The 71,054-nt window shown below is 45.8% G+C and overlaps 2 protein-coding genes, 1 long non-coding RNA gene and 1 other non-coding gene across 15 annotated transcripts in view; 1 reads left to right on the forward strand and 3 right to left on the reverse strand.

The window, feature by feature from the left end:
* Positions 1–14,961: 14,961 nt before the first annotated feature.
* LOC121497638 (zinc finger protein 596-like) lies at positions 14,962–39,327 on the forward strand. 3 transcript variants are annotated; one of them, XM_041767403.1, is made up of 7 exons: positions 14,962–15,081; positions 27,003–27,091; positions 28,030–28,195; positions 28,825–28,951; positions 29,831–29,926; positions 30,462–30,556; positions 36,297–39,327. In XM_041767403.1, exons 3-7 carry the CDS (start codon positions 28,082–28,084, stop codon positions 37,632–37,634), a joined length of 1,770 nt encoding a protein of 589 aa, XP_041623337.1. In that variant the 5' UTR covers positions 14,962–15,081; positions 27,003–27,091; positions 28,030–28,081; the 3' UTR covers positions 37,635–39,327. The 3 variants fall into 3 exon arrangements, with proteins under 3 accessions (XP_041623337.1, XP_041623338.1, XP_041623336.1); XM_041767404.1 differs by lacking the exon at positions 14,962–15,081 and adding an exon at positions 16,460–16,639 and having other exon boundaries at positions 36,300–39,327; XM_041767402.1 differs by lacking the exon at positions 14,962–15,081 and adding an exon at positions 16,461–16,639.
* A 10,509-nt stretch (positions 39,328–49,836) lies between these two features.
* LOC121496681 lies at positions 49,837–56,861 on the reverse strand. Its single transcript, XR_005989309.1, has 3 exons — positions 56,231–56,861; positions 52,736–52,790; positions 49,837–49,982 (listed from the first exon to the last, which is right to left on the reverse strand). It is a non-coding gene; the product is annotated as an uncharacterized LOC121496681 (long non-coding RNA).
* A 3,682-nt stretch (positions 56,862–60,543) lies between these two features.
* LOC121498266 lies at positions 60,544–60,650 on the reverse strand. Its single transcript, XR_005989663.1, has one exon. It is a non-coding gene; the product is annotated as a U6 spliceosomal RNA (small nuclear RNA).
* A 6,345-nt stretch (positions 60,651–66,995) lies between these two features.
* Positions 66,996–71,054, reverse strand: part of ZNF596 (zinc finger protein 596) — a 15,807-nt gene continuing 11,748 nt past the window's right edge. For 9 of the 10 annotated variants that reach the window (XM_041768066.1, XM_041768069.1, XM_041768073.1 and 6 more), the window contains 3 exons: positions 70,874–70,969; positions 70,340–70,422; positions 66,996–69,886 (listed from right to left, as the gene is read on the reverse strand). In XM_041768066.1, coding sequence (XP_041624000.1) covers positions 68,639–69,886; positions 70,340–70,422; positions 70,874–70,969 — 1,427 coding nt within the window. In that variant the 3' untranslated portion in view covers positions 66,996–68,638. The remainder of the gene's footprint in view (positions 69,887–70,339; positions 70,423–70,873; positions 70,970–71,054) is intronic. The other variant, XM_041768071.1, reaches the window with a different exon arrangement.

Genomic DNA, 71,054 nt, shown 5'->3' on the forward strand with positions numbered 1-71,054 from the left:
CGAATCCCACGTCGGGCTCCCTGCATGGAGCCTGCTTCTCCCTCTGCCTGTGTCTCTGCCTCTCTCTATCTCTCTCTCTGTGACTATCATAAATAAATTAAAAAAAATTTTTTAAAAAGGGACTGGGAGGAGGGTCTGGCGGGAAGGGTTAGGGGTGGGGGGGGTCCCTGCGGTCTGCGGCTGGAGGGTTAGGGGTTCGGGCCGGGGGTGGGGGGTCCGGGGACCGGGGGTGCGAGGAGGGGGGTTCCCTGCAGGGACCGAGAGGAGGGTCTGGCGGGAAGGGTTAGGGGTGGGGGGGTCCCTGCAGTCTGTGGTAGGAGGGTTAGGGGTGCGGGGGACGGGGCCCGGGGGTGCGAGGAGGGGGGCTCCCTACAGGAACTGGGAGGAGGGTCTGGCGGGAAGGGGGGCGGGGACCAAGGGGAGGGTCTGTGGCTGCAGGGTTAGGTGTCTGTGCAGGGGGTGGGGGGACCGGGGGTGCAGGGAGGGGGGATCCCTGCAGGGACCGAGAGGAGGGTCTGGCGGGAAGGGTTAGGGGCTGGGGGCGGGGGATGCCTGCGGTGACCGGGAGGAGAGCCCGTCCCAGGAGGGCGGAGGGTTACGGGGCGGGGGGCGGGGGAGGGGCAGGCGGAGCGGGGGGAGGGAGCGGGGCGGGGGTGGGCGAGGAGGGAGGCGGCCGGCGGAGCGGGACCCCGCCGCGGCGGGAGGCCAGGCCGCCCTGCACCCGCGCCCGCGCCCGCGCCCGAGGAGAGGACGGCGCCGTCCGAGTCCGCCGGCGCTCAGGAATGTAACCTTTACCCGGGAAGGTGGAATTTCCGGGCGGGTCCTAGGAGGTTCGACGGACCCCAGCCTCCCCTGGGGCAGCGGTGCCTAACAATGCATTCCTTGCTAATGAATTCCTTGTCTCTTTAATCCCTGGGCTCTGCCTTCTAAAACCTTTCTCTGGTTCAGCTCGGGAGAGCTCCCCTCTTGCTGGGCTGGACGCTGCGCCAATCCACAAACCCGTTAATAAAGCCAATTCATCCTCGAATTTGCTGGATCGGAGGCTTTTTCAACATATGAAAGAGAAATGGGGCGTCTGTGTGTTTGCTTCTCCTGGTTCTTACGGATTCATGGTCTTGCAGCTCCTAAAGTAGCTGAAAAAACATGTACTAACATTTGAAATTCCAAAATTTAATTTGTACCCAAAACAGAAGTACTTCCAGTATCTTTTCTTTGTTGTTTCAGATTCAGAAAGAATATTCTTTTTTTTTTTTTTTTCAGAAAGAATATTCTTAAGTTTTGCAACAGTTTCAGGTACCTCTAGCCTGTTTTCAGAAGTCACTTTCTCTCCTTTGTTGTAAGGAGAGGGACAGGCCTAAACAGCACAGAACTTCATATATTACCAGAATTTCTCCCTGGAGAGTTGTAGTAACTATTTCCTCTTTGTTCAAAATAACATACCACACTGGTAATTTGCGTTTTTAAAAACGCCAAAATGGTTTTGATTTCGGCAGTGTGCACTTCCTTTTTTGAGATTCGCTACATTAGTACGTTTAATTTCTGTGAAAACTCTTGTGGTGATGCGTAGCACAAAGCAGAAGGAAGGTGGATCAAAGTCCTTACAACCTGCAGCCCGCGGCCAAGTCTGAGAGGTGGGCTGAGAAGATCCTTCTCCAGGAAGCTCCCAGCTGTCTTAACCTTAATGCAGTGCTGGCGGGACCAACAGCCTCAGACAGACAATAACCAGGCCCCCAGGACCCTGGGAGTCGTCTTTTGCATACAAAAGCCCTTTTGGAAACTTCCCCTGTGTTTGCCTCCCCCCCCACTCCATGGTACATAATCAGTTTTTAATAAAACTGATGTGGTTTGGGGGTGTTGGGGTCTGGAGCTGACAGCCAAGGAAGTTCTTCAAAGGTCTTTGGTGCAAAAAGGTGGTTTTATGAAAGCCTGGGGGGTGGGGGAGCAGGACCCATGGGCAGGAAGAGCTGCTGGCCCGAGGTTGTGAGGGTGGCTGAGGATCTCCGTGGGAGCTGGAGGGGGGGGGGGGCGGTGAGGACAGAGGGAGGTTTCCAGAAGGCTTTCATATGTTAAGGAGGACCTAGGAGACATCGGAGGCCTGCTTATTGTCTGGCTGAGGCTGTTTGTCCCTCCAGCGAAGCATCTAAGTGAGGACAGTTGGGAGCTTCCTGGAGGAAGGTTCTTTGTCAAGGAAGGAGCTGCAGGTTTTAAGGACTTTTAATTTTATTTGCATTTCCTTCTGCTTCTGTCTCCCACGTCTTCTGTGGTGTTAGGGCTCCAGGACATTGAATCTATGGGTCTCTGGAAGTCAGGCTATTGATAAGAACACTTACTCCTTGTAAATCACTAAGACTGGTACAGTAGAGGAGATTCCTGTCCTGCAGGACAGTGATCTCTAATCACTCAGCCATTTGTTTTTCCTTCCCTTAATTTTAGGGCAGCCAGGAATGCCTGAGGAATGTCGCACGCATCCCCCCTGGAGGGAGGGAGGGTTGAGGGTGTCAGCTTATCCTCTGTCCTCAGCCTGCCTTCTCCTTCATGAAAACCACCTTTTTGGCACTGAAATCATCTCCATTCTTTCTTGACCCCTCGCTCCTGGATCCCACATCAAATCACATCAATTGTAGAGCAGGACATGAAACTCCACAGTACTTTGAAACTGTCTAATGGTTTACAAGAAAAACACAATCCTAATCATAACCAGACCTCCAAGAACCTATAGACTCAATTTCCTGCAGCCCTAACATCACCTTCATCTCCACAGGACAAAAGACCCTATATAATCAGTCACTCCTCACAGGTTCAAATGAAGCTCTTTGCCCTCAGGTCCTGTCCCTGTGCTTTCATAAAACCACCTCTTTGCACCAAAGACGTCTCAAGAAGTCTTTCTTGACCATAGCGCTCCACGATCCCACATCAAACCTCTTTATTAATATGTGCTAATTACATTTAGAAAGAATAATGGAGTTTGGGCAACGAAATGGAATTGCAGATCATAATTGTGATTTACTTTTTAAAATTTCATTTATTTATTTATTCATGAGAGACACAGAGAGGCAGAGAGAGAGGCGTCCCAAGATTCCTAATGTTTTTACAACAATGTTCTTCCTCAGTCAACGCAAAATGTATGTATATTTAATTCACTTATACAGTCCTGAGATTGAGAAAATAATCAACCCTAATGAATTGCATTAACATTCAATTTTTCATTTATTGGGACCCCTGGGTGGCTCAGTGGTTGGGCATCTGCCTTTGTCTCAGGGCATGATCCCAAGTTGCTGGGATCAAGTTCCCCTTTGGGCTGTCCGCATGGAGCCTGCTTCTCCCTCTGCCTCTGTCTCTGCCTCTCTCTCCTCTCTCTGTCTCTCTCTCTCTCTCTGTGTGTGTCTGTCATGAATGAATAAATAAGATCTTTAAAAAAACAAAAACAAATTCTCATTTATTAAAACACAACAGATATTATTTCCAATTTATTGATAGTTTTAATCTACTCAAAATAACTCGGATGTTTATATGCAACCCTTTCAGTTCCCACTCTTCTCCAGCAGCTGAAAGAGGGATGCAACTTTGCAAATAATGTTCACATTCAAATATGTGAGTCCTTAAATATGAGGTCTTGAACTAGCTCCTGTATCTGTCTTATTCATTTAACCAACCAAAAAAGAAACATTCAATGAAAATATCCTTTGTACTAGTAGCTGCGTGTGCTCCTGGAGATGTGGAACAAGACATTTATAAAACAAAAACAAAAATACAAAAAAACACATCTATCCTCCTTCAAAGACTTCAAAGATTAGTGGGGACACACAAAAAATTATAGTACCAGTGATAATTTCTACAATAAAAATATATTTGCAATTCTATGGGAAAATACAAGAGGCAATGGGCCACTTTATAACAAAAACTGATAAAGGGGAGCCTAGGCGGCTCAGCTGGCATCTGTCTTGGATTTGGATTTGATTCCAGGGTCCTGGGATGAATCTCAAGTTAGGATCCTGCTCAGGGGGGTAGTCTGCTTCAACCTGTCCCCTCTGCTCGTGCTCTCTCTTGCTATCTCTCTGTCTCAAATAAATTTTAAAAATCTTAAAAAAAAATTAAAAAAAAAACAAAAAAAATAAAAATCTTTAAAGAAAAATAAATAAAAATAAAAATTCCTTTTGGATTTTATTGCACAAATAAAACACAGGTCCCCTTTTATCATTAGCTACAATCTTAGCAATATCGACATTATAATGACATAGAAGTTCAACTAAATTTGGAAACACTCTAGGGTTTGCGCTTCCTTTCCTAGGTTTTGACTAATTGTGTTGCACAACTGATTCATTATCTAAATCTGAGTCTGAAGGCAAGAATACAGAAGTAAAGAAATCAGATGAGTAGAAACTGGAGGATTGGCAAGATCAATGTCAGGGCGGCTGGAAGCCTGTGGGTAACTTCACCAATGCTCCACTTAGACCGGTTGTATCTTCTTCTAAGTGTCACCTCCCTGGGGCCCGACCTGGATTTATTGTTAAGTCTGGGTGTGTCCTCTCCCAGATGGGCACCAGGGATAGCATCTCAATGCCACTGAGCACTCCAAGTAGATACTCTGTGAATTCTGTCCCAATCAAGCAGTTATTCAACAACTGGGGGACACAACACAAATGCTAGGTGACTTTTTTTTTTTTTAAAGACAGAAAATAACAAGCGTTGGTGAGGATGTGGAGAAACTGGAATCTGTACAGTCTAGTGGGAACGCAAAATGGTGCAGCTGATCGGGAAATAAGTTTGACAGTTCCTTAAAAACTTAACCATGGAGCTACCGTGGGGCCCAGCAATTCCACCCCCAGGTGCACACCCAGAACGAATGAAAACATATGTCCACACAAACACGTACAAACAAATGTTTACAGCTGCATTCTTCCTGATGGTAGAAAAGTGGAAATAGCTCAAGGGTCCTTCGACTGATGAGCACAAAGGCTAAATGTGGTCAACCCATAAACTGGAATGTTGTTTGGCAATAAAATGGCTTGATGTACAGATACAAGCTACCACATGGGTAAGCCTTGAATACATTATGCGATGTGAAAGAAGCCCGTCACAAAAGGCCAATATTGTATGGTTCTATTCCTATGAACTGTCCAGAATGGACAAATGTACGGAGGAAGAAAATGTTATGGGTCAATTGAGAGTGACCACTAATGGGTAAGGGGACTCCTTTTGAAGGTAATGAGAACATTCTGGAATTGGGTGGTGGTAACAATTGCATGACCTTGTGAGTAAACTAAAACAACTGAAATGTACACTTTTTTTTTTTAAGATTTTATTTATCTATTCATGAGACACACACACACACAGAGGCAGAGACATAGGCAGAGGGAGGAGCAGGCCCCATGCAGGGAGCCTGATGTGGGACCTGATCCCAGGACTCCAGTATCATGCCCTGGACTGAAGGCAGGTGCTAAATACACTGAGCCACGCTGGAATCCCCAAAATGTATACTTTAAAGGGGCATTTGGGGGACACCTGGGTGGCTCAGTGGTTGAGCACCTGCCTTCCGCCAAGGTGTGATCCCAGTTCAGGGATCAAGTCCCGCATCGGACTCCCTGCGAGGAGTCTGCTTCTCCCTCTGCCTATATCTCTGCCTCTCTTTCTGTGCCTCTCATGAATAAATAAATAAAATATTAAAAGATAAATAAATAAAAATAAAAGAGTATTTGGTATGTGCATTATATCTCAATGTAACAAAATACGAGAAAGGTCAAGTTTGTTTTTTTTTTTTTTTTTTAAGGCCAAGTATTTTATCAATGCTGTCACAGCAGAAGTTTCCTCAAATGACCTGTATACACCCATATACAACTGCTCAGGCCTGTCTGGTAGGATGGCTCCGCAAATATTGGGAGGTGCCATCAGGAGGCATGCCACCCCCGGTGCTGGCAGGGAAGACTCAAGAAGGATGCCTTTGGCTTGCCTGTGACACTAGAAAAATTCGCCTGTTCCCTTGAGGGCCCTGCACCCTCTTCTGCTGACCTGGAATACCCAGAGACTACCCTTAGCCAGAAAGTCACCAAATATCTATCTAAGTCAACTAGGGGGCTCAGAAAACATCATGACTTCATGGAAAGGCTGGAGGAAACTGTAGTGCCTGCATGAGTGTCCTTAAAATTTTCTGGGTGTGCTCAAAGCCCAGCAACTATCACTGTAAAAAATTGAGGCACAAGGGCAGCCCCTGCGGCTAAACCCGCAGCGGTTTAGCGCCGCCTGGAGCCCAGGGTTTGATCCTGGGGACCCTGGATCGAGTCCCATGTCAGGCTCCCTGCATGGCGCCTGCTTCTCCCTCTGCCTGTGCCTCTGCCCCTCTGTGTGTGTGTGTGTGTGTGTGTGTGTGTGTGTGTCTATGAATAAATAAATAAAATCTTTAAAAAAAAAATTGAGGCACAAAACGGGATCATCAGCCCATCTGAGCTTCTGGAAACATTGAGTCCTCTTGACCAAAGAAAGGCTGCAGCTGTGCTGGAAGGTGAGGGCAGCTAGCCCGCCCCTAGTTTTCTAAGTCCTTCTAGGCGCCTTGAGAGGGGTCTGCAGGCCATTGTCATCCTCCACTGCGTCAGGTCCCCTGGAGCTCAGGGGAGTTCTCATTCCGTCACTCCTGGGCCTTGGGCCTTGATATGTAAATAGAGACCTCTGGGCTCCAGGAGTCTGAGTCGAATAGATGGCAGAAGGGCAAGCAGAATGGAAGGAAACATTAGACGGAAACAGAGAGGGTGACAAACCATGAGAGATGCTGAACTTTATTTTTTTTTAAAGATTTTATTTATTTATTCATGAGAGACACAGGCAGAGGGAGAAGCTGACTCCATGCAGGGAGCCCGACATGGAACTCGATCCTGGGACTCCAGGATCATGCCCTGGGCTGGAGGCAGGTGCTAAACCGCTGAGCCACCCAGGAATCCCAACGCTGAACTTTAGAAACAAACTGAGGGTCGCTGCCGGGTGTGGGGGGGATAACTGGGGGATGGCCATGAAGGAGGGCACATAATGGGATGAGCACTGGGTGTTATAGGCAACTGATGAATCACAGACCTCTACCCCTAGCACTAATAATACAGTATATGTTAACCAAATGGAATTTAAATTTAAAAAAAAGAAGAAGAAGGGCAGCAGGATGCTAAGAGGGGAGTGTGCTCCTTTCTTAACGTACGTCCCAGGCACGGCTTCTGCATGCCGTGCAGATCTGACTCCTGCCTTTCTCGAAGGGCACCCAGCCCCTCCATCAGCCAAAGCTCTGCAATCTGCTGGTCGTCACATGATGGGCAGTCTGGGACCAGGTTTGGAGCATCTGCCTCCACCCGTCAGGCCTGTCCTCCAGGGCTCTGTGCACTTGCCAAGCTCATTCATGCCCTCCTCTTGTTTGGGTTTCTATTCCATCCAGTCTGTCATTTTTGCCTAGGGGACAATTTTCTTTGTGTAACCCTAGGAGCCTAAATCTAAAATACACCCTGAGCCCAGACATTAGTAACTACACTTCAAGAAGTCTGTTCGTCGAATCTCACATCTCCTTAGATTTACAGTTATCATCAGTAATAGTATTGGTAGTGTGCAAACTAAGTAAAGACAAAGTCTTTGCCCTAAGATACATTCCTTTCAATAACCAGGAAGGATCTTTGAATGCTTATCCAGAGTTGGCTATCTGCTGAATCAACACTTTTGATAAGCCAGGTCAAAAAAAAAAAAAAAAAAAAAAGCCAGGTCATATGATTTCCCCAGTGAATCAAAGACAAAAATCAGGACGTCTGGGTGGCTCAGTGGTTGAGCGTCTGCGTTAGGGTCAGGTCATGATCTCGGTCTGGGGATCAAGTCCCGCATTGGGCTCCCTCGCAGGGAGCCTGCTTCTCCCTCTGTGTGTGTCTCTGTGTCTCTCATGAATACATACATACATACATCTTTCAGGGGGAAAAAAGACAAAAATCATCAAGACAGAAAGGCAGCTGGGTGGCTCAGTCAGGTATGCCTCTGACTCGATTGCAGCTCAGGTCACAATCTCAGGGTCCTGAGTTCAAGCTCTGTGGCAGGCTCTGTGCTGAGCACTAAGTGAGGAGCCTGGTTAAGATTCTCTCCTTCCAAAAAAAAAAAAAAAAAAAAAAGATTCTCTCCTTCCCTCTCTGCCCCTCCCTCCTTCCCTCTCTGCCCCTCCCTATTGCACCCTGTCTGCAAGCACACTTGCTCACTCTCTCTCAATCTCTCTCTCTCTCAAAAAAAAAAAAAAAAAATTCATGCACCTTGTACAACAAACGTGGGTGGATGTGGCACAGTCACTCAAGTGCTGTTCCACTGATGTAAATCAGAGAAGTCTTAGTTGTGAGGGGACATAGCTAAGAGGTGCACAGGAATTCTTAACCCAACGAAAATCAAATACAGAATACTGCTAGGCAAAAGTTTCTAAAACTGCTGAGGTCTTCCTTCTGAAGTCAGCTCTCTTCTGAGCATAAGACACATGATGTTAAAATGAATACATCAATAAAAGACTTGAAAAACGTGTTGAGTGAGTGGAGGTAGAAGCTGGGTGGAGGCTACCTACAATAATGCTCTTAGTAATGAAAGAGTTGGCTCTGGAAATAATGATGCAAGTCAGCATCCTAGTGTGCCAAACCTTGCCTTCTGGATGTCTTATGTTCTTCAATTTTGAAAAATGCCAGAAGAAGTCTATTTTGGATGTATAAAAATTATATATAAAAATCTGACATCCGTTTCTGATATCCCTGTGTGCCGGAATGTAGCCACATTTGTTTGTGTAAGCTCCAAGAAGGCGGGAGGGACTTGGTCTGTTTTTCACACTATAATCTGTACCAAGATGCCATGTTGGTGTGGAATTAGTGGATGACCTCCATGTGGGTTTTGGGATGGCCATTTGTTGGATGGAAGCTTCAAGCTATGGTATCACACTGTAATATTCTGTATGGGTTTCAGGGACAGATAATACAGATTTCCCCACAGCAAACTGATGCAAGGTGAGTAGGGACGTACAGGGTGGTGGGTAGGTGCTGGTGAAGGAAGATGTGAAGAGCAGAGGTTGCTCCTGGACAAAGATTGGCCCGTGTTCCTCCTCTGGCTTTGGATCACTGAGGTCAGTGCCCTCTCCAGTGTCGCTGGGTGGGCATTTGCAAGCAGGGATCAGGACCTCCTGGGCCTGAGATGAGCAGATTGGGTAGCATGGTATTGAGGGATGACATACTGCTGGGGGTTTAAAGTTCATGGCAGACTAGCTGCTGCACTGCAGGGATGTGGGCGTGGGTCAGGAGTCCTGAGCCCAGCAGGGTGGCTGCTGCCCTATTGCCAGCTGGACAGCAGCTGGGTTCCCAGCATGCTCTCAGCCAGCGTCCTCCCAGGAACCCTCAGCTGCACACTTCCTATACTCCTGATTTGCTTTCCCTTTCTGCTCCTTTTCCTTCACTTTGGAGGTACCAGTGACATAGGAAAGACACTAGGGTTCAAAGTTGAAAGCCAAGAAAGATGCCTTTGGTTCAAAAAGGTGGTTTTATTATTATTATTATTATTTTAAATAACTTCTTTATTCACAAGAGACACACACACAGAGGCAGAGACATAGAAAGAGGGAGGAGAAGCAGGCTCCATGCAGAGAGCCCGATACAGGACTCTATCCTGGGAATCTGGGATCACGCCCTGAGCCAAAGGCAGGTGCTCAACCTCTGAGCCAGCCAGGCATCCCAAAAAGGTGCTTTTGTTTTTGTTTTTTAACGATTTTATTTATTTATTCATGAGAGACACACAGAGAGAGGCAGAGACACAGGCAAAGGGAGAAGCAGGCTCCCTGCCAGGACCCGAAGCGGAACTCGATCCTGGATCCTTGGCGGAAGGCAGATGCTCAACCACTGAGCCATCCAGGTGTCCCAAAAAGGTGGTTTTATTAAAGCACAGGGACAGAAACTGTGGGTAGAAAGACCTGCCCTGGGGTTGTGAGGGCTGGTGATTATGTGTCTTTAAGCTGGGTGGGGGGTCAGGGAGAGCATGAGTCTCTAAGGAATTTTGGAAGCAATGTTTCCAGGACCTTGAGGGGGCTAGCTATTGTTGGGGAAGGTCATTTGTTACCATCTAATAAAACCTGAGTCATGAGACTCTTTGGATGTACATCAGTGGGCTATATCCTTGGGCGATGATTGCCAACTCGTATCTTGGAGGGTAGAGATAAAGGAAGTTTCCAAAGGGATTTTTATACGTTAAAATAGACTCACAAGAGCCTGGGGTCTGGCTAGGATTGCCTGTTGCCCTCAGCAGAGTATCCCCACGTAGGCAGCTGAGCTCCCAGAGAAGTCACTGCTTGTCTCATGGCTTTGTCGGTGGGCTGTAGGAAGTGAGGACATTTAATAACTTCTCTTCTGCCTTATTTCCCACATCACCAGGGATTCCTCAGAGATACTGCAGTTGGGCCCCAGACCACTGCAACAAAGCAAATACCGCAGTAAAGTGACTCTAATATAGTTTTTTTTTTGTTTTGTTTTCTGACATGTATGAGTTATATTCATACCATACTGTAGCCTATTAAGTGTACAATAGCATTATGTCTAAAAAAACCAATGTGACTGCCTTTCATTAAAAAATACTTCAGGGGATCCCTGGGTGGCTCAGCGGTTTAGCGCTGCCTTCGGCCCGGGGTGTGATCCTGGAATCCCAAGATCAAGTCCTGCTTCAGGCTCCCTGCATGGAGCCTGGTTCTCCCTCTGCCTGTGTCTCTGCTTCTCTCTCTCTCTCTCACGAATAAATAAATAAGATCTTTAAAAAAATACTTCATTACTAAAAAATGCTCACCCTCATGTGAGCCTTTGGTTAGCCCCTTTGCTGGTGGAGGGTCTTGCCTCCACGCTGACGGCCACCAACCAAGCAGAGTGGTGGTTGCTAAAGGTGCGGTGATTGAGGCAGTTTCTTAAGACAATAGGGGGGTCTGCGTGGCTCAGTCAGTGAAGCATCTGACTAGGTTTCGGGGCTCCCCTCAGGTTGTGATCTCAGGGTCTTTTTTTTTAAATTTTTATTTATTTATGATAGTCACACAGAGAGAGAGAGAGAGTGAGGCAGAGACACAGGCAGAGGGAGAAGCAGGTTCCATGCACCAGGAGCCCGACGTGGGATTCGATCCCGGGTCTCCAGGATCGCGCCCTGGGCCAAAGGCAGGCGCCAAACCACTGCGCCACCCAGGGATCCCTTTATTTTATTTTATTTTATTTTTTATTTATTTTTAATTTTTTTTTTAGTGATCTCAGGGTCTTGAGATGGAGCCCCGCGATGGACTCTGCACTCAACTCCTGATCCCTCCCCTGCCAGCTCACTCTCTCTCTTTCTCTTCAAAATAAATCAATAAATCTTTAAAATAAGACAACGGTAAAGTTTGCCACATCCATGGACTCTTCAAGATTTTCTCTGATGCTGTTTGAGAACACTTCACCCACAGTAGAACTTCTTTCAGAATCTGAGCCAATCCTCTCAAACCCCAGGGCTGCTGAATTTTTATATGAAGGTCTAAATCCTTTGTAGTCATCTCACAACCTTCATGGTGTCCTCTCCAGGAGCATATTCCACCTCAAGACATCCTGATGTGGGCACTTTGTCATTCGCTCTGGGAGGCCTGTATTTTACTCTCCCATCTTCTGAGGACCCTTCTGATGGTTTTTATTATTATCATCATCATAAAGAGTGTCCTCAATATTACTGATGTTCTTCACCATTTTATTTTTTAAGATTTTATTTATTTATTCATGAGAGACACACAGAGAGAGGCAGAGCCATGGGCAAAGGGAGAAGCAGCTTCAGGGAAGAAGCCTGATGCGGGAGGGACTCCAGGATCATGCCCTGGGCAGAAGGCAGATGCTCAACCAGTGAGCCACCCAGGCGTCCCTCATCAGCATTATTGTAATTATTGCTGCGATTATCAAACACTGCTGTTGTCATAAAACATTAAATCATGTTTCTCCAGCCAATCAGGATCTGATTTACTGGATAGGGTGACCAAGTACTCCCAACACAAACACACAGGTGCTCCCTTACTGGATGTCATTTCTCCTGGGAAGTGCCTGGAAATTTTCAATGCCCTGTCCAGATGCCCAGACTTAAAAGGGGGAATCTTGTCCTGTCTGAGCTCCTGGAAAATACTCTAAGGTACTTGGGGTCCAGTGGGGGCTCATGGCTGCCTAAAGGTACTGGGAGGGCATCCTCAGACCTCCGGTCACTTCAGATTTCCTAAGACCCTTGGGGCACAAAATCCACGGGGGCAGGTTGGGGTCTTGAGAGAAGTATCCACCTACTGGCACCTGTGCAGAATTTCCCAAGTACATCTCAGAACCTGGGAGCTGTTCACGCCACCCCAAGTCACCCGCCTCGTGGCTGTGGACACTGAGGAGGACGCCTAGGCACTGGTCTCATGGTCCGTCAACAGCCCCAAACATGAGGGTGGCTAGCAGGAAGTGCAAGGCAAGTCGGCACCGAGACAGGACTGCGGCCTCCTGTTTGCTGTAGGCAGGGCTCTGGACAGAGGCAAAGATGGATCCCAAGTCCAGCTTCCCTGGGAAACACACACACACACACACACACACACACACACACACACACACCACACCCCTATAGGAACCAAAGGAAGAACTGGCTGACAGGTTGTTTTCCAGGTGAGTGCCCTCTCATATTATGCTAATTTCTATTATCAGCATTTTGGAACAATAGATACATATAAATAATAACAAAATATTGCTCCTAGGACAGGAGTTGGATTATACAAGAAATACATATGAACATGTACTCTAGGACGTCCTTCTTTGTTTTTTAATTATTTTTTTTTTAGGATGTCCTTCTTTTTTTTTTTTAATTTTTATTTATTTATGATAGTCACACAGAGAGAGAGAGAGAGAGAGAGAGAGGCAGAGACACAGGCAGAGGGAGAAGCAGGCTCCATGCACCGGGAGCCCGATGTGGGATTCGATCCCGGGTCTCCAGGATCGCGCCCTGGGCCAAAGGCAGTCGCCAAACCGCTGCGCCACCCAGGGATCCCTAGGATGTCCTTCTTGATGTAAACAAGATGTGTACTAAACTTATAATGTGTCACCTGGAAACCATATCTCAGGTAAACAAAAATCCATGCAAGTAGTTTTTTATGTTAAATTTGATTCTTTCCATGCCTCACTTGACCTCCTCAACAAAAATCATGAGCCCTATCAAAGTGAGTTCCTGCTCCCCTGAATATGTTTCTGATGCATGATGCTACATAAGATATGAATGTTTCCATGACTCATTACACATTATGAACATGAAAACTTTGTCCTGTTGGGACGCTCAGCAGTTGAGTGTCTACCTTCGGCTCAGGGCGTGATCTCTGGGTGCTGGGATCAAGTTCCACATCCAGCTCCCTGTGAGGAGCCTGCTTCTCCCTCTGCCTGTGTCTCTGCCTCTCATGAATAAATAAAATCTTTAAAAACAAAAACAACAACAACAAAAAACCTTTGTCCCGTTGGTCTTTCATGTATCATATACCATATATCATGACGATATAATGAATCACTTCACAGGTTATTTCTTGAAAAGAAGCCTTATCTATTTCATCTTTTTATTTCCATTCTAAAAATACTGAAAGAAGCTCACTGAAGTTGCACTCTGTGAAGGAATATTTGGAGAGGAAACATGGATATTGTGCTGTAGGTACTATAGTAAAGCCTGAATACCAAAATACGACACTTGCTCACTGCCCTTCACTCTCATTTGGTCTTTCCAGGCCCATTAGAGCACCTGCATCCTCTATTTTAGCTCCTCTTCCTAGTGGGAAATGGGAAACGTGTGAAAACAAGAGCCGGGCATTTCGGCCCATCGGAGCCAGGAAAAAAAAAAAGTTTAAATCGAGCAGGAAGCACTTTGGTTACCACGGACCACCAGTGAACTCCATCCGAGCTCGGACACTCACACTCGGAGGGCCCCAGGGCCACGAGCGTGCTCCCGGGAGGCTGGAGGGGTCTGTGCGACTCCGTCCCTGTGCAGCATCTCCTAGGTTCGCCCAGGAACCTGGGGGACGCCCCTGCCCCAACGGGAATCTTCTGGAAAGGCTTCTGGGCCGGCCTGGGATGCCCATCTGGGTGAGGTACACACCGACAAACCACTCCTTCCCCAAGTCCTCGGGAGGGACACCAGGCAGGAAACCCGACGGCTGAGCAGAGCGGCCCACTCAACGCTCGCAGGTCACAGGGGCCAAGCAGGGGAGCTGACAGGGCCTCGGGGTGCCCGTTCCACCAGCTGCGGAGTAGTACAGGGCTTCCAGCACGGCGGGCCTCGCTTCAGCACAGCGGGGACAGTGGCTGGGGAGCTGCCCCCCCCCCCCCCCCCGTCCCCGCCGCCTGGGGAGCTGCCCCCTCCGCCCCCCAGCCCCCGCCGCCCGGGGAGCTGCCCCCCTCCGCCCCCCAGCCCCCGCCGCCCGGGGAGCTGCCCCCTCCGCCCCCCAGCCCCCTCCGCCCCCCCCCTCCTGGGGAGCCGCCCCCCCAGCCCCCGCCGCCTGGGGAGCTGCCCCCCTCCGCCCCCCCAGCCCCCGCCGCCCGGGGAGCTGCCCCCTCCGCCCCCCAGCCCCCGCCGCCCGGGGAGCTGCCCCCTCCGCCCCCCAGCCCCCGCCGCCCGGGGAGCTGCCCCCTCCGCCCCCCAGCCCCCGCCGCCCGGGGAGCTGCCCCCTCCGCCCCCCAGCCCCCGCCGCCCGGGGAGCTGCCCCCCTCCGCCCCCCCAGCCCCCGCCGCCCGGGGAGCTGCCCCCTCCGCCCCCCAGCCCCCGCCGCCCGGGGAGCCGCCCCCCCACCCCCGCCGCCCGGGGAGCTGCCCCCCTCCGCCCCCCACCGCCTGGGGAGCCGCCCCCCCATCCCCGCCGCCTCCCGCGGTCGGCCCAGCCCGGGCGCTCCGCTGACCCCGCCGCCGCCGAGCCCACTCCGTAGGACCTCCCACTTCGCATCCTCCGAGCTGCTCCTCTCACTCCCTCCCGGGCTCCGCTCCCCTCTCCCCGCCCACTCCGCTCGCAGACGAGCGCAGATGCCGGCTGCCTGCAGAGCTGCCCAGAGACCGCGGAGCCTCCCCGCCATCGCAGGTACGGCCGCGGGCGCCGGGGCGCGGACAGGGGAGCACGACGTGTCCGGGACCCGCGGGGGCGGCGGCGGGGAGGCCCGGGAGCCGCTGCGGGGGCGCGGGAGGCCGGGACGGGGCAGCCGGGGAGCCGGCGACGGCCCGGGCCGGCAGAGCCCCGGGGGGGCGGGGGGGCGCCGGGGAGGGGGCGCCGGGGGGGCTGTGCGTGCGGGGCCAGGACCCCCGTCCCGAATGAGGACACGGGGAAGGCGGAACGCAGGCGCCGAGCGTGCAGGCCCGGAGCCGCTCCGAGCGGACGGACGCTGGTTCGGGCCCAGCGCGCGGCCTCGGGCGTGTAAGGGCGACGCGGAGCCCCACGCGGGCGGGACGGGCGGGGACCGGGCTGCGGAGGGCGGCCTGGAACCACAGACACCAACGCCCACCCGCCACCGCAGGGGGACCTTCGCGCCAACAGAAGTTCTGGCGCCAGGAAATTACGCGTGGGGGCGGAGCCGCCGGGGGCGGGGCCTGCAGCAGCCGGGGCCGCGGAGGGGGGCCGCGCCGGAGCCGCCGCGGTGGGCGTGGGGCGGGGCCAGAGCGCGGCGCGGTCGGCGTGGGGCGGGGCCAGGGCGCGGCGTGGGGCGGGGCCAGAGCGCGGCGCGGTCGGCGTGGGGCGGGGCCAGTGTGCGGCGCGGTCGGCGTGGGGCGGGGCCAGTGTGCGGCGCGGTCGGCGTGGGGCGGGGCCAGAGCGCGGCGCGGTCGGCGTGGGGCGGGGCCAGTGCGCCGGCTCTTTCAGCGTTGGGCGGAGGGCGGGGCCGGAGGGGCGGTGCGGCCGCCTTGGGGCGGAGCCAGAGCGCGGCGCAGCCGGGGCGGGGCGGGGCCAGAGCGGGAGCGCGCTCGGCGTGGGGTGGAGTTGGGCCAGTGCGCGGGCGCGGTCAGGCCGGGGCGGGGCCAGTGCAGCCAGCGTGGGGCGCGGTCGGGGGCGGGGGGAGAGTGAGCAGAAGCCGGGGATAGGCCGTCAGCAGAGGGGCGGGGCGTGAGGAGGGGAACTCGGAGTCCTGACGGGATGTCGGCGGAGGGGCGGGGCCCGGGGAGGCGACCTCGGAGCGGGGACTGGGATGTCAGCAGGGGGGAGGGGGGGCGGGTCTGGGGCGCGGTCGGCGGGGGGCGGGGCCTGGGGAGGGCGAGCCTGAGCCGGGCCGGGACGTCGGCGGAGGGGCGGGGCCGGGCCGAGTGCGCGCGCAGCCGCGCCGGGACGTCGGCGGAGGGGCAGGGCGGGGCCGGGGCGCGGCCGGCGCGGGGCGGGGCGGGGCCGGGCCGGGCCGGGCCGAGTGCGTGCGCCGCCGCCGGGCCGGGACGTCGGCCGAGGGGCGGGGCCGGGGCCGGGGCGCGGCCGGCGCGGGGCGGGGCGTGGGCAGAGTGCGGACGGAGGCAGGAAGAGGCGGCCGCAGACTTTCCGGGTCGGCCCCTCGGTGCGTCCCGCGTCGGCAGGCTGGCGGCTCGCGTCGGTCCGCCGGGACTGGGCGTCCAGGGGAGCCGGCAGCTGCCGCCTGCCAGCGGGGGGCTGCGCCGGGCAGTTGCAGGTGAGACGTGGAGCCCCGCGGCCTCCCGCGCGCGCGCCGCGGTCCACCCGCCGGGGATCCGGCCGCGTCGGGCCGGCGGGGTCGGCCGGGGTCGGCCGGGGTCGGCCGGGGCTTGGGCACCGCACCGGGCGGGTCGGGTCGCGAAGTCTCGGGTGGTTGCAAGTTGGCGCGTGGCGCGGCCGCGGCCGGGGCCGTCCGGGAAGTGTGCGGTGTTCCAGCCAGTGGTTTTGTTTTGTTTCTCGGTGTTTCTTGTCGAGTTAGGGCGAGGAGGCTTGCAGAGCGGATCCTGTTTGGGGAATGTGTGGGTTTCGGTTTTAGTTAATGAAAAATTAATTTTTCAGTCTCCGGGGACATGCGATACGGGTGTTTATTGTTTCCCATTGTTGACCTTAAAAGTAAGAGCAGTGCAGCGGGTGAGGTGCCCGGGCTGCGTGGACGGAGACCAGTGTGGCCCGGGACGGACGGGCGAGGAGGGGAACAAAGGACAGGCGTGTTTTTTAAGGAGAAAAGGGCTAAGTTGGGAAGGGTTCTGTGAACTTCCAGTCCATTGGAGGAAACGGGCGTTTGAAGTGTGCCGGCGCCTCATTGGCGGAGCTGCGGTCCCGGAGCGGGGTGGGGGTGGTTGGGAGAGGGACCTGCGGGGCCCGGGGGCGCGGGGCGGGGAAGGGGCAGGGGCAGGGGCAGGGGCAGGGGAGCGGGAGCCTGCTCGGGCTGCGGGGCCGGGGTCCCGCCCGCGTGGGGGCCTGGCTGGGACCTTGTCCGCACCCTGAGCGTGAGAAACAATAACCAGATTGGGTGTTCAAATTTTAGGAGCTTCGTCTATGCCCTTAATAAAGTTTTTCTGCATGAAGACGAAAGTTCATATTTTCTTTTCTGTTTCCTTTGGAAAGTGTGACGTTTATGCCGGTTGGAATCTGTCAATACCAGAACTGCAACTGTTGATGCCAAGGATATACCCTTCTGGCTTTCTCAGAATTTTTAAGTCATTTTTATTTAAGATTTTATTTATTTATTCACGAGAGACACAGGCAGAGGGAGAAGCAGGCTCCATGCACCGGGAGCCCGACGCGGGACTCGATCGCGGGTCTCTAGGATCACGCCCCGCCCAAAGGCAGGCGCCAAACCGCTGAGCCACCCGGGCTGCCCTCAAAATTTCTAAGTTAATTTAACGTTGATGTTTGGACTGAGATCAATGGAGAGTTTGGAAGATACTTGTTAGGCAGTGGAACGGCCACCACTCGAGTGCCTGTGCAGAAGGGAGCGGGTGCGCCTCCCAGTCTCCGGATCTTCCTTGCTCTCAGACCTGCAGGGACCGGGACTCCCCGGGAGGAGCCGTTGGGGGTCAGGTGGTCCTGACGTTTGCAGTCTCCGTTTTACTTTTTCTTCATCCTGTCTCTGCTTACACAGCAGTGACGTGATAGAAGTCTGTGTAACCCATCCAGCCACTTACTCCACTTTGAGTTTTTTTTTTTTAATAAGGCTTTGATTTTCTTTTTTAAATTTTTATTTATGGTAGTCACACACACACACACACACACAGAGAGAGAGAGAGAGAGAGGCAGAGACATAGGCAGAGGGAGAAGCAGGCTCCATGCAGGGAGCCCGTCGTGGGACTCGGATTCCCCAGGATCACCGCCTGGGCCAAAGGTGGTCCTAAACTTCTGAGCCACCCAGGCTGCCCCTCCACTTTGAGTTTTATATAGAATATGGACAGGGGCGGGATCCCTGAGTGGCTCAGCGGGTTTAGCACCTGCCTTCGGCCTGGGGCATGATCCTGGAGTCCCGGGATCGAGTCCCACATCGGGCTCCTTGCATGGAGCCTGCTTCTCCCTCTGCCTGTGTCTCTGCCTCTCTTGCTCTCTCTCTGTGTCTCTCGTGAATAAATAAATACAATCTTTAAAAAAAACTTAAAAAAAAAAAAGAATATGTACAGGGGAGTCTCCATCACATGGAGTGAGACCTCTTGGGTGGTCTGTATTGGGTGCCTATCTCCCTGTGACAAACTGAGCCCATGAGGTGGGTGTCTGAGTAAACCACACTCTGTGTACCATGTCTCTGAGTCTGTTTCCTCGGATCCTTTTTTCAAGAGAAAATCCATCCCTACATAAGCAGTGTTTGTTATGTAGAAATTACTCTTTGAGGTTATAAATTACTTCATATAATCATGGGAATTTTGCCTTATGCATGGGCTTTCTCCTGGGTGTCAACAGGGGACAGTGTAGGGACTTGTTACTCTCTTACTGTTTTCTGAAATGAACGCTGCTCATGTTCTATCAGATAAACACCTAGTTTCCCTGGACTGCTAACTTTAAGGACAGAAGGAACCAGCAGTAGGAAGCCAACTGTCTCACACTCAATTTAAATATCTTTAATTTTTTTCCTTTAATAACTGAGAGGGGTAAATATAAGGAGCCCAGTCTCAGCAGTTTTATCTTTTTTTTTTTTTTTAATTTTTATTTATTTATGATAGTCACAGAGAGATAGAGAGAGAGGCAGAGACACAGGCAGAAGGAGAAGCAGGCTCCATGCACCGGGAGCCTGACGTGGGATTCGATCCCGGGTCTCCAGGATCGCGCCCTGGGCCAAAGGCAGGCGCCAAACCGCTGCGCCACCCAGGGATCCCTCAGCAGTTTTATCTTAACACTTCCATCCATTTTCCTTTCACAAAGAAACTTCCCTATGGTCTTTTGTTTGCCAAAAAAATACACAAACGGATTTTAATACTTGTTTGCCAGAGCTGAACAATGAACAAAAATGAGATTTAATAAATATTAAAACCTGGTGGTTAATTGTCACTAGAGGGATGTTAACTGGGACTCTCACTGCTGCAGTACACAGACCACCTGCTAATTCCTGACAGGCTTGCCTCACCCCAGGGCATTTGCACTGGTCTCCCAAGGCCTCTTCATGAATAACTGCCAGCAGCACTTTTCAATCTACAAAAATGTCGCTTTATCAGCCCTGCATTCTCTGAACACTTTTTAAAGAAATTTTTATTATTTATTTTTTATTTAAAGATTTTTATTTATCCATTCATAAGAGACAAACAGATAGAGACATAGGCAGACAGAGAAGCAGGCTCCCTGTAGGGAGCCCCAGGTGGGATGTGGTTAATTTTTAGGGTCTAGGATCCTAGGACTCTAGGATCACGCTCTGAGCCAAAGGCGGACTCTCAACCGCTGAGCCACCCAGCCATCCCTCGGAACACGTTTTTAAAACACTTTTTCTTCCCTAAAAACAAATATTCAGCTCTTTGTATTTACAATTGTGCCTACAATTTATTTTTTAAATCTATATTTTTAAAGATTTTACTTATTTATTCATGAGAGACAGATTGAGAGAGAGGCAGAGACACAGGCAGAGGGAGAAGCAGGCTCCATGAAGGGAGCCGGATGTGGGACTCGATCCCGGGTCTCCAGGATCCTGCGCTGCGCTGAAAGCAGCGCTAAACCGCTGAGCCACCCAGGCTGCCCTGTGCCTACAATTTAAGGGGGGGGGGGCGCTTCTGTCTTTGGATTTTTTTTTTTCCTATAGAGATCCTTGTAAGCATTTATTCCTGTAATAATTACCCAAGTTCTGGGTCTTTTTTTTTTTTTTTTTTTAAAGATTCTATTTATTTATTCATGAGAGACACAAAGAGGGAGGCAGAGACACAAACAGAGGGAGAAGCAGGCTCCATGCAGGGAGCCCGATGCTGGACTCGATCCCAGAACTCCAGGATCACACCCTGAGCCAGAGGCAGATGCTCAACTGCTGAGCCACCCAGGCCTCCCAAGTTCTGAGTCTTGAATCCGTATGTCTGTGGCCTATTGCCCCTGCCATTCTACAGAGTGGATGCCATATTAGCAGGCATGAAAACAACATTCATCTCATTGTCCCATCTCCATCAGAGCTCTTGGGTGACCAGGCACATTGTCAAGGAGTAGTAATATTTTGAAATGAATCTTCTTTTGAACAAAAGGTCTCAACACTGAGCTTAAAATATTCAGTAAACCATGTCGTAGGCAGATGTACTGTCACACAGGCTGTATTGTTCCATTTATATATATAGGGCGCAGGCAGAGTAGATTTAGCATTCTTCTGAAGGGCCCTAGGATTTTCAGAATGGTAGGTGGGCATTGGCTTCCACTTAAGAGTCACCAGCTGCATTAGCTCCTAACAGGAGAGTCAGCCTGTCCTTTGAAGCTTTGAAGGTAGGCATTGATGTATCTGAAAGTCCTAGATGGCATCTTCTTTGTTTGGTCTACACTAATGATCTGTTAGTTGAGTGTAGCTACCTTCCTGAATTTTCTGAGCTAGATCTACTGGAGGACCTGCTGCAGCTTCTCCATCAGCATCTGCTGCTTCACCTTGTGCTTTCATTTTTTTTTTTTTTAAGATTTTATTTATTTATTCATGAAAGACAGAGAGTGAGGCAGAGACATAGGCAGAGGGAGAAGCAGGCTCCAGGCAGGGAGCCTGACATGGGACTCGATCCTGAGTCTTCAGGTTCAGGCCCTGGGCTGAAGGCAGTGCTAAACCACTGTGACACCAGGGCTGCCCTACCTTGTGCTTTCATGTGATGGAGGTGGCTTCTTTCCTCAGTCCTCACCAGTCACCCTCTGCTGGCTTCAGACTTTTCTTCTATAGCCTCCTCACCTCTGTCAGCCTTCACAGAACTGAATTCAGATGGGGCTTTGCTCTGGGTGAGGTTTTGACTTGGGGAATGTTGTGTTCCATCCAGACTCTTCAGACTTTCTCCATATCAACGATAAATCTGTTTCCCTTTCTTAGCATCCATCTGTTCACTGGACTAGCGCTTCTAATTTCCTTTAAAAACTCTTCCTTTGAATTCATAGCCTGGCCAGCTGTTTGGCACAAGAGGCCTAGCTTTTAGCCTGCCTTTTGATAGATCTTCTCCACTATTTTTCTAAAAAGATTTTATTTATTTATTCAGAGAGAGAGAGAGGCAGAGACGCAGACAGAGGGAGAAGCAGGCTCCATGCAGGGAGCCCAATGTGGGACTGGATCCCTGGTCTGCAGGATCACACCCTGGGCTGCAGGCGGCGCTAAACTACTGCGCCACTGGGGCTGCCCTTCTCCACTAAATTTAATCATTTCTAGCTTTTGCTTTAAAGTGAGACACATAGGACTCTTCACTTGAACACTTAAGAGGCCAGTGTAGGGTTATTAATTAGACTGATGTCAATATTGTTGTGTCTCCTGGAATAGAGGCCCAAGGAGAGGGTGAGAGATGGGAGAGCAGCAGGTACTGGAGTGGTCAGAACACATTTATTGGTCAAGTTAGCCATCTTATATGGGCACAGCTCATGGCACCCCAAAACAATGGCAGTAGTAACATCAAGGATCATGATAACAAATGTAATAATAATAAAAACATTTGAAATCTTGTGAGAATTACCAGCATGTGACACATAGATGACAAAGTGAGTTAATGGTATTGGAAAATGGCAGCTGTCAACATGGCACTGCCACACACCTACGTAAAAATACTGTGTGCAAAGTGCACTAAGTTGAGGTGTGCCTGTAGTTAGGACCTGGAGGGGAAGGAGTTCTCTGTCCTTCCAGGCCCAGGACATTGCCCTCAGTATGCCCTCCTGCTCATCTCCAGGCAGATGAAACTTCTATGCAGACTCTTCTCTTCTTCCATTAGCCCTGGGCAAAGAGAAAGCCCATCCAGCACAGATGTTTTCAGGTCAGATTGATTGAAATCCTAATGACTAATACTTGACATGCATCAAAATACTACACGTTCCAAGTGTAAATTATACTGTTAGTGTTATTTTTCCCATAAATAGAATGTTTCAACTATCTTTTAATAATACAAAAATGTTTATAAGTCTCAGGACCTATCTCAATAAATACAAGAACAAATTACTTCTGAAGAAAATGATCAGGCAATGTTTTCATTATAGGCAGAAGCAGTTGATTCCAGAAAGAAGTTTGTCTTTTTTTTTTTTTTCAGTGTATTTATATCGAATATAAAAGCAAGCCTATAATAATTCAACTGTGAGTATTGCTTTTGTAACAAGCATTTAAGGTAATGGAGGACTACTCAGTTTCCATGGTTCTCTCATATCCTCCTGTCTTGGCCAGCCTGCTCACTCTGCAGTGTTCTTGAGGCAACAGTGACCTCTCTTCGTCAGAGAGGCGTGTGTGTTGTGGGAGACTCTGAACAAGGCTTGTGCCAGACACAGACATAGTTATGCTAGAGGAAAAAAAGGGTAAATTGTCAAGCTCTGTGTTGTTTAAAGGCTAATTTAGCAGATACAATTTAAAGAAATTAAAAAGAAAAACCTGTGTATATAATCCTAAAGGATATCCATTCTATTCTTTAGGAGAACTCTTGTGTAAAATACAGATATTTTAGTTAATTTTTTGAAAATATATTTGAGCAAAGTCTTAATATATACTCATGGAGGGATGCTTGGGTGGCTCAGCGGTTGAGTACCTCCCTTAAGCCCAGGGTGTGATCCTGGAGCCCTGGGATGGAGTCCCACATCAGGCTCCCTGTATGGAGCCTGCTTCTCCCTCTCTCTCTGTGTGTCTCTCATGAATATATAAATAAAATCCCCCGCCCCCCAAAAAAGAATACATACCCATGAAGGTATGAATAAGTTTGGAGATTTTTTTTCCCCCCCTGGTAACAACTTGTGTAAATTGCTGAGGCAAGCAAAACCTTCTGTGGCCCAGGAGCTAGGAGCAGAGCACAGTCAGGTAAGCCACATGGACAAGCTAGGGCAGCATCTAGAGGATTTCAGGGCCTGAAGATTGTGTCAGGTCTCAAGGTCCTACTTCAAGGTCACTGAGAAAGCATGGAAGAAATTAGAGCTGGAGAGTGTTGGAATCAATTTGTGTTTGTAAGTGAAATCAGTCCCACCCAGCCCCACTGGGGATGGGAGAGGTTGCTGCAGGTAGAGCTCTGTAAACTCTTCAACAACCAGTTTTAGAGGGTCATGCACCCCACCTCCAAAGGGACCCTACTGGACCTTACCCCACGTATCTCTTCATCTGACTGTTCATTTTTGTCCTTTTTTTTTTTTTTTTTAAGATTTTATTTATTATTCATGAGAGACACAGAGAGAGAGAAAGAGGCAGAGACGTAGGCAGAGGGAGAAGCAGGCTCAACGCAGGAAGCCCGATGCCGGGCTCTGTCCTATGTCCCCAGGATCACACTCTGACGCAAAGGCAGATGCTTAACTACTGAGCCACCCAGGCGTCCGTCCCCATTTTTGTCCTTTATACTGAACTAGTAAACCTAAGGAAAGCTTTTCCTAAATTCTGTGAGCCATTCTAGAAAATTACCAAACCTAATGTGAGGGGTTATGGGAAGCCCTGGACTTGGAGTGTGCTCAGCAGAAGTGTGAGTAGCTGGGGCATTAAACCTTTGTGGCTGGCCTCTGAAATAGAGGAAAGCTTGTGGGATCTGATGCTGACTCCAGGAAGACACTATCAGAGTTGGATGCAACCCTAGGACACCCAGTTGCTGTCAGAGAATTAGTTACTGGTGTGAAAGAAAAAGGACTACTTAGTCGAATTTTGGATTTTGAGAACTGACTGCTGTCTGTTACAGGGTATTGATCATTAAATGGGTGGAAGAAATGGATGTATTAGGGAGATAAGGCAAAACTAACAAAATAGGATCTTTGTTACCTGATTTTTTTTTTTAAGATTTTATTTATTTATTTATTTGAGAGAGAAAGACAACATGAGTGCAGAGGTGGGGCAGAGAGAGAAGCAGGCTCCCTGCTGAGCAAGGAGTCTGATGTGGGGCTTGATTCCAGGACCCCAGGGTCATGACCTGAAACAGAGGCAGACACTTCACCGATGTAGCCACCCAGGCACCCCTGACCTCAGATATCTTTGAGTATAAGCCATATAACCAGGCATTAGGACAGTTGGGACACAACTGCATTTTCTTGTCCTAGATACATGGGAAAAGGAGTAAATGGGGATTGGAATGGACAGTAACAGTGATGGCATTGGGGGTGGAAGACTGCAAGTGGACTCAGCCGTGGGAGGAGTGACTCTGAACTCAGGCTGAGAGGAGGGAAGGCAGGTACTGCTAGATGGTCTGTGTGTCTTGATGTGACAGGGGCACTCCTGTTCTACCTAGGAGTAGTTTATACCCCTGAAGAGGACCATGTTTACAGATCGGAGCTTGGGAAGCAGACCAAAAATCAAGCACTAGCTGTATCATTCTTTAGCCATGTAATTTCATCATATTACTGAAGCTTTCTGAAACTGCATTTAATGCCATTTGTTAAATAAGTAAATGTTTTAGTTATCCTAAGCTTCTGTAACAAAATACCACAGACTTACTTGGTGGCTTAGACAACACATTAAATTTTCACAGTTCTGAATCCTGGAAAGTCCCCAGACCTAGGTGTGAGCAGATGGAAGACTTGGGGATGGGCCATTTCTGGGCTTGCAGAAGCCTGGCCCTCAGTGCCAGTGTGGCAGAGAGAGAGCTGTGCTCTGTTGCCCTGATAGTGACACTAGTTTCTTCATAGGAGCCCTGCTCCATGACCTCATCTAAACCAAATTAGCTCCCAAAGGCCTCATCTCCACCTACCATCAGCCCGAGAATTAGGGCTTTGACAGATGGATTTGCTTGGGGCTGGAGGGGACAAGGGGGTTTAGTCCATAACAGTAAATATACCAAAATGAGCAGGGTCTAAGTATTAAGTAAGTGAATGTGCTTAAATTTCCAAGCAGAGAGTCCTATTTCTTTTTTTTTTTTTTTTTTTAATTTTTTATTTATTTATGATAGTCACAGAGAGAGAGAGAGGCAGAGACACAGGCGGAGGGAGAAGCAGGCTCCATGCACCGGGAGCCTGACGTGGGATTCGATCCCGGTTCTCCAGGATCGCGCCCTGGGCCAAAGGCAGGCGCCAAACCGCTGCGCCACCCAGGGATCCCGAGAGTCCTATTTCTTAAACTTTAATTTTGTCTTACTAATTTCCTGGACTCTAGGTATAAAGAGGGGAGTTAAATCTACTTTTGTTTGTGATATAATGTCATTTTTCCATTTTTATACAATTAAGTACTAGCAAATTTGGTAAGAATTTAAGTTTGCCAAACTTTATTTTATTTTTTTTTAGATTTTACCCACTTATTCATAGACACACAGAGAGAGAGAGGCAGAGACACAGGCAGAGGGAGAAGCAGGCTCCATGCAAGGAGCCCAATGTGGAACTCGATCCGGGGTCTGCAGGATCACACCCCAGGCTGCAGGCGGCGCCAAACCGCTGCGCCACCAGGGCTGCCCTTTTTTTATTTTTTAAAAAGTTTTACTTATTTATTCATGAGAGACAGAGAGAGGCAGAGACATAGGTAGAGGGAGAAGCAGGCTCCCCGTGGGGAGCCCCATGCAGGACTCGATCCTAGGACCCCCGCTGGATCACAGCCTGAGCCAAAGGCAGATGCTTAACCACTGACCCACCAGGTGCCCCCCAAGAAACTGTTTTAAAGAGACTAAATCACTTGTCCAGGGTCCCCCTGTAGTAAATGACAGTGACCGTCTGTGAAGAACCCAAACGTGTCTGCCTCCTGAGGGTGCCGATGGGCCAGGGCTTCATTAGCAAACAGATGGCCTTCCAAGTGGGTGACCTGCAGTGAAATTAATAAAGGGACTATTTTATCCCAGGACCCCAGGATCATGCCCTGAGCCAAAGGCAGACGCTTAACCGCTGAGCCACACAGGCATCCTTATTTATTTATTTTAAAGATTATATTTTTTTGAAAGAGAGCGCAGATGGAGGTGGGTGAGGAAGAGGAAAAGAGAGAAGCAGACTCTGCTGAACCCCACGCAGGGCTGGATGCAGGAAATCATGACCTGAGGCAAAATCAGAAACTTCACGGACTGAGCCACCCAGGCACCCCAGTAAAGTTTACCAGAACTTTAAAATACAGATTTATGAAATGCTGGGGTGTTGTTTGTGCTGATGATTAATGTAGGATGGTATTCCAGTTATAAGTTTACTAAATGTTAGATTGAACAAATATATTTCCCTGTAAGTCCCCTGCATTCTACATTTTCTAAGCAGGACTTTTAGGTTTGCAGTTCAGGGAAGGAATTAAATAACCCTACAAAAAATTTTCTGGGTAACTTATAAATTGAATGATTTTCATTTCCTTGTGTGAAAATAGAAAGGAATGTTCGTATTTTATTTACTAGCATTGGTAGTCACAGCCTTCTCACTTGAGATCCACGCTGATGTGAGAGTTCTCCCACTTGTCTGAGGACCATGGCGTGTTCCTGAAAGGGGGTTGGGGGGTTGCATGCAGGTGCATCGGGGTTTTGTGGTCGTCAGGGTCTCTGGTAAGACTGGAGTCTCTTGGCTTCTCTCTCCTTGCCCAGCTTTTCTTCCTTACTTCTTGGACTGTCCGTGAGTGGGGAGATCCAGAGGAGGTGAGGTGGTGGCTGAATTCCTGAGAATGCAACTGCAGGTGAGTAGAGATGTGGTCTTTCTGTGGATATAATACCTCTGTTGCCAGTGGGCGGGAAGGTTTTTCTTGGCCTGAGACTTCTCCGTGTATCCAGGCAGTGTTAGGATCTGGGCTCTACTTAGTTCTCAGGACTCAGGGATACTTCTGTGTAGTCTGGGATTGATCAGGAAATCATCTCCCTTCCAACAGTGACACTAATATATCTCATTCTCTATTAAGAGTGTCCTTGCAGAAAAGAAATTTGCATAGGTTTTTCTCTCCATTGTATAGACTTAGTTGAGAAATGGTTTACTCATTCATCCTCGTCACACATAGGCATGTGGTGGTGGGGTGACAGATGAGCAGGGGCAGGGGTTTACGGTCCGCCCACGAGGGGACAGCTGTACCTGCAGGGGAGCTGTGCCGTGTCCCAGAGAACTTGAGAAACATCTGCGAAAGAGAAGATAGAAGAAATCATTATTTCCTCTCAATACTTACTAAAGTTTTAATAATACATACTTGAATTAGATTGGAAACTAACGGAGATGACTATAATCCTCTCTACTACCTTATCCCTCTTACCTATGTTCCCTCTTTGTGATTAAACTTTTTTAAAATTAGAAACCCAAGAACAGTGCCCAGGGAGTAATTTTTTAAAAAAATTTTATTTATTTATTCATGAGAGACACTGAGAGAGGCAGACAGAGACATAAGCAGAGGGGGAAGCAGGCTCCATGTCAGGGAGCCCGATGTGGGACTCGATCCCGGGACTGTGGGACCATGCCCTGAGCTGAAGGCTCAACCGCTGAGCCACCCAGGCGTTCATAATTTTTAAAAATTAACTGCGCGTTTGGCAGAATGTGTGTAGAAATTGTGGTAAAATTTAGAATCCTGAAACGATTTTTGAAGGACCAAGAGAGGTCAGAACTAATCAAGATGATTTTATTGCCTTTGAATAGAAAAACAGGATTAACATCCAGAGAACTGCTACCGCGAGAATTGGTGTTAAGAATGGAGAACTCGCTGCCAGAGGGATCACTCTGGGGCTGTCCTTCAGAAGAGCCATCTCAGGAGTCCCACGCTCTCCTGCAGGACCTGTCTGCCTTCATAGACTCTAAAGAACAAGTGAGTTCTGTAAAATGACAGATCCTCACCCTGCTGGCCGCAGGTTCTGTGTCATTGTTGTCATCCTGGAGAGTGCTGGGCAATGCTTCATGATTCTCTACCTGTTATATGAACGGACCTATCACGAGTAGGTGTTCAGTGTTTGCTGTAAAAGAAGTGTCTGCACATTAGTTCGTTGGAAATCTCAAAATCACTATTGATAAATTTTTTTAAGTTGTTTTTTTCCCCATTAACTTTTACAAATGTGGGGCTCAAACTCCTGACCCTGAGATCAGGAGTCACATGTTCTTCCAACTGAGCTAGCTAGGTGCCCATTGCTACTGTTTAATCTAGGTTATAATCACTAACCACTAACCAGGAATTCAAAATTCCCAGTTTATTGGGAAATTGCCAGGTTCTTTCGCATTGAGATTCCTGTATAATGAAGTAATTGTGTGCTTACTGTGTATTTCTTTTTGAATGTGTCTGAAAGACACAGGGCAGACCAGCATTGAACTTTGAACGACAAATGGAGTTTGAACTTTCTATACATAGCTCCCCCCTTGCCATAATGACTATCATGGTGACAGTTCTCCCCCAGGGATTACTAAATATGGCCCTGTTGAAACACAATATCTGTGATATTTTAGGACTCTGTGACCTTCAAAGATGTAGCTGTAGACTTAACCCAGGAAGAGTGGACCCTGATGGATAGGTCCCAGAGAAAGCTGTACATTGATGTAATGCTGGAGAATATCACTCATCTGGTCTCCGTAGGTGAGTCTGTCACCGTGTCTGTTTCTTAGTTTATCAACCCTGTGTCCAGGACAGCTTCCCTACATTCTAACGGCTCTCTACTCTAACTTGTTCTTCTGTAGTACTTCTGACTAGATGGAATATGTCATTTTCTTCATTTTCATCCAGTATGGTTTTTTTTTTTAATTCATCAAGTATGTTAATAATATGAATTTAGGCTTATTGGCTATAATTGTGTATCTTTCTTTTCTTTTTTTTTTTTTTTAATTTTTATTTATTTATGATAGTCACAGAGAGAGAGAGAGAGAGAGGCAGAGACACAGGCGGAGGGAGAAGCAGGCTCCATGCACCGGGAGCCTGATGTGGGATTCGATCCCGGGTCTCCAGGATCGCGCCCTGGGCCAAAGGCAGGCGCCAAACCACTGCGCCACCCAGGGATCCCAATTGTGTATCTTTCTACTGTACTTTATCCAAGACCCAGAACAATCTTGGGAATACAATGAATATTTTTTGAATGAATAAATAAATATCTGAAATATTTTCCGCTCTGGGAATTGTGAAGCTTGAGCACAGGAGAAAATCTAACATCTTGTATCACCTTCCATGTAAAACTACAGAATATTCTCGTGGAGCTTATGTTTATTGTATTCCTTTGAAAGTACTGTTAACCCCCTTATGAGAACGTTTCCTTCTGGAGGCACACTCCGAGCCTTCTGCTGCCTTCTGGCTTGGGTGGGAGTATGAGCCGCCAGAGGTCTTTGCTGATGTGACCTGACTGATGCTTCCGCAGCACTTGTACGTGCTCCTGGTGTTTGTCCACAGTAGCTTGTACCGTTGAATGCTATGCACTGTTCTCCGCGCAGAAGTACAAACTCACGTACTGTTCTCCCACTGATTCAGGCTGTCAGTTCTTCCAGTCAGATATGATTGCCCAGTGGGAGCAAGGAGGGGAGCTGTGGAAGGAAGAGAGAGGACTGGCCCAAGGCTGGGGTCCAGGTGAGCTTTGGACACTCGGTGCTCAGTGCAAGATGGCTCGTGAATGTGTGAGTGGGATCTCATGGATGTCAGTGCACGGGTCCCTGAGTGAGTGGTAGCTTCAGAAAACCGAGTGGCCAGTGGGACTGCATTCCTCAGATTGTGTCATTATGTGTCCCATGTCAGTTTCTTTTCATGTATCTGCACTTACATTTGACTTCAGGGAAGCAATGATCCTATCCTTAATGGAAGTAAAATTTCACATTGTGGTCTTTGTCATGATTTCTGGTCTCTCTTTTTCTAATGCTTTATATTCATATTCTCTACAATAGCCCATCATTATTTTTTTTTCTTTAAATTAAACATTGATTTTTTTTCTCTAATTGATATTATTCTAAGACGTATGTCTATTCACCAGTATATTCCTCATTTGACATTATTTGGTCATGTAGTGGTCAGTGTTTGGAACACATTTATATGGGTCTTGTGTGCTTTTCAACACTTTAATTCCCCTAATCTACTTAAGATATTTCTTAGTTTTATTTATTATCTTCAGTTATTTCAGGCTTGGAAAACAGCTATCAAAAGCAAGAAATAATATCTATGGAAGACATCTGCAGGGAGGATGCATCTAACTACAAGACAATAATAGTAAGTTTCACAAGGACACTCCTCTCCTATCTATATGTTAAAGGCTTGGGGGTGAGATAAGTTAACAATTCAGAATAGTTACATATTGTCATAGAATGTGGTTTCAAATTTAAATCTGGGGACAAAATTAGCTTGGATTTGAACTTCAAGTGGCTCTGCTAAAAGAATAACTGTATAACTTTGGTTTATTTGCATTCACGATATCTTTAAAATACTTAGCTCTCTGATAAAGATGCTGCCAAGGTGTTCTAAACAAAAGATTCATGGCAGCCTGTTTCAAAGGGAAAAAACACTTCCTTGATACTATAAAAATCTGATAGAAACAGAAAGAAGAGAGGGGAAATCTGTGCATAGACAAGGGCAGTAGTGAGCAGTAAAGGAGAATAGGATAGAGTTCGGTCAGATGGGGTGCTTACAGCATCCAATCCCATGAGCTGGGGCAGCCCCCTGCACACACCTGGGCTGGAGTCTCCATGGAGAGGCCTGGGTGGAGCATCCTCCTCCTCAGGTGAGACTTTACCCCTGAACATCCCCACTGTGGCCATATTTATGGGCCAGTGATGGGGTCTGAGGTTAAACATGTGTTCCTACAGTGCTTAGTGAGCTGCATTTCTGTTGTCATGTCTTCACATCTTCAAGAAGCCCATTGCCTCCCCTCCTGGATTCCATTCTGGGCGTCCAGACCAGAAGGACCAGTTCTGACCAGGTGGCCAGCTGATGGCCACTAAGCGGGTCCCCGAGGTCACTTATGTAGCATGAGTCTCACACATAACATGCTTTAGCCTGCCTGTGTCTGTGGAGGTCGGGATGGTGGGTTATGCAGGACACATCACAGAAACCTCCGTTGATATGATCCATTTGTTCTTTGAGTTGTAATGCAAATGTACCCACAAGGCACTTTTTACACATCTGCAAATCCAACAACGTATTATAAGTACGATGAAGTTCGTTATAAGTAAAGCATCCTTTAGATTCCTCCCTAATGGGGTAACTAGTCAAATAAACTATGGGAAGTATTGATCTGATTAATTCACAGTTGGTAGTGAAAATTGGCATTGACACAAGCAGAGATTCCTTTTTTTTTTTAAGCATTTTTTTTTTAAAGATTTTATTTATTTACTCATGAGAGACACCGAGAGAGAGGCAGAGACACAGGCAGAGGGAGAAACGGGCTCCATGCAGGGAGCCTGACGTGGGACTCGATCCTGGGTCTCCGGGATCACGCCCTGGGCTGAAGGCGGCGCTAAACTGCTGAGCCACCTGGGCTGCCCGCAAGCAGAAATTCTTGTTTAAAACTGACATCAATGGGAGTTTGTTTTCTCAGTTTTACACACGTATGTTCACTGTCATCATTCAAGGTGATGGCCATTAATCCTATAGTGAAATTACAGTTACCTCGACGAATTTGGTCATTGTGGTTATGAAAATGTCTGATATGTTTTGGAAGTATAAATCTCATGTTCATCATGATATCAGCATATTGGTACTACATGTAAAGAACAATTGGTCCAACAGGACAGGATCAGTGGTTATCCTGCTTCAGTAGAGAAGCCTCGGGTTGAATCTTCAGGGTCCAAGGGATAGCGTGTCCAGGCAATGGGAAAGCATGGGATCCAAATTTATATACAGGAGTCACAGAGGGAAACCTATTAAAGGAATACAATACTGTTATTGTAGCATCTCCTCCTTGAACAGTTAAGGAGTTAACAGTTAATCTCCTCTTAGTGGGAGAGGGGATGTAGTTATCTGGCTTTGTAAGGTCGTCAAGCACCTGAATGAATATTCTAGCATATTAATGGTGCTGGAAGGGTTTTGCATATTGCTTGCTTGGAAATTAAGGGTCTTCATCTATCCTAATGGAGTTTCATTTTTTTTTTTTAAAGATTTTATTTATTTATTCATGAGAGAGACAGAGAGAAAGAGAGAGGCAGAGACACAGGCAGAGGGAGAAGCAGGCTCCATGCAGGGAGCCTGACATGGGACTTGATCCTGGGTCTCCAGGATCATGCCCTGAAGGTGGCGCTAAACCGCTGAGCCACCCAGGCTGCCCTGGAGTTTCATTTTGACCAATATGTCTCTTGTGTAACATTTTAGCCTCAGCTAAATAACTTCCATTTTGATGAAGAGACATCTTCTAATTTTTTAAATTGTTATATAAGCAGTCCATTTATCTGTTTCATCAATTCAGCCACCTGGGGTCAATAGGGAATATGATAAGTCCATTCAGTATTAGAGGAGGCAGCAAAAGCTTTTAAACTACCTATCAAGTGGGAGCTAATATCATTCTGGATCTGAATATGGACATCATAATATAATAGTCTCTAAGATTTTGATAGTATTTTGTTGGGGGATGTGGGGCAAATGGGCAAGCTATTAAATACCCGAGAAAGTGTTCACTGCCATACAAATGTATTGACAACCTCGGAAGGGGGTACTGGCCCCATATGATCTATTTGCCAAATTTGGACAGGGAGTCTTCCTTTCTGTATCTGTCCTTTTTACTGTTGTGGAAAAAATTTTTTTTCTTCTTAAAGATTTTATTTCATGAGACACAGAGAGAGGCAGACATAGGCAGAGGGAGAAGCAGGCTCCATGCAGGAAGCCCGATGTGGGACTCGATCCCAGGACCCTGGGGTCACGCCCTGAGCCAAAGGCAGATGCTCAACTGCTGAGCCACCCAGGCATCCATCCCACCGTTGCGAAATTTCTTGCTTGGCCAAATCTGACAAGTTGGATGTTTTACTATGGTTTCTTTTATGGCATCCCGAGTGATGAGTATGCCAGAGTCCTGGACCCACCTGTAAATAGCCTGCTTTACCCAAGTGTCTGCTTTTCTCCTGCGTCCATTGTGCCAGGCTGGTGTGTGTCACAGGTTCAGTTCTATTTGCTGTGATTTGGGCTACTGGGTCAGCTACTTTGTTGGAGATATGCTCTGTGGAGGTGAGCACACTGAGGATCTACATGGAAAACAGTAATTTTATTTATTTATTTATTTTGAAAACAGTAATTTTAGTATTTGGGGTCCATTGCCAGATAACTTCCCATAGGAGTCTTCAGTAAAAACTAGTAACTAAATTGTGGACTCTCATACCAGAATTCTTGGGATGGCAAATTTATGAGTCAATTAAGCACAAAGCATATTTTAAAAAAGAGTCAAATATTCTTAGTTTCTCTGCAACAAGAAGTTAAAAGTGCAACCTTTATGTTCAGTAATCAATACTTTAGCACTTTATCCTGTTTGGAAAAGACCTAGATTTCCAACGAATTCAATCCCAGTTTATCATCCAAGCAAAACCTGGAAGTTTCAGGTTATCAGAGACTTTGAAAGCTATCTTAACAATTATCCATGAAAACTTTGGAACAGAAAATTAACCATTATTTTAAGTCCTCTTTTTGCCAACAAATTGCAACAGAGATAACATGGGCTTATTCGTCCTTTGCTAAAACTTTATTACAAAAGATCTTTAGAATAGTTAGAGCATTTACCCAGACAGCATGACCTGAGGCTTATTTTTTGTTTGACCATGTTTTCCAAGTAACTTAACATACCAAATAAAAGGCCTCCTTGGTTAAAAAGACTTCATTTACAATTGAAATCTTGGAAAGTTTCTTAAAACCCTACAAAGTTTTAAAAGCACATGTCTAAGTTGGATTACAGATATTTAAAGACCTGATAAAGCCAAAACATAGAAACTGGTTTTTCTGAGCAGACAGAGAAGACATCTGTTTATAAAGTGCAGACCAATAATTCAAGAAACTTTGTTTTTTGAACAGAGGGAAACACAGAATTTTAATTTTATACTTTTAAAATCCATTCATTTCAATCTTAATCTGTCCTACCACACATAAATTCATTTCCAAGGATTTCCCTTCACAAACCATCTACAAATTTACTTAGCATTCAGAGTTTGTTCCAAGCCATTTCTCCCCAAGCAACTAGTCTCATCCAGGACAAAATTACCATCTTTTACCTTCAACAAAAATACATTCCCATTCCTTATGTCTATTTTATATATCCCCTACTTTTCTTTTTTCTTTTCTTTTTTTAAATTTATTATGATAGTCACACAGAGAGAGAGAGGCAGAGACATAGGCAGAGGGAAAAACAGGCTCCATGCACCAGGAGCCCGACATGGGATTCGATCCCAGGTCTCCAGGATCACGCCCTGGGCCAAAGGCAGGTGCTAAACCGCTGCGCCACCCAGGTATCCCCTATCCCCTACTTTTCTACATACAGAATCATTTTTGTTATTTCTACCAATCTTAAGGTCTATAATGTTTTGTGAGCTTTGGGTAAAATCTCTTTTGAAATTGCCAAAGAGGGACACCTGGGTGGCTCAGCAGTTGAGAATCTGCCTTTGGCTCAAGCGTGATCCTGGGATCTGGGATCGAGTCCTGAATCAGGCTCCCTGATGGAGCCTGCTTCTCCCCTCTGCCTGTGTCTCTGCTTCTCTCTCTCTGTGTCTCTCATGAGTAAATAAATAAAATCTTAAGAAAAAAAAAAACTGCCACAGAGTATAGCAATGTATTTAGATGTATTCCAATGTATTCCACCTTTTTCTTAAACTTCATTTAGCACTATATCTTATATTTGTGACATTTCTTCATGAGGAATTCTTTTCTCAAAGTTCTCAGAAAAACTCATATTCTGCCTGGTGATGCTGTAGGTGGCATCATCAGAGAGGCTGAGGCTCTCTGGGGCAAGTTTCTTTGCCATCATTGCTCCAGTCTATACTGGTCTCATCATCATCCTAGATGTTGCCATCCACGTGTCAGTGTCCCACTTTAGGCCCAGCAGAAGCAGTAGCTACGTGCACTTGTGTAGTGTTCCATCTTCCCTCTCCTCTTTTACTTAGACTTGGCCACCTCTGTGGCTGCTTTTTGTGCCATGTACTGGTGGGTGTGAACTTGGTCAGGATGAACATAAGTCTGACATTGAAGGATGGCCATCTGAGATTATAAATCAGATATTTTCTTTTCTAACTGTAGTTTTTCCTCCTGCACTGAGCACAGGGTTTTAGTATTATTCTCCTGTAGACTGTTAAACAGCATCCCCAGTGTGCTAGGAATGACATATCATGTTTCCCAGTTACCGTCCACAGAGCATCTATGAGCTGGAGAGGCCTGGGTGGAATGTCCTCCTTTCGGGTGAAACTTTACCCTTGACCATCCCCACCAGGGCCGTATTTATGGCCAGTGATTGGGTCTGAGGTTAAACATGTGTTCCTGCAGTATGGAATGAGCTGCATTTCCATGTTGTCATGTCTTCACATCTTCAAGGAACCTGGATCATGTGTGCTTGCCTCCCTTCCCAGATTCCATTCTGGGGGGCCAGCCCAGCGTGGAGCAGGAGGGAATGCAAGACATATTTATAGTCCTGGGTGTCCAGACCAGCAGGGCCAGTTTTAACCGGGAAGTCAGCTGATGTCCACTAAGCAGGCTCCCGAGGTCAGTCATGTAGCACAAGTCTCACAACCCGCTTTAGCCTGCCTGTATCCATGCAGGTGGGGCTGGTGGGTTATGCAGAACACATCACAGAAACCTCCATCCATAAAATACACAAAGGCAAAAATGTTTGTAAATGCAGGAGGTGAATATTCCATGTGCATATATGTAACCTGGTGAAGGTTTTAATTAGAGATGATGACTGAATGATCAGCTTGAAATTCATATGTAGAGTGTTGAATGGATGAATGTTTGCGAGAAGTCCTGTAACAGTCTGTCATCTCTTTCCCAACAGCAGAAATGTCACTCAGGAGAAGACCCCTTTGCACATATTGGGTATGATGGAGTTTTCACTCACCCCTACACATTGACTCAGCATGTTTTAACTCACACTGGACAAAGACCCTATAAATGGAGTGAATGTGGAAAACCTTTCAGTCATAGAAATGACCTATATAGACACCAGAAACCTTATATGGAAGGCAAACTTTATAAATGTAACGAATGTGAGAAATATTTCCATAATAGAAGAAAGCTTTGCATACACCAGAGAATTCACACGGGAGAGAAACCCTATAAATGTGATGAATGTGGAAAACACTTCAGTCGAAACTCCCACCTTCGTTCCCATAAAATAACTCACACGGGGGAGAATCCATTTGTCTGTAATCAGTGTGGGAGTCATTTCAGGTATTTTTCATCTTTAACTAGACATAAGCATATTCATTCTGGAGAGAAGCCTTATGAATGTCATCTGTGTGGAAAAGCCTTTGTTCAAAGCTCTTATCTTAAACAACACGAGAGAACTCACACTGGAGAGAAACCATATAAATGTCTCCTATGTGGAAAAGCCTTTGTTACAAGCTCCAATCTTAGAGAACATGAGAGAACCCATACGGGAGAGAAACCATATAAATGTCATCTATGTGGGAAAGCCTTTGTTCAAAGCTCTTGTTTTAGACAACATGAGAGAACCCACACTGGAGAGAAACCATATAAATGTCATCTGTGTGGGAAAGCCTTTATTACAAGCTCTTGTCTTAAAAAACACGAGAGAACCCACACTGGAGAGAAACCATATAAATGCCTCCTATGTGGAAAAGCCTTTGTTACAAGCTCCAATCTTAGAGAACATGAGAGAACCCACACTGGAGAGAAACCATATAAATGTCCTCTATGTGAAAAAGCTTTTGTTACAAGTTCTAATCTTCGAGAACATGAGAGAACTCACACTGGAGAGAAACCATATAAATGTCATCTATGTGGAAAAGCCTTTGTTACAAGCTCTTGTCTTCGAGAACATGAGAGAACTCACACTGGAGAGAAACCATATAAATGTCCTTTATGTGGAAAAGGCTTTGTTACAAGCTCTTGTCTTAGAAAACATGAGAGAACCCACACTGGAGAGAAACCATATAAATGTCCTCTATGTGGGAAAGCCTTTGTTACAAGCTCTAACCTTAGAGAACATGAGAGAACTCATACTGGAGAGAACCCATATAAATGTCCTCTATGTGGAAAAGCCTTTGTTGAGAGCCCTAATCTTAGAGAACTTGAGAGAACTCATGCTGGAGAGAACCCATATAAATGTCCTCTATGTGGAAAAGCCTTTGTTACAAGCTCTTGCCTTTGAAGACATGAAAGAACTCAACTCTAAATGCAGTAAATGAACACAGAAGAGCCTTCAGCCACAGCTCAAACCAATCCCAGAACTCCTAAATGGGGGAAATTCTATGGCCATATTCATTATGGAAGTGCTTTCATTTCTAATTTATCATTACAGAACATGAGTGAACTCCATTTGGAGGAACCTTATATTTATAATAAAGGAGGAAGAGACATTAGATGATCTCCGGATGTAGGATGCAGAAGAAAATTCACTATGAATAATCTAACCTCCCTAAAATGGGAAATTACACAATTACAGATGGAGGTCAGTCTAGTAGAATAGCAAAAATTAATGCTGGAGAGCTTATTCATTGTAATATGCATGGAAAAAAATCTTTATTAGTAGAAAAACTTGTAGGCATGTGAAGTTTCACACTGTAGAATAGAGAATGAATGGAAGTCTTCAGTGATTTTTAATTCTTTAGTCAACATGCAATTTTCTCACTGTATATATGCCATTGCTAAAATCAGATGAAAGGTTAGAGTTTGCATCAGAAATTCCCAACTAGGAAAAACACATCAAGGATAAACAACATAAACAACAGTTTAGACATTATAGTTTTGCCTAATGGCTTATTATAAAACTGTAAGAAATGTGGGATTATGACATCTGGGAATTCTAAATGCAGGATTTTGTGACAATAATTTTTTTTTTTTAACTAGTACTTAGAAATGCATATGAAGCAAAGTTGTTGCTAGAAAATCCATTACATTGGTCAGGTCCTATTTTCCATACAGCAATAATTATGATTGGGTTCAACTAGAAATAACTTTGAATATTAACTGTAAACACAGGATGATGTGTCATTACAACATATTGTTAACCCTGTATGTAGAGCTTGATGAATTAAATATTGATACATGGATAGTTTGTGACTGATTTTCGCTTAAATTTTCATTTTAAAATGCTATTATTGGGATGAAGGGTATAACAGGACAATAAGGAGGGCCAGTTCAACAGCAGGACATAACATCTGTAAATATTTGCATCCAACATAGGAACACCAATATATAGTAGCACCTGGGTGACCTAGTGAGTTAAGCGTCTGGCTTTGGCTTTGGTCATGGTCTTGGGGTCCTGGGATCGAGCCCTGTATTAGGCTTCCTGCTCAGTGGGGAGCCTCCTCCCTCTCTCTCTGACCCTCCCACACTCTTGCTCTCACTTTTTCTCAAAATCTTAAATATATAAAAAAGGAACACCTATAAATATGAAATATATAAACAGCTAAAGAGAGAAACAGCAATACAGTGACAGAAGGGGGACTTTATTAATTTTTTTAGAGGGGAGACTTTAATACACCTTTTCATCAATGGATAAATGATTTAGGCAGAAAATCTGTAAGAAAACAGACTTCAGTGACACATTAGATCAGATGGACTTCACAGATGGATCCTCAAGACTCCAACAGCAGCGGAATGCATCCTTTTTGTCAGGTGCACATGAGACATTCTCCAGGATTGAGCGTATGTTAGGACCTGTCAGGACCATTGGACAGTTGCTTTCTCTCTTAACCAAGCCACATAGCTGCCCTCCTATTTCTCATAAAAACCCATGGCTTTCACTCTTTAGGTGGGACACTTCTGGTTATTGCTGGAGTCTGTGCTCCCCAAACTGTAATTCATTAATCCCAAATAAATGCGCATCTGTCTGCCTCTCATTGCAGTGCTTGTTTTCAGGGTGGCAGAGTGGACAAGAATATTTGCCTTCCTCTCTTGGCCCTGCACTACAGTGTGAGTTCTGGAGGAGCTGACCTGGGTGCTGGAATCTCCAGCAGTTTCAGGGACTTGTTTGTAGCTCCAGAGAGTCTGCTCATGCTGTGCCTGCCACAGAAGGCCCATCACGTATCACCCACGAAACGTGGAGATCATCTCTCTACCCTTCTAGATTCTTGGCTCTGACCACCACCACCACCACCCCTCTTCCCCCGCCCATGGGGTCAAGGCCACAGAGGGACAAAATGATGGTCAGGGATTTGAGGCGGGGAAGGAGAGGATCCCTGGACAATAACAGCTGAAAGGGGGCTCTAGGGACCAAGTGCAGACCTCATGGGTACTGGGACCTGATGGTTGGGGGGAGGAAGGATATCAGGAACTGCTGCCCTGCAGAGAACAAGTGCTGGTGTTGAGTTCAGGGGAGAGTGGAGGGGTGGGGATGGGTGAAGGAAGGCTGATGTTTGTTCCCAGCAGGACCAGTTGAGGAAATGAAGGTGAGAGCATGGAAATAAAGGGGCCAAGAGAAAAGGGCCAAGGCAGTTTGAGGCAAGTAAACCAGGAAGAGCACACTCCCAGGAAACCTCAACAGTAGGATTCTGAGAGGCGGAAAAGTCGCCAGATCCACCTCCTTGGGTGCCAGGTTGGGGAGGAGTGATGTGAGCAGAAAGGAGAGGACTTCCCTAGATGAGAGTTTAGGCCAGAGGCTGTTGCTTTGTGAAGAGGCAACAAGGACTTTGGGGTCCATTATAGTAAAGTTGAGCAGCAACAAGACCCACGATCTCACATTTCTGAGGTGCTAGCACCCAGTAGAGGAGAAAGTGGCCCAAGTCCATAGAAGCTCAAACAACTTAATTACAGTCATCTTCAGATTTTACACCTTTATGCTTTTGTAAATGCTTATATTTTAATTACATTGACTAATTGCTAACAAGTATAATTGAGTTACATGACCTTGAATTCTCTGCGATACATTTAATAGCTATTTATCAGCTTTTTTTTCTGTTTATTTTTTAAAGATTTTATTCATGAGAGAGGCAGAGACCCAAGCTGAGAGAAGCAGGTTCCTTGCAGGGAGTCTGATGTGGGACTCAGTCCCAGGACCCCAGGATCACAACCTGAGCCACCCAGACATCACTCTAAGCATCCCTCTATATTTGTTTAAATATAGTTGGGCTTTCTGCATACATAGTCCCTTCATTTACAGTCATATTTCCCAATTTTTCTAATTGTTTTATCTTTTAGAGTCATTGCAGAGTGTAGCTACTCCACTATATGTTAGTAGACATAGAGCTGACCATTCCAAATGGCAAGAAGGGTCCTAGGGAGAGTAGACACTTGTTCTGGCCCTGATCAAACTTGGAAAGCTGTTTTTGTTTTGTTTTTTAAAATTTTATTTATTCATGAGAGACAGAGAAAGAGCAAGGGAGGCAGAGACACGGGCAGAGGGAGAAGCAGGCTCCCTGCATGGAGCCTGACGTGGGACTCGATCCCAGGCCTCCAGGATCACACCCTGGGCTGCAGGCGGTGCTAAACCGCTGTGCCACCGGGGCTGCCTGGAAAATTGTTTTCCAATAGGATCTATGATGTAAATGGAACGTTTTCTCATGTATTTCCTAAGTGACGATTTTCTAAAATTCATGTCCTTAGGAGTTGTTGGTCAGGTCTCTTAGGCTGGCAGTGACGACGGGTCTTTTAAATTTGGGGAGATTATTACTTTTTTTTTTTTCTTTTTAAGATTTTACTGATTTTAGAGAGGGATCATGTGACCGACCAGGGGGAGGGGCAGGGAGAGGCACAGGCGGACCACTGAGTGCAGAGTCCGATGCAGGGGCTGAGTCCCAGGACCCTGAGATGATGACCTGAGCCAAAACCAAGAACCAGACATTTAACTGATAGTGGCACCCACACACTCCTATAGCAAATTTTGATTACTGCAGGGATTTTGCCTGGTGCTCTCTATGAGCAGTGACTGTTGAGTGCACGGCACTCTCCCATCGGCGGAATGTGGTGTCCACTGGGGTAAACGGTGCTCCTGAAACCAAACCACGTAAGGATGTTTGTTTTTATCCCTTACCTGTTTGGTGACTGACCTTGAGGGACACCCATTGCTGATCCCTTAGAGGCATTCAAACTGCTGTCCCCATGATCATTTACCTTAGAAGACCCTCAAGACATAACCCCCAAACTTACAGGATTTCCACTGCATATTTCAGTATCTCAGCCCCACAGTGTTCTCTCCAAACTGGTGCCCACAGCTCCCACCTCTCTGGGCTGTTTAGACCCTGGATCATAGTTTCTCGCTGGTCAGGATCTGGCCTTCCCTTCTCCAGAGTCCCTGCAAGTCTCAAAGGGCTGACTCCACCATGTTGGCTTCACTTTTTCTAGGCTCCCCAGCGGGAGTCCTCTGTGGACCTTGACTGCAGTGGTGCAGTGGTGCCAGGGATGACTTGCTTTTCACCTGCTGCACCCTCTGAAACATGTCATCACACACACTCATCCACAGCAAACACGGCACACTGAACATGCATTCTCTCGGGTGACATACGAGTTCTGATGATCACACGTTGACCTTCTGCCCTGACCATATAATGGCCAACACCCTCAAAGTCAGAAAAACCAGGGAAAGGTGACTGGGTGATGGGCACTGAGGGGGGGCACTTGATGGGATGAGCACTGGGTGTTAGACTATATGTTGGCAAATCAAACTCCAGTAAAAAAAATTATACAAAAGAACCCAGAAAAACCAGGGAAACAACTATGCAGATCATATTACTGTATACTCTGCAGCCACACAGAATTGGTGATGCAGACATGTGGTCCTTGTATAGAGGGACTCTGGCTGTGCATGTGTGTTTGGATCATGAGGCATTTCCCAGTTTGACATCAACATGAAAACTCCATGCATGGAGGGGAGAGGCTTGTGGCACAGGGATAGGATGTGCGTGGACCTCCCATCAGTGCTTGGCAGTGCTTATTCTTGGCAGATGGTGTAGGATACAGGGAGCTAAGGATCTGCACACTAGGTGTTTGATACAAACATATCAGCAAAAAGATTCATAGAAAAAATCCAGAAAATGTAATCAGGGTCCCCTGAGAATGCACTAAGGATTCAGTATGACTCCAAATTGTCAGGAGGATTTGTCCTCAGAGCAGTCCTGTTTCTCTTAAAACTTGGGATATAAATGTTTCATACATAAAAATATTAAAGCATTCTTTGCTTGAAGATATGTGAAGTAAAAGAATTGAAGTTCCTGCCATGAGTGAGTAGATTTTGTTGATCCAACCCATAAAAAGCAACAGCAAAACCTGGTTAAGAACACAAATCTTTGAAGTAAAAGATGTCTTTGGAGACATCAGTATGTAGGCTATTTTTAAAAAAAAAAATATATATATATATATGTATATATATATATATATTTTAAGATTTTATTTATTCATGAGCAACCCAAAGAGCAGAACCAGCGGTAGAGACATAGGCAGAGGGAGAAGCAGGCTCCCTGCGGGGAGCTCAATGCAGGGTGGTGGGGGTACTTGATCCCAGGAGCTCAGGATCACACCCTGAGCTGAAGGCAGACGCTCAATTACTGAGCACTCAGGCGTCCCTGTAGGCTGTTTAAACAGGAATTTTTTAAAATTATTTATTTATTTATGATAGTCACACACACACACACACACACAGAGAAGCAGGCTCCATGCACCGGGAGCCCGACGTGGGATTTGATCCCCGGGTCTCCAGGATCACGCCCTGGGCCAAAGGCAGGCGCTAAACCACTGCGCCACCCAGGGATCCCTTAAACAGGAATTTTTAAGGCACAATGGATGGGTCTAGGGGAGTCCACAGGAATATGATGCCTCATCCACATTAGATTTTCTCCTGGGGCAATTGAACATTAGCAGGGAGGGAGATTGAGACCCAGAAGAAAAGTGAAGCCTTTCTGGGCTTAGGAGAAATAAGATGGAACTTTGTGCAAGCAAAATATTGGGGCTTTGCTTCCTGGTAAGTCATGGTGAGTAGAGGTGAGATAATAGTAGGAAATAAATATTCACTTCAAAGGTGTATTTGTGAAAGTTTAGGGGGTTGCGGGACCAGAAGGGAATATAAGCACTAGGATTCTACATGGGTAAAAGCCCTTACTGTGAACGGTGACGTCCCCAGGCATTTTCACACCTGAAGCACCTGTTTAGTGTGGACACTGATGATCTTGGGGAGAGACACCACTAGGGAGTAAAAACAAGTTGATGGGGTGTTGGCCGACAGAATTCCCAAACTTGGCTGCTTTTTTTTTTTTACAGGCAAGAAAGCTGTTATAATACAGTCCCATGGTTTGGGAGGATTACTTCCAACTGCAGGAAGACATCTGCAGTGACTTTTTGTTTTTTTTTTTTTTAAGATTTTTTTCTTTTCTTTTTTTTTTGGTGCTGAAACCTGAGAACGAACTTTTTAAAATATTTTATTTATTGGAGAGAGAGAGAGAGAGAGAGAGAGAGAGCGAGTGTGCACAAGTGGGGAGCAGCAGGAGAGGAGAAGCAGACGCCCTGCTGAGCAGGGAGCCATATGTGGGGCTCACTCCCAGGACCCTGAGATCATGGTCTGAGCTGAAAGCAGATGCTTCACTGACAGCCACCCAGGTGTCCCTTACTACTTTTGAAATTTTGGTAGCAATACATGTCCTTTTAAAGGAGGTCAATTGACATACCAGCAGACCTTACTTGATCTATTAAGAATTTCTGATGATTTTTCATAAAATAGCTTCTCCATTGTGAATTCTCTTATTTTCATATATTTTTATCTTCCTGGTGATTTCTTTTTTCACTTATTTCCTGTTTTAGCAGTTACCCTACATTAAACATGAACACATAATTTTCGCATTTCTATTGATATGATTGTCTTTTTTAAAAATTTTTATTTACTTATGATAGTCACACAGAGAGAGAGAGAGAGGCAGAGACACAGGCAGAGGGAGAAGCAGGCTCCATGCACCGGGAGCCTGACGTGGGATTCGATCCCGGGTCTCCAGATCACGTCCTGGGCCAAAGGCAGGCACCAAACCACTGCGCCACCCAGGGATCCCTATTGATATGATTGTCTTAATGGATATCCTCAATCTGAATCACACTTGCATCCTGACATAAATGTCACTTGATCATGGTATAATATTTCTTAAGTTGATGAATATTTACTTATATTTTGTGCAATACTTTAACATTTCTTTGCATATGTCCAATTTGTCTGACAGGTATTATATGGGCCAATCTATGGGAAGATCTATTATCAGCCTTATATTCAGTGTTTATAAAACCACTGGAAAAGATTGAATAAAGCAATACTATCCATTAATGAAATAATTCATTAATGGAGCTTCTCTCTTGGACTGTATGAACCTAGCTTTTGTGTGTGTGTTTCCTTTTGTTAATTCCTCCGCCCCCTTTACATATATTTGGCTTACAAGAACACAGATTCATCCTCTTTCTGTTCTGGAATAAGAACGGTAAAACCAACATGAATGTTAATGGACTAAAATCACAGTGTCAGTGGGGCTGCGTTCTTTCTGAAGGCTCCAGGAGAGGATCTGTTTTCTTTCCTGGCTTCTGGAGGTTGCCTACATCTCTGGCTCACATATCCCTTCCAGGAGTCACACCACTCCAACCTCTGCCTCCATCATCACATCTTCTGTGCCTGTGACTCTCCTGCTTCCCTCTTTCCTGTGTAAGGATCTACCTGAATAAAATTCCCTACAGTCTCCCATCTCAAAATATTAATCACATCTGTAATCTCTTCAGTCAGGTCAGGTAACATACTCAGCTTCAAGGAATTAGGATGTATCATTAGTAAAAACTAGGATGTTCTTCTGTGTAAATGGGTATAAGCATCAAACTCAGCGCATTCCCTGTACTGGGTTAGCACCTTCTACTCCTCAGGCCCTCTTCAGGTGTGGTCAGCCGTCCCAGTCTTGTTCTGCACAGTCACAGAATCTGATCGTAAGGGTCAAGTCTCCTCCGACATCTTTAATTTGAAATAGGTCCACAGCCTTTTCTTGACTTTCACAACCTTAGCAGTTGTGAAGATTGCAGGCCAGTCACTTTCTAGATTGTTCTGCATTATAAATTTGTCCAGTGTTTATTTTTTTTACAAAGATTTTATTTATTTATTCATGAGACACACACACACACACACACAGAGGCAGAGACGCAGGCAGAGAGAGAAGCAGGGTCCATGCAGGGAGCCCAACATGGGACTCGAACCCGGGTCTCCAGGATCAGGCCCCGGACTGAAGGTGGCACTAAACCTCTGATCCACCCAGGCTGCCCTATTTCCTCATTTTTTAAACGTCAGTAATAATGTAGAAGTGATGAAGTGATGCTGTGCTTTCTTGTTCCGTGGCTGATGGTTTCCACGTGGATCACTCCAATTAAGGTAGACTCTGAAAGACTTGGCTGTCGAGCCTCTCTTTTACTTGTTTCTCTTACATTGTTCAATTTAGAATCTCATCTCTGTGGAGGTAAGTGATAAGCTATATGTATACCTGTATCAAGTATAGATATTTATCCCTACTATGGATACACACAGACACATATATATTCTACATTTATATATTAATTAACACTGAATTGCAAAGATTTGTCTCTATTTCTTTTTTTTTGGTCTCTATTTCTGATGCCAATATTTGACATTACGTTCTTGTGTCCATTCTGAACTGTTGACAAATGCTCCTAACATTCCTGTGGAATCCCATTTCTCCATCCATAATAAAATGATGGTGCCACTCAGGAATTGGAGGCTTAGCAGGCAATTGGATTTCAGCATAAGAAACCTCAGGGAAGGACAACATTTCCTGAAACACACGCTTATCTTCATCTGAATCTTGAGATGAGGTCCTCCGCAGATGCTTCTGCTGAGACCCCCTTATAGGAAGAGAAGGGAAAACCTGGAAGACACTTTTCCAACTCTGACATGGTACTGAGTACTGTGCCCCTAGCACTTCTCAGTCTCTCTCCAGCCCAGTCTCTGAAAATGCTTCTCCCTTTGCCTGTGTCTCTGCCACTTCTCTCTATCTCCTATGAATAAATAAATGAAGCCATAACCTTTGTTTGGGGTTTCCTAAACAGTGAGACCAACGCTATGCTTGTGTTCACCTGATCTGTGATCTGTACGACACTGCCTGGGATGGGGAATTGAACAGGGGGAGCCAGGACTTATGTGGCAAAGGCTCTTGCTTGTGCCATCATATGAGTGATTATAGGATCAAAGCTTTCATTTTTGATTTGATGCTTTGTCTGCTGCTCTGACACCTGGCAGCTGAGTCTCTCTCCCCAAGGCCAGTGAGCTCCTGGCAGCAGAAACCCACGAACTGCCATGGGGTGTGCACATGGGGAGATGGCGAAATGAGGTCCATGATGTGGTTGTCGGAAGGGATGATGAGCCCTGTGCTGGCATAGGATGTAGGCAGAAAGAACATAGACTTCTGAGAACCGGTGAGAACTGGCAGAGTGACTGGAAACACGTGACGACAGACATGGGTTGTGGGCACAGGCGTTGGAAATATACAGAGGAAAACATGGCATGATGATGCTGGAGACAGACATGGCTGGGGGGCACAGGGTTTGAGAAGACAAGAGAGAACCATCGGACCCAACTAAATCAATGTCTTACGTAAAATTATAGACTTCTGTGGACACATTAGAATAGAAGAAAGATGAAATCCGTCACCTTTGTTTCCTTCAGGAAGCATACAGAAGTAAGGAAATAGCAAAGACAAAAGTATAAGAGAATGACGTAGAAAAAAGCAATATAAAAATAAAGAAGGGTAAAAGTTGATAGTAATACCAGCAATGAACAAGCTGAGGAACAGAAATGGAGAGCAGACCAAAGCAGTGACGTTGGAGATGCTCTGTGAGCCTGCAGACACTGATCAGATGCTGCAAGGGCTTTGGAACCGTGAGGGACAGTCGGCCCATAACCAGCCCCCCGCCTGCTCCCAGCCTCTGCTCATGGCCCCCCACTCATAGCCTGCTGCTTCTTCCCAGGCCTGAGCCCAGGGTGCCCTGAAATGTGTGGTGAGAAGGTACATCCTTGACAAGTTCCAGATCTTGGATGGAAAGCTTTTTTTTTTTTTTTTTCCCTTTTCACCACTAAGTATCCTTTTAGCTCTAGGGTTTTTGTTTGTTTTTTGCAGATGCATTTTATCAGATTAAAGGAATTCCCTTCCCTTACTGGTATCTTTGGAGTGTGCACAATGACTGGATATTGAAATTTGTTGTTTCCCTGCATCTCTTGAGAGTTTTCACTGTTGTGATAATATGCTGAATTATATTCACTTAAAAAGTATTGATTCAAAAAAGAAGTACTGATTTAGCCTTTCACTCCTAAGATGATCTCTGCATTGTCTTAATGTTGCTTGTAGTTCTGTGGGTATACATGTATATGTAATGTATTTATGTATACATAATATTCATATATATTTTAACACTTTAAATAAACTTTTTACTTTTTTCAGCTTTGTTGTGTTATAATTAATAAATTGCAGTGGAATATATTTAAAGTATACATAATGATTTTTTTTTTAAGATTCTATTTATTTATTCATGAGAGACACAAAGAGAGAGGGAGAGACATAGGTGGAGGGAGAAGCAGGCTCCTCCCAAGGAGCCTGTTTTCGGGACTTGATCCCTGGACCTGGATCACACCCTGAGCTGAAGGCAGACGCTCAACCACTAGCCACCCAGGCATCCCCATACATGATGATTTGATGTACATATATGTACATATACATTGTGGTGAATTCTCAGTCAAGTTAATTAACACTTATATCACCAGCTGGAAATCCAAGTATAACTTTTGACTCCCCCCAAAACTGAACTACTAATGGCCTTGTGTTGCTTGGAAACCTTACTGATAACATAATCAATATCACATATTTGTACTGTATTTTTACAATGAAATAAGCTAGAGAAAAGAGTTGATATTAAGAAAACATAAGGGGGAAGGACTGCCTGGGAAGCTCAGTGGTTGAGTATATGCCTTCACCTCAGGTCCTGATCCCATGGTCCTGGGATTAAGTCCTGCTGTATTGGGCTCCCTGCAGGGAGCCCGCTTCTCCCTTTGCTTGTGTCTCTGCCTCTTTCTCTATATCTTCCATGAATAAATAAAATCTTAAAATTTTCCTGTATCCTACTGTATTGAAAAAAAGGCATGCAGAAGTGGGCACACACAATTTAAAGTTGTGTTGTTCAAGGGTCAGCTATATGTGTATATACATAGGTGTGTATGGTGTGTGTGTGTGTGTGTGTGTGTGTGTGTGGTGTGCCCTCCCACAGCATCCAGACAAACCTATGCTTATCTACAGAACCAAGAAGACATCTACCCTGAACCCTATTCTCACAAGTCAGCTGCTGGGAAAGAAACCTATGAGAACCATCTGCTCTATAGGGTCTCCCATTGAAAGACCTGAAGTGAGCTTTACCTCACTTCATGGACTGGAGAGAAGATAGGAAATGGCTGTCACTGACACAATGACACTGTCCAGGCACTGTGGCCCAGACCCTGCCCTCATTATCACCTTGGCAGACAACGGGCCTGAAGTCTGTTCCCATGATGTTCCCTGGGCTGCCTCTAAAACACGTGGACTGGGCCATGTCCTAATCCATCAGGCACAAATCTAGTGTCATGATGTAAACTCAAACCTGAACTCATGGCCTGTTGCGTGGACACTGGGCCAGGATTCTAAGCTCAGCCTCAAGGTATCGGGCAAAAGATCTGACCAGATGTCCATCTGGACTCCCCATAAGCCCCCAAGTAAACTGAGACTCCTTCCCTTCTAGATCATCCAGGAGAGCCTCAGAGACCTGATTTGGACACTGTTCCAACTCTCCACTTTCTGTCCATTACAACTGGACTTGGACCAAAGGAAAACCCCACATGACCAGGAAGATGGCAGCTGAGGTTCTGAGCAGACCTCATCTGAATGCCGTCTACACCTGCACTGGTTCTCATCTTTCACCATCCAGCCATGTTCTAGGCCAATCCTTCAGAATGGTCTTCAGCACAGTAGACGGCGGTTGATGAAGCTCCAGATTCATAGCAGCTCTCATTCCATCCGCCTGAGAAGCATACACCTCAATTTCAGACGCCTCAGTTTTTCCAGATGCTGTCCTATGTCCCCTTTAGTGTCCTCTGTGAAGACCTCTGGTCTCCTTCCCTGAGAAGAATGACTGGGAGGGAGACCCCTTGCAGGATGTGAATGCATCCTTGTCTCATGTGACTTGGAGGTTATGGCTGCATCGACAAGGACAAAGATGTAGGAGGCAGCTGTTTCTGGTTCTGCAGTGCTTCTCCAGCTTGGCATGTGTGCAGATGCTGGAATCCCAGACAGCACTTCGGGGACACATGCAGACACCACATATTTAGTTATATAAACTGAAATTGTATTTTAAAAAAGATTTTATTTATTCATGAATGACACACACAGAGAGAGAGGCAGAGACACAGGCAGATGGAGAAGCAGGCTCCCTGCAGGGAGTCCATGTGGAACTGGATCACAGGTCCCCAGATCACGACCTGAGCCGAAGGCAGACGCTCAACCACCAAGTCACCCAGGTGCTCCTGAAATTGTATTTAAAATGGAACTTATTGGGGATCCCTGGGTGACGCAGCGGTTTGGCGCCTGCCTTTGGCCCAGGGCACGATCCTGGAGACCCGGGATCGAATCCCACATCGGGCTCCTGGTGCATGGAGCCTGCTTCTCCCTCTGCCTGTGTCTCTGCCTCTCTCTCTCTCTCTGTGCGACTATCATAAATAATAAATTAAAAAAAATTTAAAAAAAATAAAATGGAACTTATTGGGACGCTTGTGTGCCTTGGTAGTTGAGCATCTGCCTTTGGCTCAGTGTAATCCTGGTCCGGGGATCACATCCCGCATCAGGCTTCCTGGGAGGACCCTGCTTCTTCCTCTGCCTATGTCTCTCATGAATAAATAAATAAAATCTATTTTTAAAAATTTCTTATGAATTCATTAAAGATTTAAGTTATTCTATAATTTTTATTTATTTATGATAGTCACACAGAGAGAGAGAGAGAGAGGCAGAGACAAAGGCAGAGGGAGAAGCAGGCTCCATGCACCAGGAGCCCGACGTGGGATTTGATCCCGGGTCTCCAGGATTGCACCCTGGGCCAAAGGCAGGCGCTAAACCGCTGCGCCACCCAGGGATCCCTAAATAAATAAAATCTTAAAAAAGAAAGGAACTTATTAAACTGGAATATGAACTATTTTTAATTAGTTTTGTTAAAAAATGAGTCAAGTTGTGTGAGTAGGTTTTAAACTATAATCTAAATAGAATACTATTAATCTGCATTTGGTCTGCAAATGATTAAATTTTGATAAAATCCGTGAAAGGACCCACCTATGTGGTGTGTAGTTTTTATTTAGTTTTATTTTTAATTTATTTAATTTATTAAAAAAAGATTTTATTAATTTATTTATTCATGAGAGACAGAGAGATAGAGAGGCAGGGACACAGGCAGAGGAAGAAGCAGGTTCCACGCAGGAAGCCCGATGTGGGACTCGATCCTGGGAGCTCTGGGATCACACCCTGAGCCAAAGGTGGACGCTCAACCACTGAGCCATCCAGGCATCCCTGGTGTGTAGTTTTTAAAGTGTCCTCTCCAGAGATAAGAGTTTTTGACTCTGTTGAAGTGTTTCAGTGAAAATCATCATGGGGAATAATCTATTGTCCTGTATATTTTGGCTTTTTTTTTTTTTTTAAAGATTTTATTTATTTATTTATTTGAGAGAGAGAGAGCTCGAGCAGGGAGGAGAGGCAGAGAGAGAAGCAGACTCTCCACTGAGCTGGGAGCCCCACATGGGGCTTGATCCCAGGACCCAGGGATCATGACCTGAGCTGAAGGCAGATGCTTCACCAACTGAGCCACCCAGATGCTGTTGTAAGTATGTCTTTTTAAAAAATTATTTCATTATTAATAAAATTCTTCCAAATTTGACTTATTATGCAGGTATCTTAACTTTTAAGCATTGAAGACATTTTGTAAATTATTTTTTTTTTAATTTTTTTTTAATTTTTATTTATTTATGATAGTCACAGAGAGAGAGAGAGAGAGGCAGAGACATAGGCAGAGGGAGAAGCAGGCTCCATGCACCGGGAGCCTGATGTGGGATTCGATCCCAGGTCTCCAGGATCGCGCCCTGGGCCAAAGGCAAGCGCCAAACCACTGCGCCACCCAGGGATCCCCTGTAAATTATTTTTATTCATCAAAGTTTATCTGGGAATAAAAAGGAGGTTGGTATGATCTGTACCTTATTTATTTAATTTTTTAAAAAAGAATTTATTTATTCATGAGAGACACACAGAGAGAGGCAGAGATACAGGCAGAGGGAGAAGCAGGCTCCCTCCAGGGAAGCCTGATAAGGGACTTGATCCCAGGACTCCAGGATCATGCCCTGAGCCAAAGGCAGATGCACAACCGCTGAGCCAGCCAGGCGTCCCAGGACCCGTATCTTATTAAAAACCCGAATCTTGGGCAGCCCGGGTGGCTCAGTGGTTTAGCGCCACCTTCGGCCCAGGACGTGATCCTGGAGACCTGGGACTGATCCCACATCAGGCTCCCTGCATGGAGCCTGCTTCTCCCTCTGCCTGTGTCTTTGCCTCTCTCTCTGAGGGTTTCTCATGAATAAATAAAATCTTAAAAAAAAAAAACCCAACACAAATCTTAGGCACAACTCAGCCCCAGCGCATCAAGATATGCATATAAATGCTGTTCCTTTTTTTTTTTTTTTTAAAGATTTTATTTATTCATTCATGACAGATACAGAGAGAGAGAGAGGCAAAGACATAGGCAGAGGGAGAAGCAGGCTCCATGCTGGGAGCCTGACATGGGACCCGATCCCGGGTCTCCAGGAGCACACCCTGGGCCAAAGGCGGCGCTAAACCGCTGGGCCAAGGGGGCTGACCATAGACGCTGTTCCTAAGTGGATCTTATGTATATTAAATTGTGGAAAGTACTGCAAACAGACTGATCCTCTGTTTTTCTCACATTGGAATCAGTTGTTGAGATTTACAGTTTTTATTATCTAGGCCCTACCTTAAAGATACCAATTACCTGCTGTTCTTTGTTTTGAGGCCTGTGCCTTGAGCCACACCGTGTCCAGGTGGTGGTAATGGGCAGCAGAACTTGAGAACCTCGGAGTTCTTGGTGAAGAGATCACAGGATGCTCATGCTGTCTACATTTTCTAACTTTGGAAAAACTGTCACTAGCATCCACAAAAGTTGTATGGCTCCATAAGGGAAGGATTTCCTTCTGAAGAGCAAATAAGGTCTCCTTCCTCCCTGTCTAGTACTCACCTCATCGGTGCTTCTTTCTTTCAACAGGATTTTGTCCCTAAGTGCAGGGCATCTCCTGTAGAGCAAGAAAAGGTCCATGACAAACACCGGGAAAGGAAAGAAACCCAAGGTTGGACCAGTCCTCCGATCCTCCATAGCCCATGAAATGATCTGGTCTCTGTGTCACTTGGGTCACAGGCTGTTTCTGTGTAGGACAAGGCCTGGGCTCCTGTTCTGCATCTTGCCTCATTATTCTAGCATAGCTCTTCATTTCTGGCAATATTGAAACAGTCTGGAGAAGTACAGAAAATTGCTCTCCTTTCTGGAATCTTTCAGCAACCACAGGAGTTAAAGACTCTTAGGGTCATACATAAATAGCAATTTGAGTTCTGGGGTGGAAAGCGAGCAGCAAGCTACATGTTTGAAATGCAAACAGGGATCAGAGGGTTAGGAGGCAAGAAGGCATTGTTAGAACAGTATGATGCACGGCTCCACTCCAAACACTTGAAATGATGTCCAGGATGACTGTGTTTCTTACAATGCTCCAGGTGACCCCAGTAGGAAATCAGTATTGAGAACCATTTAGCTAAATATTGCTCTTAAACCTTTCCCTGCTTACAGATGTTTTGGAGATCCAGGGCTTGACACGAGATTTTGTTTCAAGCTGTTTGGGATGGAACCATGAATGTTCACATTCAAAATCACTGGTGGTGCTCACGTGGGCGCCCCCAGATGCTCCTCACATGCCCTATGGGGGTGAGCACAGCACACACTAGTGCCTCACAGTCAGCCATCAGTTCTCAGTACAACCGGGATCCCCTTTGACTCCCCCTGTGGTTACCTCTTTCACTGGTTCTCATTAAACTGAGGTCAATAGTGTCTGAGCAAGGCAGTATTTGAGAAACACACATGCATTCATTGGAGCAAGCTTGCTTGGGCATGTACTGTGTGCTCTCAGGTTTGCCAGGATGTGCTGTGTGCCAGGTGCTGTGGACCCCATGCACAGCCACAGCGTCTGGGTTCAGGGGTGACTCTGTGCTGCCTGGGGCAGAGAGGTCTGCCCGTAGATAGGACTGAGGTCACCCGTGAGGCCAGGGCCTCTAAGGGTGTGTCTACGTCTAGATATGAGGGCCATTGGCCAATGGATTTTGCTCACATACTCACCGAGGATTGTTGTGTTTTGTTCACTTCCCATGCAGTGATTTGGGAGGACCTGTGCACGTGCTCAAGACACAGCTTGGAGAGATGAGTTTAGTACTGAAAAGTAACATGGGTGCTACCCCAGGGCCTTCTACGCCATGTGCTCCTGTCCTCACGACGGGGAATGGGAGCTTCCTTTCTGTACCATCCTAACCAAACCTATGAACTGACGTGCAGCAAGTTCTCAACAGATTTCTCCTCTCAAGCTGGAGATGAGAGGTTCCCTAAGATGAGAGGACACCAGAATCCTAACAAGGAGGAATTCTTACCCCTCAGGGACTGAAGTGGACATAGGGTCCCTTCTGTGTACTGCATTGTTTTTCATTTTTGTGTCTGCATTGCATTTTAGAGAGGCCACCTCTTCATCGAGGCCATCTGAGCACTACTGTGCTTAGGTAGGGGTGAAGTTTTCCTGAAAATAGGAATACTTATTTATCAGGGGGCTCTTCAAACGAATGCCTGGAAATCCTTTTTTAATTGTAATAGCAGGAAAGAAAAGCAAATGAATTATGCTTCAGTGCCCTGTCATTTCCTTTTACTGGCCTGTTTCTATTGGCTCTAACTCCAGTGAGGTAAACAGACACTCAGAGCCAAGGGGAGGTCCCTTCTACCTCAGACACACACTGTGTATAAATACAAACACAGGAGATGTGAGGGAGAAGGTGGTTGGAGGCTGGAGAGTTTACACAGACAGAAGTCTTATCGCTGGACTCCAATGAAAAGTGGGAAGGAAACTTAAATTGGAGGTTTTGGAAACCTGGATTCCTTGACCATCAAGTAATGCGCAGAACTCGCTCCTTTATCTGCACCTACTTTACTGCAAGTCTGAGTAGAAGGGAACTCACACCTGGAGCAGCAGTGGAGATGATTTCTCCTCCACTTTTTCAGTCCTACTAGTTTCTGTTCCTTTGCTTAAGAGAGTTATTTTCTACAAATTTAAACCCAATATATTTAAAAATGTAAAAAATACTCAAAAGTTGGGAGAAACTGGTATTACTTATGGGAATGTCAGAATACTGCTCAGATTTAGAGACACTCTATGAAATTGAAGCATGATGGGCACCTGGGTGGAACAGTTAGTGAAGCATTCAACTCTTGGTTTCGGGCATGAGGTGGGGCTCTAGTGCTCAGTGGGGAGTTTGAGTCCTCCTCTTCCCTCTGGACCCCCACCCCTGCACAACTGCACTCTCTCAAGTAAGTAAGTGAGTAAATCTTAAAAAAAAAAAAAAATTAAGCAGCATGAATGACTGGGATTTGATCTTGCCAAAATCCAGCAGCAAAAACTTAAGAATTTTTAAAGTAAATAGGGGAGCACCTGGTGGCTCAATTGGTGAAGCATCTGTCTTTGTGAGCTCCTGGGGTCCTGGGATGGGCTCCCAGCTCAGTGGAGAGCCTGTTTCTCCCTCTTTTTGCTCCTCTCTCTGTGCTGCTAGAGCTCTGTCAAATAATTAATAAAATCTTTTTTTTTAAAGATTTTATTTATTTATTCATGGGAGACACAGAGACAGAGACACAAGTAGAGGGAGAAGCAGGCTCCATGCAGAGTGCCTGATGTGGGACTCGATCCCAGGTCTCCAGGATCAGGCCCTGGGCTGAAGGAGGCGCTAAACCGCTGAGACACCCGGGCTGCCCTAATTAATAAAATCTTAAAAAAAAAAAAAAAAAAAAAAAACCTGGTAAAGGTATTACTGAGGCCTCTGAAAGTCGAAAATGGAGTTTTATTATTTTTCAAATGTTCATGTAAAATAATAGACATCCATAACAAATATGCCTGGAAATATTGAAAAACTAATTATGGAATGCCACCCTCATTTAACCCAAAGACATCAGAATTCATTAATCATCTCTACACCTTCTGAACGGAATGAACTAAATGGAAAGAGGACTATAGGTGCAGAGCCCAGGACGGCGTCTCTAACCCCTGCGTAGTCGCGGGCCAGAAGCCAGTCAGGCTCTGCGGAGTCCCCGCCCTGGCCTAGTGTGGCGACTGCCAGGCCCTGGTCCCCGGCCTCTGCAGCCCACCTGCTCCCCCGGCTCCGTGACCCTGGTGCGCCCACCGCCCTCCCCGGCCTCGCGGTCGTCGGCCACCTAAGCCGAAACCAAGAAAAAGTTAAAAAAAAAATATTTTAAGTTATTTTTTTAAGAGAGCATGAGCCAGCGAGAGTGACCACCAGGCGGGGTGTAGGGGGAGGCGGCAGAGAGAGAAGCAGGCTCCCCGCCAACAAGGGACCCCCCCACCCATGTGGGGCTCGACCCCAGGACCCCGGGATCCCGACCTGACTCGACCCCAGGACCTCAGGACCCCGGGATCCTGACCTGAGCGGAAGGCAGCCGCTTCACCCTGAGCTCCCAGGCGCCCCTGAAAAAGCTTTTTGTCCCAGAAGCCCTTTCCAAGGCTGGGAAGGAAACATCTCGGGGCTTACGACGCTTGTTCCTCTCGGCGGTAACCCGCAAGGCTCCGAAGGACCCGCAGAACGCACGCCGCCCCGCGCCCCCCCGCGGACTCCTCGAGGACTAGGACAGACCGGAAGCGTCGCGGCCTGGCGGAAGGACGTGCTGCGTCCGCTCACACTGGCCCGCCCTCCTCAGGTCCCGCCTCCCCGCGACCTGTGACCCGGAAGCGCTCTCCGAGAGCGCCCTTCCCGCCTGTGAGCGCGGGCTTCGGTCTTGGAGCGCAGGACGGCGCTCGCGGTGGGGGTGCGGCCCGGTCCTCCCCATAGGCCCGGCGCTGGGAGGGGACGACCGGCGCTTCCCCGGACGCCTCCTGCCCTCCGTCCCGGTTGCCATGCGGCTGGCTGTCCCTGCCGGGGTGTGCTTACGGTCCCGCCGGCAACTTCCTCCGGGACCATCTGGATTCCGTCCGTGGGAACCTGGAGGTGGCCGCGGGGCGGGGAAGGGTCGGGGTGTGTGCGTGCGAAGAGGGGGTGACGGGCCGTGTGCACGCGGGGGAGGGGCGAAGAGGGTGACGGGCCGTGTGCACGTGGGGGAGGGGCGAAGGGGGTGACGGGCCGTGTGCACGTGGGGAGGGGCGAAGAGGGGGTGACGGGCCGTGTGCACGTGGTGGGGTGAAGAGGGGTGACGGGCCGTGTGCACGTGGGGAGGAGGTGGGGGCGGGGGAGCACGCTCCGACTGTGAAGGACGCAGACCCCGGAGGCCGGAGCGCAGAGGAGCAGGAGGACGGTGACCGAAGGGCAGCTATCAGAGTCGTCATAGTTTGTTTTTATAATCTTCTGTGTTTATTGTGTCGTGCTTAGATTATGAAGCTTTCTGCTCCTTATTGTAGGAAATCTTTGGAAGTTCATCATTTTGCACTGTTTCTTTTTTTTTTTTTAATATTTATTTATGATAGAGAGGCAGAGGAGGAGGGAGAAGCAGGCTCCATGCAGGGCGCCCGACGCGGGACTCGATCCCGGGACTCCAGGATCGCGCCCTGGGCCAAAGGCAGGCGCCAAACCGCTGAGCCACCCAGGGATCCCCATTTTGCACTGTTTCAATGTGCATTTGTTAAGGATAGTGACCTTTATTTTGGGATTAACAGTCACAATTTTGTTTAACCGGTTTGTCTAATAATAGATTAATTTTTTAAAATTTTTATTTATTTTTTAATATTTTATTTATTTATTCATGAGAAACACAGAGAGACAGAGACAGAGGCAGAGGGAGAAGCAGGCTCCATGCAAGGAGCCCGACGCGGGATTGGATCCTGGGACTCCAGGATCACACCCTGGGCTGAAGGTGGCGCTAAACCGCTCAGCCACCCGGGCTCCCCTAGATTTTTTTTTTTTTTTTTTAAGGTGATACTTTAACGTTGTGGGCTGTGAACTAACAGTTTCCCACTAAGGACTTGCTCCCTTTATGCCTTCGCAGCCAGGGTTGAAGGGTGAGGTGTTGTAACAAACCTATCTGCTCAGGAGTGGGTCAGGAGGAGCCGTTTACATAGGTGGCCGTCCTTCATGATTTCCAGGGCCAGTAATGAATTCTTCCTAATTTCTGATAGTTCACTGTGATGTTTTAGAAGCATGAAATACTTGTGATCATTATGATTAAAACCATGACAGATAAGTTGCTCTTGCTGAGGAGTCTGCAGTGTGGTCTGTCATCTTTGGACATAGGGGAGGGAAGAGAAGGGCTGACCCTAGGGCATTCAGATCACAGTGTCCCTGCAGGGGTACCAGTGGCTGCATCCTGCCGGCTTCCACTGACCTTCTTGCCTGGCCCAATATATGGGAGCAGGGTTTGCAGGCAGTAGGAGAGGACAAGATGGAACAAAGATGTGTCTCCCAAGAGCAGGGGCTCTTGGTGAAGTGGTGACAAATCAGGAGTGGGACCCTGGGAAGCTCAGAACAGGAAAAACAAGTATCTGCCCATCTTCACCCGGAGATCCTTTACCCCTGCTGCCAAGTAACGTGGCTTTAACTAGGATACAAAAACTTTCTGAAGAAATGAGCAGAAAAACAAAACTGGGTGTCCATGGTGGAGTTTATCATCCATGTATCTTCTGAAGAAGAGATTCACAGCAGCCAAACTCTGTTGCAAAGATGAGAAACCACTTCCTTGATCTTACAAAAATCTATAGAATAGAAACAAAGAAGAGAAGGGAGATCTGCACCTAGATGAGGGCAGTAGTGAGCAGTAAAGGAGAATAGGACATAGTTGCATTAAGTGCTTACAGAGTCCAACCTCATCAGCTGGGGAAGCCCCCTGGACACACACCCAGGTGTAACATCCTCCCCTCAGGTGAGACCTCTCCCTCAACCATCCCCACCAGGGCTGTATTTATGGGGCCAATGATGGGGTCTGAGGTTAAACATGTGTTCCTGCAGTATGGAATGAGCTGCATTTCCACATTGACATGTCTTCACATCTTCAAGGAGCCCAGGCCATGTGTGCTTGCCTCCCCTCCTGCATTGCATTCTGGGGGGCCAACCCAGCCTGGAGCAGGAGGGGATGTGAGACAAGATCTACAGTCCTGAGTGTCCAGACCAGAAGCGCCAGTTCTGACCAGGAGGCCAGCTAATGTCTACTAAGCGGGCCCCCGAGGTCAGTCATGCAGCATGAGTATTACACACAAACATGCTTTAGCCTGCCTGTGTCCCTGCAGGTTGGGGTGGTGGGTTATGCAGGACGCATCACAGAAACTTCCATCCATACAATCCAGTGTAGGAGTCTGGGAGGTGTCCCACTATTTTAGTAGAACGCAGAGGACTCATCTCCACATGTTGAATTCCTTCCAGTGTGTATGGTTTTGACACAAGAAGGGGTATATTGATTTCCAGCCCTGAAAGGCATAGTCTCAGCACTCACAAGTGTGTTAAGAGTGATCTTGCCTTGTAAGGAAGCTCAGACAAGAAGGAAGGTGAGCAGGAGTCAGGAATGCCTTTTTCTTAGAAAAAAGGTTATTCTCTTGGTTGTTATGTCCTCTTCCTCCTGAAATGCCTTTTTAGAGCCTACTAATCTTCAGCTCAAGTATCCTGCCTAACACATTGTTCACAGTCACTCATGGTGTTTCCTGAACCATGATCCATCTCTCTATGAACTACTGATGTGAGAGTTGTGAAGTATTTCCATTTGGGGCTGAATCATTGGAAGGATGTCATATTCACACATGGATTGGAGCCTGGGGGGTAAGTACTGTGGTTTCAACTGGGTAAGGTAGGGATTTCCTAGGGTATCAGGATGTCCTGCCAATTCTCTATGAGTAAGAGTTAAACTGAACAGGGGGGAAAAAAAGAGAAAAGAAACTGCACAGGGAAGTTGTTGATTGGTGTGTAGGAATCTCTGGAAAATCCTGGAAGAGAAGATTGGTAATAGAAAATTTGATCTACCTGACTTTGTAGTGCATTCCGATCTTGGCAAAGTGCGCCTGTGTGGATCTGACCTCAAAATAATCATTACTTGGAAAAAAAAAAAATATATATATATAAATCATTACTTGGAATATAGTGGGAGAATGCAGAAACTGATCATGAAGATCAAGGTTGCATTTAATCCATGTGATAGGGTGGGTTTTATTCCACAATTGCTTTTTTTTTTTTTTTTTTTTTTTTTTTACTTTTTAATTAACTTTTATTGGTGTTTAATTTACCAACATACAGAAAAACACCCAGTGCTCATCCCGTCAAGTGTCCACCTCAGTGCCCGTCACCCATTCCCCTCCAACACCCGCCCTCCTCCCCTTCCACCACCCCTAGTTCGTTTCCCCGAGTTAGGAGTCTTTATGTTCTGTCTCCCTTCCTGATATTTCCCAACATTTCTTTTCCCTTCCTTTATATTCCCTTTCACTATTATTCATATTCCCCAAATGAATGAGAACATACACTGTTTGTCCTTCTCCGATTGACTTATTTCACTCAGCATAATACCCTCCAGTTCCATCCACGTTGAAGCAAATGGTGGGTATTTGTCGTTTCTAATTGCTGAGTAATATTCCATTGTATACATAAACCACATCTTTATCCATTCATCTTTCGATGGACACTGAGGCTCCTTCCACAGTTTGGCTATTGTGGCCATTGCTGATAGAAACATCGGGGTGCAGGTGTCCCGACGTTTCATTGCATCTGAATCTTTGGGGTAAATCCCCAACAGTGCAATTGCTGGGTCGTAGGGCAGGTCTATTTTTAACTCTTAAAAATATGGAACGCTTCACGAATTTGCGTGTCATCCTTGCGCAGGGGCCATGCTAATCTTCTCTGTATCGTTCCAATTTTAGTATATGTGCTGCCGAAGCGAGCACCACAATTGCTTTTTAAAAATGAGATCAACCTAAATGACTAAGAGCAAAAATAGCTTGCAGCACATACAAGAGACCTTGACATTACTGGATTTGTAAAGAATCTCAGTGGTTGCCTCTGAGCACAGTGGCTTCTCTGAAGATGTCTGTGTGTTCCTATGCTTTGGGCAAGTTGGAGTCTGAGTGCTGGTTTGAAGTATGGTGCATGCGTTCCTGTTTAGTAGATTCTGGCAAGACAGTCCCTGCCTAGAGTTGCAGTGATATTGTCAACCCCAAAATGTGGGCTTTTCACTCAGCTATAGACAAGACTTTTAATGTTACATTCTTTTTTTTGTATATTATAAAAAATGCTTATTGTTTTCATTTATAATTCACTGATTACTGAATAAATGTTATTAACACAGTTGTATTTGTAGAAATGTGCATTAATTTTCTTACTTGGTTCATTTTTCATGTAATTTTATATAATATTTATTACATAGTTTTATCATGCACACACACAGTCATATATACATACATGTGTGTACTTTGATCTGTTTTAGTTCTAATTTTTATACAGTGAAATGTAAATCTTTACTTCCTGCTGTTATCTTCTGTGTGTTATTTTGGAAATCTTCCTTATTCTGCCGGTATAAAATGCTCTATTCATTTTAGTCTGAGTATTATGTTGTTTAATACACTTAAACACGTTATATCTTCTTGATGAGCTCATCTCTGTGTCCATGTAGTGGTCTTGTTACTTGTTATAGCTTCTGAGTTACAGTCTGTCTTGTCTGATGTTAGTAGAGCTACCTCTGCTCTCTTAGGATTTCTACTGACCTGGAATATGTTTTCCTATCCCACCACTTGAGTCCATATGTGTCCTTAAAGCTGAAGCAAATCTTGTGTTGGTGGTGTATATTTGGGTATTGTTTTTTATTCAGTCAGCCACTATGCAGTCTTTTTTATTGTAGAATTTAATCTACTCACATTTGAAATAATGATTAGAAACGAGGACTTACTAATGCCATCTTATTAGTTCTTTTCTGGATGTTCTGCAGTTGTCTTGATCCTTCACTGATGTCTGTGCCTTTGTATTGATGCTTGTTGATTCCTGCCTTTTTATCTTCTGTATCTACAGTTGGTTTGTGGCTACTGTATGACTTCTGTAAAACATCTAGATAGAACCGTCTGAGCTGATAAGCAACTTAACCTTACTCTCCTCATGCATTATGTTTCTGATGTCATGATTTATTTCTTTTCATATTGTGTGTCCTTTAAAAATTATGGTCGCTGTAGTTATTCTCTGTTCTTTTTTCCTTTGACCTTTCTGCTGGAAGTAATCACCATACAGTAGGACTGCAGTATTCTGATTTTGGCTATATTACTACATTATATGCTTTTTTTTGGTTATTTGTTCTTTCATTTCAACTTAGAGAACTCCCCTCAGCATTTCTTTTTTCTTTTTTCTTTTTTTTAAATTTATTTATGATAGTCACACAGAGAGAGATGAGAGAGAGGCAGAGATACAGGCAGAGGGAGAAGCAGGCTCCATGCACCGGGAGCCCGACGTGGGATTCGATCCCGGGTCTCCAGGATCGCGCCCTGGGCCAAAGGCAGGCGCTAAACTGCTGCGCCACCCAGGGATCCCAGCATTTCTTTTTTAAGTTTGATTTATTTATTTGAAAGAGAACATGAGTGGGAGAAGGGCAGAGAGAGAGAGAGGATTGCAAGCAGACTGTCTGCTAAGCATGGAGCCAGTGTTGGGCTTGATCTCACAGCCCTGAGATCAGGACCTGAGCCAAAATTGAGAGTTGGGTGCTTAACTGATTGAGCCATCCAGGTGCCCCTATGTTCTTTTAAATCTTGTGTTTGCTGTATCTTTTCCCATACATTATCTGTGTATAGTCCTGTTCTGCAGTTCCTGTCTTCTCCTGGGGGCAGGCATGTATGCCTTCTCTTGCTACTGCAAAGTTAGGTGCTGACAGCCTTAGTCCTGCATTCCCTCTTGTGCTGCTAAATGTTCCTGGTTTGTGTTGACTCACGGTCCTACAGGTTGGGGCAGTGTTGTTGGCATTCTCACTATCCATCTGCCAGAGTTCCCTCTGAACACAGTTGCGAGTGCATGCAGGAAGTTGGCCACAAGGTTTAGAGATGTGTGGGTGATGTGCACTGGTTGCCCGTGGGCCAGTTGGGGTGGGTTTCAGAGGTGCGGTGTTCCTGGCAGCTTGTGGACAGGCTTCCTCATGGAGTGGTGTTAGTGGAGCCAGTAGGATCCACGTCTCTTTGATGCCCTGTAAGACCCTTCTGCTCTTCTCACAGGTGCTTCCCAGCCCCGAATCACGCAGCACACCCCAGTGTTGTAGATCATGCAGGAAAGAACAGGGTTTCTCTGGCAGCCTCTCACACAGCTAGAGGAGCAGGCCACTCACTTGGATGTTCTCCCTTTCCTCATGGGAGAAAATGGGCCAGGATGGTCTTTCCTGGCACAGAGCTGTGCCATCGTGGGGGAATTGTGATACAGTTAAAGTCACGCTGTCAGTCTTACCCTTTTAATGCACCAAATCTTTGATTTCTTTCTTTCTTTTTTTTTTTTTTCTTGCTCCAGTAGTGTGTTGGAACTTCTCTGCTGGATTCCTGAATTTCCACAAAGGCCCTCTCATCCTGGATGATTGTCTAATCAGTGTTCTTAGAGAGGAAGACAGGGAAAAATCCTTCTGGCATGTTGATGAAGTCAGTTTTCTCAGTAATATTTTATAATAAACAAAATAGGGAGTCCTTTCACAGGAGGGCAAAAAAGAGGGCATGAAGGCAAGGTTTTATGTTTGACTACATGAAAATTATGAGTAAAAGATACAGGAAAGCCTGACCTTCTTCTCTTTCTTTTCTTTCTTTCTCTTTTCTTTCCTTCTTTCCTTCCTTCCTCCCTCCCTCCCTCCCTTCCCTTCCCTTCCCTTCCTTCCCTTCTTCTCTTTTTTCTTTTTTCTTTTTTTTTGCCTGATATTCTTTAGAAATGGCTCTATGCAGTTTATGAATTTTGTTGAGCTCACTGCTCAATAAGTCAGAAGATCACATAAAGCAGAGATACTGCTGGATATTAGATTAACTGGTTATATAAGGTTTTATTAATATAAAAAATCTAATATTCTTATAAAGTACATATTGGGGGATCCCTGGGTGGCTCAGCGGTTGAGTGCCTGCCTTCAGCCCAGGGCGTGATCCTGGAGTCCCAGGATCGAGTCCTGCATCGGGTTCCCTGCATGGAGCCTGCTTCTCCCTCTGCCTGTGTCTCTGCCCCACCCCCTCTCTGTGTCTCTCATGAATAGATAAATAAAGTATTAAAAAAATACATATTGAAATTATGTAAAATTATTTAACATAGGTTGAGGAATATTTTCAGGTCTTGTGACAAATTTTGAGTGGGAAGTAATTTAGAAAATTTTTAAAATAATAATTATGACATTTGCCCTTCCTTTATGCCCTATGCTATTCTTAAGGCCTACTTCTGTTCTGTCTTTCATCTCTCATGGTCCAACATTTTTTTTCCAACTTGTTTTCATTTATTCCACTGAATCTTGTCTAGATCACGTGTAATTTGCTGCTATTTGGTCTTTATGAGCCCATTGGACCCCCCCCCCATCCTTTATTGTACTCTGTCTTTCTACCTCACTTTCTCTGATTCATTCCGTCTGTCTTTTTCTTCCTCTGAATTGTTCTTTCCTCTGTATGCCCACATCCAACATCCACATCCATATGAATGTGCTAACAGTGCTGTCCTCCTAGGAAGAGCTGACTTTCCAGCAAAACACTGGGAATGTAAACACCATGCCAGACACAGCAAGGAAGGTAAAATTTGGAATTAAAGGAGAGGTTGTTGACCCCCCATCTCCACCCCACCTCCTAGGACTTCCCTGAGGTAGATGGAAGCAAAAGCATGAGAAACAGTAGGTGCAGTTCCCAGGAGAACAGAAACAGGGTCTCAGGAGAGGCCTGGGGTCTGCAGAATGCTAGGACCAGGAATGGCATGGTGTCTGGGGGATGGTCTTAAGGGCCAACTTGGCTGATGATAGCGAAGGGCAGTAATCCACTCCCTAATTATGATTTGTCATGATGTTGAGACAAGAGACAGTGAAGAACCCAAAGGCAGAAAATCCAGACAAGGATAGCTTTCCAACCAGAAACAAAATAAGTTAGACGTGGCAGGAGAATGACCAGTGTCCTGAGCCACTCAGGGTGATGAGGGTCTCTCTGCTGACAGTATGGGCAGGTGTGGAGAACGGGTGGGGCAGGAGGTACCAATGAATGTAGGATTTGAGTCTCAAGGACAGCAGCACCTGGTCCACTTAGGTGGTACCTTTACTCCAGGAAATTTGCTTCTAGCTCAACAGACTATAGGGCATGTAGTGTTGGTCAAAGAAGAGTGTGATCAAAGAGGGGCCTCTCCTGAGAAGGGGCAGGGGCAGTGAGGCTTGGTTCAGATGTGCTGGGCCTTGAGAGACATGTAGCTAGTGTGAGCAGTCTATGCCTCACCTACCCAGGTGCTTGTGCACCTGCCCCTCCTTCCTCCAACAGTATGCATCACCCCACATTTTGGAGTTGCCTCAAAGTACCTTTGGTCCTTTCCCTTGGTGGAGAATTTAGGATCCTTGATCCCCCAACCTACAGGCTTTCCACCACATAGCTCTGTAACTCACTCCCCAACATTCTGTCCAAACTTAACAGCTCTCCCACTCAGAGCCCCCATTACTGGTGCCCACAGTTCCCACTTCTCTGAGTCGTTCAGACCCTGGATCATAGTTTCCCACTGGTCAGGATCTGGCCTTCCCTTCTCCAGAGCCCCAGCAAGTCCCACAGGCCTGACTCCACCATGTTGGCTTCACTTTTCCCAGTCTCCCCCATGGGAGTGCTCTGTGAGCCTTGACTGGTGAACTGGTACCAGGGAGACCTTACTTTCCACCTGCTGCACCCTCTGAAGCATGTCATCACACATACTCATGCCATAGGAACCTGGGAACCTGGTTTAATTATCTTCACTTTAATTTTTTTTTTAAAGACAAATTATTTATTCATGAGCGACAGAGAGGTAGAGACACAGGCAGAGGGAGAAGCAGGCTCCCTGCAAGGGGTCCGATGTGGGACTTGATCCTGGATCCCGGGATCATGCCCTGAGCCAAAGGCAGATGCTCAACAGCTGAGCTACCCAGGCATCCCTAATGTACTTTGAACACAGTACCCTCAACATACACAAACCCTAACATATGGATGTGCATGCACACACAAGGTATGATTAAAGCATGTATATGTTCTTAGAATCATGTATGCACTTTCCACGTTGATCACATACTCTGACAACATGATGTTCTAAGTCACAGAAGCACCAAGGAAACTGGACTATGTGGAGATCATATAATTACCAAATGCCCTCTGACCATAGACAACTGCTGACACACACCCTGTACCTGTGTTGCCTAGATAATGGGGGTATTTCACCCTTGGACATCAACAGGGCTGAGGAGGCCCAGGTATTTGGTACAGGGATGAAATGTGTGCTGACCTCCCATCACAACCCAGCAGAACTGGTCTGTATGGTGGCATATGTTAAAAGAGATGAGGACAAAGGGTTGATATTTAGGTGTTTGATAACATTCTCAAGAAATTAAGTTAGTAGGGATGCCTGGGTGGTTCAGCAGTTGAGCGTGCCTTTGGCTCAGGTCATGATTCCAGAGTCCCGAGATCAACTCCCACATCGGGCTTCCTGCATGGAGCCTGCCTCTCTCTCTCTGTATCTCTCATGAATAAATAAAATCTTTAAAAAAAAAAAAGACATTAAATTAGGAAAGTGCAGATAATTAAAACATTCCCATGAGAAAGAAAGTTTTAATGTGATTCCAAGTTGTAAACCGAGGAATTTTTCCTATATAAACAGTATATTCAAAATTGTGACAAATATCTGTGTTAAAAATAGAGATAAATCATTCTTTGCTTTAAAATGTCTCCAGGTGAATTATTTCCATTTTGGCCCTGAGTAGCTTTATTGGACCAATTGACCAATGATAGCAATGAAACTGTACTAATACACACAAAGCAATTGCTCAAAATAACTGAAGTGTAGTGTGTTGAGACGACTTGATAAAATCAGAAAAGGGAAGCTCGATGACATGCTTATCATACTCAGAGTGACTTTCTACTGGAGCATTTGGAAAGGAACACCATGAAAGGGCAGTCCAGATAAAATAGGTCACTTTTTTGGACTGCTAACAAAATCCGTTGGAAATTCGTTCAAACAAATTTTGAGGCTTCTTTCAGGTTAAGTTGTGTGAATAGAGGTAAGACAGACAACAGAAAATTAAAGATTCAAATAAAAATGTATTGTTTTAAATTCAGAGATTTGTGGAACCAGAGAAGATTGTAATAACCATGAAGAGGCCATCTGATTTCCACATCTGGGGGAATCTGCTTAGTATAGACACTGAAAATCATAGGCTAAAGTATACTACCAGGGAATAATAAGTAGATGGGTTTATGAACCTGTGGACTGGCACAGGCTGACTGAAATACAGAGATCTCAAATACTTGGATCCTTTTCCCCATCAGTTTTTAGGTGGGGATGGACAGAGAGGAAAAAAAAGTGTTTTATCTTCTCAGTTTATTGTACTTTGGGAGCTGTCTTCAATAAATCTAGAGGAATAGAGGAAGGACCTGAAAGGCATGAATGAATGAATGAAATCAAAGCTGCAATTTAGCCTGAGTGTATTTTAATTCCTGGATGGAAGAAGTGATGTCCTCTCACTAAGACAATAATAAACTTGTCTGGGTAAAACATCAACTCAGCCTCTTCCTTTTTTTTTTTAAGACAATGTGTAAAATTAAAAAATACAAAAACATCTTTGCAAAGCAGCAGGAAAGCTGATAAAAGACACAAGGAACAGATCCACATGTATCTTTAGATTGGAGTTAGGAAAACTTATATTACTATACAAAATAGAAGAAGTTATAAGAAACATGAGAAGATGGAGAACTTCAATAGTTCAAGGTTTGGGAAACTATATCCTGTTAGTGACATTAGTGGGTGACTTTAATAGAGGTTCCACATGGAAAACATCAGTTTGAGGACACATCAATCATATATTCAAATGAAAGTACAAATCAAGGATTGAAAAGGGCATTGCATATTCCCTCATGACATTTAATAAAATAAAGATTTGCATCTTTGTTTTTGCTATTTGTGAAACACGATTACTTATTAATGTTCAAAAGAGTACCAACGAACAACTCAGCCTTTTGTTGTCCTGGCAGAAGAGAAGCGTTAACTGCTCTTCTAGCTTTCTGTATTTGCATGTTGGAGGAGCTGGGACTCCTAGGGATCCTCAGTTGGGTGAATTGTGGATTTGTAGCTGTTGTGACAAGGATATGGGGCAAGGTCAGGTTGTCTTTGCTTCTACTTTTAGTTTTGCCAAATAGTGTTGTCACTACTAGAGACCGTGCTTTTGTCACTGCAGAAATTAGTGGAAATATATTAGGCATTCTGGAAATAGGATACTCCAACTGTCTTCAATCTTTTTCATGTCCTAGTTCTTGTTGAAAACAACCCTTTGGCCACAACATTCTCTTGTCTTCCTACTAATGATTGTTTCCCACTTATTTATCGCTTTAGCACATTTCTTCTGCATGCCAGATGTGTTGCTAAATTGAATGAGTGCACAGTGATTACATATCTAGAATCTCTCCTGCACAATTTATTTAAAGGATAAATGAAGGTATTTCTACAATGATTACATAGATTTTCTCTGACATGTGACTTCATTTTTTTAAAAGAGAACTATGTATTGAAATTCTTCCACATTCACTTCATTTACATTCTTTCATGTACATTATTTGAAGGCTTTATCATATAGATGGACCACATATGGATTCTCTCCACTTTGGATTAATCTAAGTTGAGTGAAGTAATAAGGATGAATAAATGCTCTCCCATACTGATTACAAACAGCATTTCTTGAGTATTTGAACCCTCAAGAGTGTTTATAGTTTGAAGCTATAGGTGGTGAGTTTTCCACATTTATTACCTTTATATGTGTTTTCTCATGTTGTCTAAGGTTAAAATATTTACTGAAGGCTTTCCCACATATATAACATTTATATGGTTTCTCTCCAGTGTGGATTCTCTTATGCAATCTAAAGTTATAGCTTCTGTTGAAGGCTTTCCCACATACATTGCATTCATATGGTTTCTCACCAGTGTGAGTTCTCTCATGTCGCCTAAGGACAGAAGAGTGATTGAAAGCTTTCCCACATAGGTGGCATTCATAAGGTTTCTCTCCAGTGTGAGTTCTTTCATGTCGTTTAAGGACAGAAGAATCAGTAAAGGCTTTCCAACACAGAGGACATTCATACGGTTTCTCTCCGGTGTGGGTTCTCTCATGTCGCCTAAGTACAGAAGATTCAGTGAAAGCTTTCCCACACAGATGACATTCGTATGGTTTCTCTCCAGTGTGAGTTCTCTCATGTTTTCTAAGGTGAGAACAGTGAGTGAATGCCTTCCCACAGAGATGACACTCATATGGTTTCTCTCCATTATGAGTTCGCTCATGTTGTCTAAGGTAAGAAGTTTTACTGAATGTCTTCCCACATAGATTGCATTCATATGGTTTCTCTCCAAAGTGAGTTCTTTCATGTTTGTTAAGGTCAGAACATTGAGTGTAGGCTTTCCCACATAGATGACATTCATGCATCTTTTTCCTAGTGTGAATCCTCTCGTGGCGCCTAAGGTTATAACTTTTACTGAAGGCTTTCCCACATAGATGACATCCATATGATTTTTCTCCAGTGTGTATTCTCTCATGTTTTCTAAGGTCGGAACAGTGAGTGAAGGCTTTCCCACATAGATGACAACCATGTGGTTTCACTCCAGTGTGAATCATCTCATGTCGTCTAAGGTTAGAACTTTTTCCAAAGGCTTTCCCACATTCATGACATTCAAATGTTTTCTCCCCATTTTGAGTATTATTGGGTTGTCTAAGGGCAGAGCTTTGAATAAAGCCTTTCTCACGTTGATGACATTCATATGATTTACTTACAGTGTGACTCTGCTTATGTATATTAAAAGATGTCAAATAACTGCTGTCTTTTCCACATTCTTTGCTGATAAAGGGATTCTTTCCTATTTTAGGTACCACATATTGAGTCCATGTTAGTATTTCAGTAAAATTTTCTCCCAGATCATTGCATTCAAAAGGATCCTCTTGAGTGTGCGATCTCTGCTTTTTGAAAGGAAATGAGAGACTGTTAAAACTTTGCTCACATTTATTCCTCCCTTCCTTAACCTGCATATGAATTCTATAGTCATCATTCAGTGACAGACTCCTACAAAATTGTTTGCATGTATTTACATAAACATGGGGTATTCGTCTCTGGCAAGCATAGAGATTTTCTTTCTTGTAGTATCCCAAATGTAGAGATACCTGATGAAAGACATTACTATGTTTCAAATGTTAAGTATATAAGTCATAATCATGCAGCTGTCTGTTTATAAGACCTCAGATTATGGTTTTGACTTCACATTAATTTCTTCCTTAAAATTAAGTTAAGCAAAACTTCCTGCTGTGAAAACCCTGGATTCCAGCTTAAACTATGATTGGGCAATTTTGCCCAATTCCTTACTTATTAAATACCCAGATCATTTGGAAGCACAGGTTCACACCCTTAAAGCTTACCATTGCACTGATTAATGCTGTGTCCTTCTTGCAGATATGCTGCATGAATATCATTTCTTGTTTTTTAGGACCATCTTCTTTATCTGAAATGATTGGGGAAATAATTCCCATAGTGACATTGAGGGAATTAAAATGTTGAAGACACTAAATGGTCATTTGAGTGTGTTTCAAATAATAACATGAGAAAGTGTCAAATTAAGGAATATAACATGAGAATAAACATGACATCAAGAGTTGACATTTTTAGGACTGAAATATAAGGAAAATAAGATGGAGATGGCAAGCTGGGGAGGAAAAGAGGGAAAATCTTCATAGAGGAGAACCCCGAAAAGTGCTACTGTGTATATTTTAACTCCAGTAAGTAAGTAAGTACATAACTATTACCTTCCCAAAGACAGAATAGAAATTGTCACCTGTAAAGTGTAATACAGTATCTGAAGAAGTTTTCCCCTATCATACTGTCTTTTTAAAAAGTCACTAAATTTCATTTGATGATTCTTAGGGCCTACTCACTAAGTTCTTCCTGTAGCTCACCTAGACTCTGGCATTGCAGCAAACTTATCCCTTCTTTTGAAAGTTGCACTCCTGGTTCCATGTGGGAAATTGTATCTGATTTGTAGAGCTGTTTGCCTGTTCATAGAAAAGAAATAATTGAATTTTGACTTTTGTGCTCATAACAAGTGCATGATTATCAGTATAGGGCCAACTAATGAGA

Source organism: Vulpes lagopus, chromosome 8, assembly GCF_018345385.1.
Source record: "Vulpes lagopus strain Blue_001 chromosome 8, ASM1834538v1, whole genome shotgun sequence".
In the NCBI taxonomy this organism is placed as follows: domain Eukaryota; kingdom Metazoa; phylum Chordata; class Mammalia; order Carnivora; family Canidae; genus Vulpes; species Vulpes lagopus.

Bases quoted from the DNA above. Each gene is read 5' to 3' on its own strand.
- LOC121497638 (XM_041767403.1), top strand. From the start codon at position 28,082: ATGGAGAACTCGCTGCCAGAGGGATCACTCTGGGGCTGTCCTTCAGAA. The intron at 28,196-28,824 runs GTGAGTTCTGTA...GTGATATTTTAG, and splicing joins TCATAGACTCTAAAGAACAA to GACTCTGTGACCTTCAAAGA. The intron at 29,927-30,461 runs GTGAGCTTTGGA...TATTATCTTCAG, and splicing joins GGCCCAAGGCTGGGGTCCAG to TTATTTCAGGCTTGGAAAAC.